Here is a 72,089-nt window from a genome sequence, read left to right as displayed (position 1 = left end):
TGATTCAGAGAGAAATCCCAAATCAGCAAGAGTTGAAAAGTGTACTGCACATTATATAGAATGAAATATCATTCATTGACCAAATTCCCTTGTGGGTGGCAATATAAGGTTACTTAACATTACAGGTAACCGGATTGAAACATAAATGTGAACTGACTTTCCAAGATCAATCAGAGGTCAAGAGTTTAGTTCCATCTCTTAGGCTCCCAAACTTGTTCTTAAGTCACAGGGACAGGTGTTTCTAAATTCTACATTGACTCTTTGATCTGAACCAGGATAAGCTCAGCAGGTCCTTACACCCCCATGGTGAGAAAATGTATCCTTTACTGTGTTTGAATTCAAGGCAGAGTAAAAGTTGAGTGGGGCAAAATGAAAAGATCTTCCAGATTCACAGTGATGTGAAAGACCCATATTCGAGAGAGAGATATACCAAAGCTCAGTCAATAGGCAGCTAGAAACATAGAAAGATAAAGTATCTATCTAAGTTCATGGTCTCCATGTAATCTAAAATCCTCTATTTGGAAGCTATGTTTTGATATGATAAATTTGTTCTCAAACAAAAGAACTACTGTTGTGATTGCCATTTAAACAAATAATATTTATTAAAGTTGCTGCTAAAATCCCCAATTTCTTGACTTCTGGATCACCCTTGGAATAATATTTTAAAAAATATATCCTTGTAGTTTCATTTGTGGTCTAAAAAGTGTTTGACTCACGAAGGTTGAATGTCAGGTAATTTTATTTAATGTTCACGTTTAAAAGAGAAAAGGCGGAGAAAGATTTAGATGAAAAGTAGAGTGTGTGACCTTAGAAATATATTTATAAGGTCTGACTGCAGCAGCCAAAAATAATAACCATTGAACCTAGTGAATAATTTAAGGCCAATGAGCTAACAGTGATCTTTGCAATGGGATATTAATACGTAAATATTTTAGTCAGCTTTTTCACACCCAGCATAAAAATGCCTTGTATTTTATCTACAGTCTCACTCTAGGTAAAATTTCAGAGAGATTCTTGAGTTCTCACTGAAGTCTTTATATACATATTCACACATTATAATTAAATGATTTTACTACCCAAATACATTCAAGAAAAAAAAGAGATTTTATTTTCTAAAATATGCAGTGATGATTCCCAAGGCCATGTATCATTTTACACTTTGGGACAGTGCTATACAAGAATTTGGTTCTTTTATCTGTATATACTTGCTATAATATTGTGATTTATTGAAGATTAGGATCATTTGGTTTTCTAACCAATACTTAACCTTGAAAAATAATGCTAAAACTGATGAAAATAATAAATATTTGTGAGTTTTTCAAAATGCATTTGCTCTTCACATACCTATTGTTGAGTCACTCAGTCGTGTCCAACTCTTTTGCAACCCAATGGTCTGTAGCCTCTCCGGGCTCCTCTGTTCATGGGATGGTCCAGGCAAGACTGCTGGAGTGGGTTGCCATTTTCTTCTCCATCACATACATATAATATATAGATAAATGTTCATATAATTATGTGCTTAGTTGCTAAGGCATGTCTGACTTATTGTGACTCCTTGGACTTTAGCCCACTAGGCTCCCCTGTCCGTGGATTTCTCAGGCAAGAATACTGGAATTGGTTGCCATTTCCTTCTCCATCATATAATTATATCCATATTAAACTAGAATGTGTTGTTAACCTCTTTGTGTTTCTTTGATGTTAGTAAGCTTGGACTGCAAGGAGATCCAACCAGTCCATTCTAAAGGAGATCAGTCCTGGGTGTTCATTGGAAGGACTGATGCTAAAGCTGAAACTCCAATACTTTGGCCACCTCATGAGAAGAGTTGACTCATTGGAAAAGTCTCTGATGCTGGGAGGGGTTGGGGGCAGGAGGAGAAGGGGACGACAGATGGCTGGATGGCATCACCGACTCGATGGACGTGAGTTTGAGTGAACTCCGGGAGTTGGTGATGGACAGGGAGGCCTGGGGTGCTGCAATTCATGGGGTTGCAAAGAGTCAGACACAACTAAGCAACTGAGCTGAACTGAACTGAAGCCAAAGAAATGGCTCTGCTTTTCAGACAAATGATTTATTTTTGCCAATTTTTTAACTCAGTAGTTGTATTAAGGTAGGGCTATTTGCTAGAAACTTAAGATGAATTTTGAACTTAACATGGGAAAGTGAAAGAAAACTAGAAAGAGCATTAGGTCTTAATGTAGAGGCTTAGGTTCTGCTTACCCACAAATTGAGCAAGTCACTTCACCTGCTCAATTCATTTTTCTCACCTTACATGTGAAGATATATTTGGCTAATTGGAACTTGAAAAATAAAATCATGTTTTAATGACTAATAAAAATCAATGTGGTGAATTTGAGTAATACTCTACAGGTCACTCTTCTGCCATGTTTTACATATCCTTTCATAGAGTATGGATTTTCATAGGCCACAAACTTGGATTTTAAACACAACTACTTTCATTTAAATCTATTAGTAAAATTTAAGACTATCTGAAGCCTAAATAGAGGAATTTGTCATAGATTTAGAATTTCACAGTCAAATGAATTTCTCTATACCCATCTAAATTCTTCTTGACAAAAATAGGGTTCAGGCACTAGAGGAGGGAACCATCTGTTGAGTTGTTTTTATACTTGAGCTCTAAACCAACTAGAATTGCTCAAGCTATCTGCATTATCTGTTTGGTGTTTAGTCTTTAAATCCTTAGAGGTTACAATCCCTTTTTCAGTCTTTCACACCTCCTCATTTCCAGCAGCTCTCTCTCTTTCTGTTCCCGTTTGATGCCTCCCTGAGTCTCAGAAAATATTTGGAATACCCTGTAAAAATGTTGGTAGTTTCGGGAAATTAGGGGGTCTATTTCAACCCACTTGTGAAGAGGTGCTTCATCACCATGTCAATCCTATAGCTGCTGTATTGCATCTAGATGTTCTCATAACTCTGCAAGGCTTGTCACACCCCTATGCTTGCTTGGGAAGCCAAGATAGAAGTTTTCATTCTTTTCCAGTTCAGTCACTCGTTGTGTCTGACTCTTTGAGACCCCATGGACTGCAGCATGCCAGGCTCCTTTGTCCATGGGATTTTCCAGGCAAGAATACTGGAGTGGGTTGCGATCTCCTCCTCCAGGGGATCTTCCTGACCCAGGGATCAAACCTGCATCTCCTGTGGCTATTGCAGGCAGATTGTTTACTACTGATCCACCTTGGAAGCCCATCCAATTATCTACATTTGGTCAAAGCAAGGTCAACTTGCTACTGAAATCCAAGCAGTAGCATAATGTGATTTGAAATATGATTAAGAAAAGTAAACCATGTCATACAAAGCAAAAAATAATAATAATAAGGCTGCAGTTCATTTTAATGAATGGTTCCAGAAAGAGGTGAATTGATGTAAATCATACACAGTTGATTGCTTAAATCCATTAACTACATATAGTCAAATTCCAATGGAGAAAAGAAAATTATTTCCCTGTCCTCTTTTGTCCTCTCCCATCATTTAAGAATTCTTCAGGTCTGATTTGGCCGCACTTGCAAAACCCATGCACCAATGGTCATCAGATAAAAAACAAAACAAAACAAGAGAGCAAAAAATGATTTTCATTATTTTTTCATGTATGTGTTGTTAATATCTGGGATATGTGTATCACTAAGAAGGCATCTAATATGATTAAGCAAGGAATTCTGAAGCCAGGCATAAGCCATATTTACAATTCAGTATAAAGTTATGCACCTCATAAATATATCACAAACCCTGTCTTACTTTCCTAATGTACAGTTTTATAAAATGAAACATGGGTTTCAGATACGCTCTTTGAGAGTGTGCTATTAGGACAAATACTTAAACCAATATATAGATCAAAATAATTCATATAGGATTTTCTTTTATTGATTATCAATCCATTTTATTTGAACAGTCCTGACTAAGATCAAAATCACTTTGCAAAAATGCCTGTGAACCTGATAAAGTAGTAACACTAGAGCACGGCCCTACTTTGAAAGTATATTTGAGAAGTGAAAGCAAATCAATTGTAATTATACAAACGAAACTGTTATATTTTCCTATTAATACCATAATTGTGAGAAATATCGTGCAGTTAGGAAGAATTTCTGAAAGGGCACAATAGTCTATTAACTAAATTTGTTTAAGGTATGCTATTCCACTAATTTTCAGAAGCCAACTTCAACCTTTGGTAAGTGAAGGAAGGGTTGTGGAAATAAAGCAGAAGACATAAAAATGAAAAATTTGAAAAATTAGTAACTTTTCTCCTAGCATTTCATTTATTTTTTATTTATTAATTTATTACCAGAGGTAATAAAGTATGTATTTTGAATAGGACATTAATTATAGGATATAAATAAAGGTCCATCTGTAGGTGAATCTATTGAGGACATATCAAACTTCTCCAGAGACTGGATTACTGTCATTTAACTTTCTTGAAAATTTCTAAACCGTCTATTTCTACATCCTTACTAGCATTGATTGCAATCAGTTGAATCAGTAGTTTATGTTTCATTTCCTTTCATTTGCTGTTATTTTACACAGGGGAATATTTGCATTTGTATTGTATTCCTGACATAAGTAAAACCCATTTCAAAATTCATACCTGCTCTAATGTACTAGCAAATTTCAGCCCTTCCTCCAATAAGTCATCCTTTTCATAGGAAAGTTGACTGTAAGAATTTTGCTTTAACAGTAATCCAAGGATAGTTCTTTTAAAAATTAATAGCTAACTAAGGGAATTAAAAATAAAACCTGGCAGTTAAAAGAATTGCATTGTTTCTTACTTAAATATTAATCGGGAGGTGAGAGAAAACAAGAAACAGAGAAACTATGGATTAAGAAGTGCATTTAGGTATTCATTAAAAAGCATTTAGTGAAACAACCAGAATTTCAAACTTGAAACCACTAAATAATTCTAGTCTTACTGCCTGGTCTAATGCAATGCTGTGGACAGGACTGAGGTGATAAAGAGGAAGTGTCTACACCGCATGCTGAGCAAGAGGAAAGCACCCAGCCTTCACTTGCATTCACTTAAGATCTTCCAGAACAAAGTAGATGTTTGTTGATCTAATCAACTGTTTTATTATTTGCTTCTAATTTTTTTTGCTATATTTAATGGAGATATCATTTTCTTATGCATGAAATATGAGAGCAAAATATTTTGTGGCTAATAAAAACATATTTATTGTTCCGGGTTTCTGGAGCCAGGGGCACTTTTCTTTTAATGTCAAGATTCTTATAACAAAGAGATCTAAAAGTTACTATGTTCTATGGAGGGAGAGTTACTTTTCTTTGTGTGCATTTGTTAATGAAAATAAACAAAATTCTTGCCTTTCAATTAACTTATAACATGGCAATGTTCAATTCCTATTTTTGAATTGAACCAGTTTACACAAAAAATTGACTCCAGAATCATTTTCTATCCTCAGTTTGTCTTGTGTCTATACATTAATACACAAAATGAACATTGCAAGTCTTTAGATTTATGTTTCAATAGTTTTGCTTATTTTGAACATGTTTTTCTGTTGCGTGCTACTGAGAAATTACTTATAAGATAAATTGGCAAGTCTGGATTTTCTTAAAGTCCATCTAGGTCAGCCACCTTGCTCAGGTTTTCCTCTCTAGTAAACTTAGCTTTAAAGCCACTTTTCAGCCTCTGCTTGGACATCTTCAGGGAGAAGCAGCTCACCATACTAGGTTCTGAAGCATCAAGTTCCTACTTTGAATATCTGGGATTATGAGTAAATGTGCTGTCATATATTGAACAATAATCTTGACATTTGAAACTTTTAGGCAATGTCTCTTATTCCTTCACTTAGATTCCTAAAGGGCAAGTTTAAGCTCTTTTTCAGATGGTACACTTTTAGGTGTTTAAAAAATTTTGTTTGCGTTCTCTAAATCTTTTCTTGATCTATTTCAATATTCCCTGATCTTTCAAAATTTCTTCATATGACTTTTAAAATTTTTCCTTCATCGTGCACTCCATCTATCACATTGTTCTTCCGTATACTTGCTTTACTTTATTTTAGTTTCTTAATGTGCTGATAAAAATATACACAGGATACTACAGATGAGAATTAGGATATTGACTACAACACCAGCTTCATTTTTCTAGTTACTCCATAATAGTTAATAGCATCATAAAACCATAATATGGTTTTCTGAATTCTTATCATTCAGTTGGATTTCTATGATCTTTCTAAACTACCACCCGGTTTAATGATTGTTAGCACTAAACCACTTTTCCCATATCTTATTTAAAGTATTTTGTACTTAGGAAGCTCATGGTTTTTCTGGGGGCAGTTATTGCTCATTAAGAGAGTTTTTACTTTTTTTATTTTATTTACTTATTTTATTTATTTATTTACTTATTTTATTTTACTTTTTTTTTTTTATTCCTACTAAATAGCATGAAAAGAGGCTCAGGCAGTATGGTGGGTTCGAATGAAGTGATGCCTAGTGACAATGCTACTAAAGAAGTGTTGAGTAGCTAGGAAGCACTTGTTAAATTTTTCTCATTTCTCAAACCCTGTCAATTCAGTTTGAGGAAGTCCACATGGAGGGAAATAATTCTTGCCACACAAAACTAGACCGTTTGTTATCCTGTTTCATTAAAGATAGAAGAATTTTAATTCAGTGTCTTTACAGAAGTACATTTTTACTATGTGAATGTCAATTAGCTTACATCCATTAGAAAGCTAGAGATAACAAGGAATCATCAAATAAATGGGTACAGAACAAAATGAAATGTCCTCTTACTTCCTACTCCTTCTGCCTTAAAGGAACAAAAAGGTTATTCTACTTCTTCAGTGAGGGAGGGAAGTATGTCTGATAAAAGATATAGGATCCTGGGTGAAGCCCTGGGAAGAAAAGGGTGAACAAGCATTTAACCTGGAGAGTTGAAGTATGTTTGCTTAATATGTCTCAGACATTTAGGTAACATAATTTTTATAGCTTTAGTGCTTTCCCAGAAGTTTAAGGTGGGTTGAACAGAGCATGTGGGTGCTCTCACTCTGGGCCAGTAACAAGATATAGGCTAAATTAGCTTCATCTTCCCCAGTAATTAGATCTCATTTTTCAGTTCAGTTCAGTTCAGTAACTCAGTCATGTCCAACTCTTTGTGACCCTATGGACTGCTGCACACCAGGCCTCCCTGTCCATCACCAACTCCTGGAGTTTACATAAACTCATGTCCATTGAGTCAGTGATGCTATCCAACCATCTCATCCTCTGTCATCCCCTTCTCCTCCTGCCCTCAATCTTTCCCAGCATCAGGGTCTTTTCAAATGAGTTAGCTCTTCCCATCACATGGCCAAAGTACTGAAGTTTCAGCTTCAGCATCAGTCCTTCCAATGGACACCCAACACTGATCTCCCTTAGGAGGGACTGGTTGGATTTCCTTGCAGCCCAAGGGACTCTCAAGAGTCTGCTCCAACACCACAGTTCAAAAGCATCAGTTCTTTGGTGCTCAGCTTTCTTTACAGTCCAACTCTCACATCCATACATGACTACTGGAAAACCATAGCCTTGACTAGAGGGACCTTTGTTGGCAAAGTAATGTCTCTGATTTTTAGTATGTTGTCTAGTTTGGTCATAACTTTTCTTCAAAGGAGTAAGCGTCTTTTAATTTCATGGCTGCAGTCACCATCTGCAGTAATCTCATTTTTAGGCTTAATTAAAGCTGTGCCTGTGTATGTATGTTTTAGTGAAGTGAAAGTAAAGTCGCTCAGTTTTGTCCAACTCTTTGCAACCCCATGGACTGTAGCCTACCAAGATCCTCTGTCCATTAGATTTTCTAGGCAAGAATACTGGAGTGGGATGCCATTTCCTTCTCCAGGCGATATTCCCAACCCAGGGATCAAACTTGGGTCTGCCTCATTGTGGGCAGATACTTTATCTTCTGAGCCACCAGGGATGCCCTATGTATGTTTTAAACAGATTAAAATGAAATCTCCATTTAGCTACTTCAGTAATCCAATTACACTTTTACTAAATTCTAGAACTAAACTTTGGGGAGAAAGCTTCCATTTCTTTCCCTTTCTTGGAAAGATTGCGGTCTAGTGAAGTAATTTCTCAAAGATCTTGCTCCTGCTTCAGACAATGTGTAAAGACACGTGTGTGTGTGTGTGTGTGTGTGTGTGTGTGTGTGCATGTGCTAAGTTGCTTCAGTTGTGTCTAACTCTTTGTGATCCCATGGACTGTAGCCTGCCAAGCCCCTCTGTCTATGGAATTGTCTAGGCAAGAATACTGAAACGTGTAGCCATTCCCTTCTTCAAGGGATCTTTTGGACCCAGCATCAAATCTGGGTCTCCTGCATTGTAGGCAGATTCCTTACTGTCTGAGGCATCAAAGAAACCAGGAGGTTTACTACTAGATTTACTCTAAAGAGGATATCAGATGACTGACTCAGGCTTAGAGGCCTGAAGCTGTATTGTGTTCTCTGTGTCTTCAGGAGAAAGCAAGTTATGTAAATTTTTCCTTTAAGAACTAGTTAAAGGAGACTTCCTATAGGTCTGTTTTGAGTAATAGACAGACATGGATGCTTATTACTTCAGTGTGACCTCCATCTAGACAGCGACTCCTCATACCACCTAAGATATGCTTTCTTTGAAGATGTTCAACTTAATTTATTGATGATTTTTAAGACCACCATATTTTTCATAGATGCAAAAATGTGTTTTATACCTCAGTCAGTCAGTTCAGTTCAGTCGCTCAGTCGTGTCCTACTCTTTGCGACCCCATGAATCGCAGCACGCCAGGCCTCCCTGTCCATCACCATCTCCCGGAGTTCACCCAGACTCACGTCCATCGAGTCAGTGATGCCATCCAGCCATCTCATCCTCGGTCGTCCCCTTCTCCTCCTGCCCCCAATCCCTCCCAGCATCAGAGTCTTTTCCAATGAGTCAACTCTTCGCATGAGGTGGCCAAAGTACTGGAGCTTCAGCTTTAGCATCATTCCTTGCAAAGAAATCCCAGGGTTGATCTCCTTCAGAATGGACTGGTTGGTATACCTAGCATTATAGAAGATTAAATATTACAGAAAAGAATGAGATATATATTTATATAAATTGAATAACCTGAAAGAAACCATATATTTCAAAGATTTCCAAATTTATATTCCATTATAATCTTTAGTGTTGAAAGATACTTACAAATTTACTCTTGAGAACTGTGCTGAGCAAGATTCATTATTTTTAACTTTCTTTTTCATATAGTTTCTAACTTGTCTTAAATGGTATATGAATAAATTAGCTATTTGGGAGTGCATAGCTCAGTTAATAAAGAATCTGCCTGCAATGCAGGAGACCTGGCTTCGATCCCTAGGTTGGGAAGATCCCCTGGAGAAGGGAAAGGCTACCCACTTTCAGTATTCTGGCCTGGAGAATTCCATGGACTGTATAGTCCACGGGGTCAAAAAGGGTCAGACACGACTGAGTGACTTTCACTTCTTTCACACAAGGAGAATGCTAACTTTTTGATATTGTGAACATAGTCCTTTAATAATTGAGTCTTATTAGGTTTAAGAAGATAATGCTATTTGCAATATAATAATTAGAAATCAAAGTTGCATTTCAAGCATTAGCAAACATTTTCTGTAAAGAGCCAGAGTGACTATTTGATCTCTGTTGCAACTACTCATTTCTGCCTTTGTTTCTGCTCAAAATCCTTCAGGCTTGGCTTCAACGGGGCTTCCCTGGTAGCTCAGGTGGTAAAGAATCTGCCTGCAGTGTGGGAGACCTGGGTTCAATCCCTGAGTTGGGAAGATCGCCTGGAGGAGGAAATGGCAACCCACTCCAGTATTCTTTCCTGGAGAATCCCAGGGACAGAGGAACCTGGCAGGCAACAGTCCATTGAGTCACAAAGAGTTGGACATGACTGAGTGACTAGGAACAGCACAGCACAGGCTTCACCAGTACATGAACTGACAATTTCCAGATATACAAGCTGGATTTAGAAAAGGCAGAGGAACCAGACATCAAACTGCCAACAACCATTGGAACATAGAAAAAGCAAGAGAATTCAAGAAAAATATATACTTCTGCTTCATTGACTATGCTAAAGTCTTTGACTATGTGGATCACAACAAACTGTGGAAAATTCTTAAAGAGATAGGAATACCAGACCACCTTACCTACCTCCTGAGGAATCTATATCCAGGTCAAGAAGTAACTGTTAGAACCTGACATGGAAAAATGAACTGATTCCAAATTGGGAAAGGGGTATGTCAAGGCTATATATTGTCACCCTGCTTTTTTAACTTGTATGCAGAGTACATCATGCAAAATGCTGTGCTGGATTAATCTCAGATTGGAATCAAGATTACTGGGAGAAATAAGAACAATCTCAGATGTACAGATGATACCACCCTAATGGCAGAAAGCAAAGAGCAACTAAAGAGCCTCTTGAAAGTGAAAGAGGAGAGTAAAAAAGTTGGCTTCGAACTCAAGATTCAAAAAACTAAGAACATGGCATCTGTTCCCATCACTTCATGGCAAATAGGTGGGGAAACAATGGAAACGGTGAGAGACTTTATTTTCTTGGTCTCCAAAGTCACTGTGGATGGTGACTGCCACCATGAAATTAACAGACGCTTGCTCCTTGGAAGAAAAGCCCTGACAAACCTAGACAGCATATTAAAAGGCAGAGATTAATTGGCTGACAAAGGTCTATATATTCAAAGCTACAAGTTTTCCAGTAGTCATTTAGGGATGTGAGAGTTGGACCGTAAAATAGGCTGAGCACTGAAGAATTTATGCTTTCAAACTGTGGTGCTTGAGAAGACTCTCGAGAGTCCCTTGGACAGCAAGGAACTCAAACTAGTCAATCCCAAAGGATATCAGTCCTGAATATTCACTGGAAGGACTAATGCTAAAGCTGAAGTTCCAATATTTTGACAACCTGATACGAAGAGCTGACTCATTAGAAAAGACCCTGAAGCTGGAAAAGATTGAAGGCAGGAGAAGAAGGGGATGACAGAGGATGAGATGGTTGGATGGCATCACTGACTCAAAGGACATGTGTTTGAGCAAACTCCAGGAAATGGTGAAGGACAAGGAAGCTTGGTATGCTGCAGTCCATGGAGTCACTAGGAGTCAGACATGACTTACCAACTGAACAACAACAACTTCAAGAAAGCAGCCATACACAGTACTTAAAGAAATGGGTGCAGCTGTATTTCAATAAAGTTTTATTTACAACAGGCATGAGTTAGATATGGTCTCGGGGTTATAGTTTGTTGATTGATGTAGCTGTTTTTGTTAACAGAAAAAGTTTCAACGCTTTCAAGCATAGCCTCAATGGCATAGAACTTCATTGTATCTGAATATAATTTTAATTCCATAAAAGGCAAGAGAACCTTTGGCTCATCAATGATGCCAGTTGATAAGAGATAGCCATGTGTCTTACATGTGACTTTTGTTCCTCAAATGAAGCTTGAGCTGAATACTCTTTTGAAAAATAGAACTCAGTGTATGCTCTTTTCTTTCCTTAATGAAATCTCTTTCAGTTTCGTTTTTATTACATTTCCTCTTTTCTATTCTCAGTGGAATCATTAATTTTCTTCTTTATAAGAGGACCAGATGAATAATAATCCTTAAATTATTCTTAAACAGGTTTCTTAAAAACAACTGATTAAATTGTTTTATTCTAGGGGAGGCAGGATAGCAGTTGATAGGAATACAGCTGACCCTTGAACAACACAAAGGTTAGGGAGGCTGAAAATCTGTACAGTAGAAAATTTGCATAAAACTTCACAGTCAGCTCTCTGCATTTGCAGTTCTACATCTGCAGATTTAACCAACCTTAGAGACTGGAGTGCTGTAACACATACTTACTGAAAAAAATTTGCCTATAAGTAGAACCATGCAGCTCAAAATACAGCATGTGCTATTGAAGGGTCAAGTGCATTTTAACATCTTTAATAGGAACAGTATTTTTTAGTTTTAATCCCACATTTAGTTTCTAGAAAACATGCATCAAAATATAAAGAATATATTGATCAAACTGATTTTCCTTTTCTATACATAAATAATGTAGTATTTGAATAATTAGAACAATAAATGTCTATAGCATTGCTGCAAATCCCCAGAAAAGGGAACATAGTCCAGGTAACTCTTTCTCCCGACTAGATCATCATCAAATATCCTGAAATGTGACTTTAGTGACAGCACAAACAAAAATCTGAAATGTCTGAAAACAAATGCCTATAGGATATGACTAGTGGTGTAATTAAATTTAATGTGGGCACTTTTCTATAGAAGGGCATTGGAAGCCCTTTTCTGATTGACTTTCCTTACTGACTTAGATTCAAGGAAATTAAATTCTGCTTGTTTTTGAGGATTACATATTTCTAATATTTGGTTAATTACCCATCTTTTGCATTTATGCTTATCTTTTATGCAAACAAGTTTACAAAAACTATTTTTATTTTTTTGGAATTTCTTGAGAAATAATACTCAAAGCTCTGTAGAAAATCTACAATTCCTTAATTGTTAAGAAATTTTACATTAAGAAATTTGTAGAAGAAAATATTTGCAAATCTGATAAAAGGTTAATATCCCATATATCAAAAACTTACACAGTTCAAGAAAAACCAAACAATCCAATTAAAAAGCTGATAATGAATCTAAATTGACATTGTTCCAAAGAATCCATGCAGATAGACAACAGGCACATGGAAAGATATTACAGATCACTAATTATTAGGGCAATGCAAATCAAAAACCACAGTAGATCTCACCCCACACCTGTTAGGAAGGCTACTACTAAATAAAACAACAACAACAACAATAAATAGCAAAAGCTGGAGAGAATGTAGAGAAAAAGGAACCTTCATACACTGTGGGTGGGGCTGGAAACTGGTGTAGCCACTTTGAAAAGTATTATGGAGAGTCTTCAAAAATTTAAGAATAAGACTACCGTATGCCTCACCTATTCCACTTCTAGATATTTATCCAAAGAACACAGAAACACAACCCAAAAGACCCATGCACCCCTGTGTTCACTGCAACATTATTTGTAGCCAAGATAAAGACAGTCAAAGTATTTGTCAGTGGATAAATGGATAAAGAAGATGTGATATATAAAAATGTGCGCGCACACACACACAGAAACACACACATACACGCAGTGAAATGCTACCCATCCATAAAAAAATGAAATCCTGCCATTTGTGATAACATGAATGGAATTTAATAGTATTATGAAAAGAAAAATACCATATTATTTCACTTATATGCAAAGTCTAAAAAAGACTTCAAACAAATGAGCAAACAAAATAATGAAAACAAATTCATAGATCCAGAGAACAGATGAGTGGTTGCCAGAGAGGGAAAGGGGTGGGTTGTGAGCAGAATTTGTGAAGGGATCAGCTATATGGTGATGCATGGTAATGAGACTTGCGGTGGAGATCACTTACTAGTGTATACAGATGTCAAATTAGAACGATGTACATCTAAGCCTTTTATGGGCTTCCCTTTGTGGCTCAGCTGGTAAAGAATCTGCCTGCAACGTGGGAGACCTGGGTTTGATCCCTGCATTGGGAAGATCCCCTGGAGAAGGGAAAGGCTACCCACTCCAGTATTCTGGCCTGGAGAAAGCCTTTTATAATTAAAACAAAAGAACAAATAAAAAAAGAAAGTACCTTTTTTTAAAGTATTTAATCCATATTTCCCCAAGGTACTAACTTACAGTCTTGAGCATAAACACTGAAGAATTGGGACCATTCCCTCAGTAGTATTTTCTTTCATTCTTTGCAGCATCCCAGGGCTGCAATCACAGAGAATTCCTATAAGTCTGTGCTATTTGATTGGCCTGGAGAAGGGCTATTGATTTGGAATCTATTTTTTTTTTCTTTTATTCAAATGAGAACATATGTTCTGACTTTAAATACAAAGGTGGTGATAGACCAAAATGGAATCAGGTGTTATTACAGGGTAACAGATGTGTTTTGACTCCCTTTTATTATGCTTGAAAATATGTCCTTTACACCAAGTGTTAAATCTCATGCATGGGGTAGTTCTTGAAAAGATAGTCTGTATTATAGTATATGGAAATAATCTCACTTTTTGAGAAAGATGAATGACTCAATCAAAAGTTGTAGCTGATCCTTCTTGAAATTTCTGTAGTCATAGTACAGTAATAAGGACCGTTTTTAAACTGGTGTCAGACTCAGATGACATATGATCACTGCCAGCTGCATCAAGAGGTAGTCTGGGTAAAAATAAGTTATTTGACCAGAACAGCAGAACAAAGCTGAAAATCTTCTGACACCTGATCCCTTCAGCAGCTGTGGAAATCTATTGAAAGGGTTCTCCTTCTAATGCATTTGTCAGAATGCTAATTGGAAAAATGACTTCATGTCATGAGTCATACAGTCACCTCTGTGGACCTCATTAGACTTAAATGAGTGCACTCAAGTCCAGCACCATCATTCAGATATAGCCGTATGTTGGTAAAAAAGATAGCTCAGTAACCAGGCTCCTGGCCAATTGTGAACATTGTCAAGTAAAGAAATGGGGTAAAAATCAAATAGAAATGTTTAAGGGCAGATGTAGACATAAGGCATTATAGCTTTCTGAGAAAAAGCTATACAAGCGTGGGACTTTTAAGAAGTTCAACCAAGTTAAGCAAAAAAATGTTTAGCCAAATTTTATCCTTAAATGCACCTTAGAAGTACTCTGGAGCAGGGGGAAATAGAAAGAGAACTAACATAATTCTTAAGAGTCCACAATTTAGAAACACAGGCAGCCATTTGTATAAGTCGGCTTCCCGGTGGCTCAGCAGTAAAGATTGCCTGCAATACAGGAGACATGAGTTTGAGGGAAGATCCCCTGGAGAAGAAGATGGCAACCCCCTCCAGTATTCTTGCTGGGAAAATCCCATGAACAGAGGAGCCTTGTTGATTATGGTCCATAGGGTTGCCAAGAGTCAGATACAGCTTAAGTGACTGAGGACACTTATATATGTAATTTCAGTAAAAGAAAAGCTATGAAAAAAAATTATAAAATACCAGTTAAGTTCCTAGAGGAGAGTATGGAAGGAGTATATCAATTATGATTTATTAAGTAAGGTTGAAGAGAAGATGGAGGAAAGAGAGGGCCTCCCTGGGGCAGGCAGAATTGGACATATGTAGAAACAGGCAGCCAAGAGGGAAGCAAATGGGAAGACCTTTGATGTAGCAGATATGACCTGGGAAACGGAATCCCGGCTAACACAGTATAGACAGAATTTCTCAGGTGTTGCTAGTGATAAAGAACCTGCTTGCCAATGAAGGAGACATAAGAGATGCAGATTCCATCCCTGGGTCAGTAAGATCTCCTGAAGGAGGGCATGGCAACCGATTGCAGTATTCTTGCCTGGAGAATCCCATGGACAGAGGAGTCTGACAGGCTACAGTCCATAACGTTGCAAAGAGCTGGGCATGATTGAAACAACTTAGTAAGCTCACACACATACACACTATAGACAACTTCAACTGCAGGGGGAATCATGGGTTTGAAACTGGGCATTTGGTGCTGGCAGGGCTAGAAATGCAGGATAATCTTTGAATATCAGCCAAGAGATCACTAGGATGAAACTACATAACTTCCAAAGACTTAACACATGATTTTAAATAACAAGTGATTGTCTTTAAGAGTATGGAAATAACATTATTTTTTTAAACAGGTAAAATAATACATATAATGTCTTCAGATGTGTGCACCTTTACAATACAAAAGTACCAAGTCATCCAAACAATTAAATATTTTGTTTTCCACTTAGGAAAAAAAGTATCTCTTCATCTAAACTTTCTATACTTCATCTGGTTGTCTGAAAAGACAACCGTGATCGACCTGAAAATTCTAGAAAGAACTGATATTTCTTTTAAATACAAAACTCAAATGAGCAAATATTTGCTGAAAATCAAGTACAGTCAAGAAACTTAGATGCCATGAAAGTAAAGATGATGTGATGGGGAATCACAGGCTTAACCTAAGGTCTAGTTCAACCTGGTCACCGCTAACAGGACAGATGAGAATTACTGCCAGAATGGAGTTACTGTCTGTTTCTGAAACTTACGGTTCTCATCATTAGCCTCAAAGTCAAGATGCATCAGACTTTATCCCATCTCTGGAATAACCCTGGAATAACCCTGGAATGACCCTGCGGAATAACCCTGACCTCCTGGCTTTTTTGGAACACTGATCATTTAGGCAGTGAAAATACCAATGTTGTTTGGCACCTGTTGATGGCCTATGTACTATAGGTTAAGACTGGATGAAGGAAGATGAATTTCTTACATGATAAATTTGAGAAGCTAATTTTATATCAAGCTATATATATCCATGGTAGGTCTACATATATATACATAGAGAAAGTAAAGTTGGAAAGAAAAGAATGGCATATATATATATATATATATATATATATATATATATACACATAATGTCTTCATATGCCATTCTTTTCTTTCCAACTTTACTTTCTTAAAAAAAATTTAAACAAATATAGGTGTGAAAAAACTATCACATAGATGAAATTTCATGCAGTAAACAAGGTCATGTGTTAATATCTAAATCTGACAATAGAAAATATTCTATACTCTGGAAGTTCTCTCTCCCCTATGCTATTTCCACATCTTTTTTTCTCCCAACAATCTTTGTCTCACACATCATCAACTCAGTGAACATGAATATGAGCAAACTCCAAGAGATAGCAAAGGACAGGGAAGCCTGGTATGCTGCAGTCCATGGGGTTGCAAAGAGTTGAACACAACTTAGTGTCTGAACAACAACAATAACAACAGAATCTCACCTGTATGGTAGTCCTTAGCTTGACTTTTATCACTTCAGTCCAAGTTTTACTATTTTTGAGATTTTCGCAAATGGAATCATATTGTATGTACTCTTTGGTGTCTGTTATATTTTGTTCAGCCTTAAGTTTGTAAGATTCATTTACGCTCTAAGATTCATTTATAGCTGTAGTTTGTTCAGATTTATTGTATATGTATATGATCATACAAATATGTCATCATTTGGGGTTGTTTAAACTTTGTGGCCCTTATGAGCTGTGCTGCAAACGCAGTCTTGTGTGTCTTTTGGTGCATGTATGCAGTCTTATATACACAGGAATTGAATTGTTGGGTGAAAACTAACTAGGTATATAGTTTTCATTAGTGGATGTGTACACTCTTACTCAGTCTTGTCCAACTCTTTGCATTAGTGGATACTGCCAAACAATTGAGGTGTTGATCACAGTTGTACTCATTTACACCCACACCATTCTGCATGATAATTTCACTTGCTGTAAAGCACATTCTCATCAAATATTGTCAGTCTTTAATCTTAGAAGTTTTAATGTGGTCTGGTGGTGTGTCATTGGAAATACAATTTGCGTTTTCTCAATGATAAACAATATTGAGTATTCTTTTAGAATTAAATTACTTAATAGTGTATTATTTAATTGTGATTTTCTAATGCTCTTTTTGTTACTTAGTTCTGGACTAATTTATCTGGGGTCAAAGAGCATATTCTAATACATAAATTACACCATATGAAATGTGTTTCCTTTAATAAACTAGTATAGGATCAATTTTGGTAAATGTTCCATGTCTACTAGGAAAAATATGCTTTCTCTAGATGTTAACTGTAGTTTTCTATGTATCTCCATTTGGTCCAGATTTTCAATGATTCTCAAATTTCTAATTGCCTTTGTGACTTTCTATATACTTAACATTAACTGAGAAAAATGTTGGAAATTACATAAGTGTGATTTAAAGATTTACTTCTTTGATGTCAAGCTTAGCTTTATATATTTTAAGAGTAATTCATTTTATCATCCTGGTTTTATTGAAACCTTTATCATGATGGGACACCTTTTATACATCATGACTATTTAGAAAAGACATCTCTATGGTATTTAAATATTAAAGTATTCTTGATTTCATCTGGGCACTTCAAGTTGCAACACACACACACACACACACACACACGCACACACACATCCTTATGCTGTCTGGTCTCATTTTCATGCATGACAGCAATCTTAAGCTGTCCCAAAATGTCCATAACAATTCTACTATCATTACTTCTCAAATTCTTGAGTTGATTATTTTCTACTTTCTTCCTCTAACCTTCTACACCCATTCTTCCCATTGTCAAGTCACAGCTTCACTCTTCATTCCAAAGATAAATCAGGAACAACCAGAAAAGACATACCTTCTTCTTTCTACCTTCAGGTCAAGTTTCCATTTCTCCTGTTACAATGAATGTATGTGTTCTGCTTCTGTATCTGGCCACTGTGTGTTAAATTTCCTCTTGACTACTTAAACATTTTCTTTGTTTTTTCTTGTCCTACTATGATCATCTCCATCAAAATGTGCTTCAATATATCTTTTTACTAAAACCCAAACAATAACAATAAAAACTTTTCTGAGCCCATATGTTGGAATCCTCTTTAGCTCCCATCTGTTTGTCTACCTCCCTCTATAGCCAAGCTCCTTAGAAGAGTTTCATATACTGCTCTATCCACTTATTTTTTCACTTTCTCTATAGTTCAATTCCAATTAGGTTTCCTTCTCTACAGCTCTAATGAAATTGCTCCAGTCAAATTATAAAGCTCAATCTGTGTTTCTTCCCTTCCACAATTTAACTGATTCAGTTGATTATTCTCTCTTTGAAATGTTTTTTTTATGCTCGTTTTCTAGAGAAATCATGCTCAGTTTTCTCCAGGTTCATTTCCTTCAATTTCTTCATCTCTTGCTAGATCTTCCTAGTAAGTTGGGTCACCAAAGGGTGGAGTGGTCCTTTGCTCAGTTCTTAGGATTATCCCCTTCTCTAGTTACATTCCCCTACTGGTGATCTCATCTAGCTTCAAGGATGCAAATATCATCTATATCTCAGTGAGTCTGTCCAATATATCTTTAGTTCTGAGTTAATCCTTGAGTTTCAGATTCACACAATAAATACCTATGTGACATAACCCGCTCCATCTCTAGTATTCCCAGTTCTGGAAACAGCACTATAATTTTTCGAGTTGTTCGCACTGAACTTAGAACGTTTTCTCCATAATCTTATAATCATCCATTAGTGAGTCCCTGGCAACTCTGCTTTTGAGATTATTTCTGACAACACCTTTATCGTCTCTCATCTGCAAGAGCTTCCTAAGTAATATATCAGGTTTTACATGTTTCCTTACAATCTATTATCTCCATTATAGTCAGAAACATCTTGAAATATTCTAGTTCAGATCTGACCACTTCTCTTTTCATGAATCTCCTATGTTTTCCCAACACAGATATAGTAAGTTAAAGTAAAATTGAAGCTTCTCCACATGGCCCATGGTGGCTTAGATGAAATCACCAGGCCAACTCTTTGGTGTCAGTCCTCATTATCCTTTCCCCTTACATTACTCCAGCAACACTGGGTTTATCCTGCTTCTTGGACAATCCACACTGATAGTTGCAGCTCCACTTGCCTTCTCATTCCTTCATATTCTTGGGTTGTCATCTGGAATATCACTCTTTAGAAAAAAATCCCTGACCATTCAATTAAAATATGGGATTATCGCTATAGTCCATTTACTTTTCTCAGGGCTCATATCACTGTTGTGTTAATTTCTTCTTTACATTCTATAGCATTAAAATATATTTACTCTAAGATTGTTATCCACAACTGGGTATTGTTTTTGCTTTGGCTCCATCACTTCATTCTTTCTGGAGTTATTTCTCCACTGATCTCGAGTAGCATATTGGGCACCTAATGACCTGGGAAGTTCCTCTTTTGATATCCTATCATTTTGCCTTTTCATACTGTTCATGGGGTTCTCAAGGCAAGAATACTGAAGTGGCTTGCCATTCACTTCTCCAGTGGACTGCGCTCAACACTGAAATCAGATTGATTATATTCTATGCAGCCAAAGGTGGAGAAGCTCTATACAGTCAACAAAAACAAGACCAGGAGCTGACTGTGGCTCAGATCATGAACTCCTTATTACCAAATGCAGACTTAAATTGAAGAAAGTAGGGAAAACCGCTTGACCATTCAGGTATGACCTAAATCAGATCTCTTATGATTATACAGTGGAAGTGAGAAATAAGATTTAAGGGCCTAGATCTGATAGATAGAGTGCCTGATGAACTGTGGACTGAGGTTTGTGACATTGTAGAGGAGACAGGGATCAAGACCATCCCCATGGAAAAGAAATGCAAAAAAGCAAAATGGCTGTCTGGGGAGGCCTTACAAATAGCTGTGGAAAGAAGAGAAGTGAAAAGCAAAGGCGAAAAGGAAAGATATAAGCATCTGAATGCAGAGTTCCAAAGAATAGCAAGAAGAGATAAGAAAGCCTTCTTCAGTGATCAATGCAAAGAAATAGAGGAAAACAACAGAATGGGAAAGACTAGAGAGCTCTTCAAGAAAATTAGAGATAAAGGGAACATTTCATGCAAAGATGGGCTCGATAAAGGACAGAAATTGTATGGACCTAACAGAAGTAGAAGATATTAAGAAGAGGTGGCAAGAATCCACGGAAGAACTGTACAAAAAATATCTTCACGACCCAGACAATCATGATGATGTGATCACTAATCTAGAGCCAGACATCTTGAAAAGTGAAGTCAAGTGGGCCTTAGAAAGCATCACTACGAACAAAGCTAGTGGAGGTGCTAGAATTCCAGTGGAGCTGTTTCAAATCCTGAAAGATGATGCTGTGAAAGTGCTGCACTCAATATGCTAGCACATTTGGAAAACTCAGCAGTGACCACAGGACTGGAAAAGGTCAGTTTTCATTCCAATTCTAAAGAAAGGCAATGCCAAAGAATGCTCAAACTATCACACAATTGCACTCATCTCACAGGCTAGTAAAGTAATGCTCAAAATTCTCCAAGCCAGGCTTCAGCAATACATGAACTATGAACTCCCTGATGTTCAAGCTGGTTTTAGAAAAGTCAGAGGAACCAGAGATCAAATTGCCAACATCCACTGGATCATGGAAAAAGCAAGAGAGCTCCAGAAAAACATCTATTTCTGCTTTATTGACTATGCCAAAAGCTTTGACTGTGTGGATCACAAGAAACTGGGGAGAATTCTTCAAGAAATGGGAATACCAGACCACCTAACCTGCCTCTTGAGAAATCTGTATGCAGGTCAGGAAGCAACAGTTAGAACTGGACATGGGACAACAGACTGGTTCCAAATAGGAAAAGGAGTACGTCAAGGCTGTATATTGTCACCCTGCTTATTTAACTTATATGCAGAGAACATCATGAGAAATGCTGGGCTGGAAGAAACACAAGCTGGAATCAAGATTACCGGGAGAAATATCAATAACCTCAGATATGCAGATGACACACCCTTATGGTCAAAAGTGAAGAGGAGCTAAAAAGCCTCTTGATGAAAGTGAAAGAGGAGAGTGAAAATGTTGGCTTAAAGCTCAACATTCAGAAAACGAAGATCATGGCATCTGGTCCCATCACTTCATGGCAAATCGATGGGGAAACAGTGGAAACAGTGTCAGATTTTACTTTTTTGGGCTCCAAAATCACTGCAGATGGTGACTGCAGCCATGATATTAAAAGACACTTACTCCTTGGAAGAAAAGTTATGACCAACCTAGACAGCATATTCAAAAGCAGAGACATTACTTTGCCAACTAAGGTCCATCTAGTCAAGGCTATGGTTTTTCCAGTGGTCATGTATGGATGTGAGAGTTGGACTGGGAAGAAAGCTGAGTGCCGAAGAACTGATGCCTTTGAACTGTGGTGTTGGAGAAGACTCTTGAGAGTCCTTTGGACTGCAACGAGATCCAACCAGTCCATTCTGAAGGAAATCAGCCCTGGGTGTTCTTTGGAAGGAATGATGCTAAAGCTGAAACTCCAGTACTTTGGCCACCTCATGGGAAGAGTTGACTCATTGGAAAAGACTCTGATGCTGGGAGGGATTGGGGGCAGGAGGAGAAGGGGACGACCGAGGATGAGATGGCTGGATGGCATCATGGACTCGATGGACGTGAGTCTGAGTGAACTCTGGGAGATGGTGATGGACAGGGAGGCCTGGCGTGCTGCAATTCATGGTGTCACAAAGAGTCAGACATGACTGAGTGACTGAACCGAACTGAACTGAAGACTGTTATGCTGTATTTTTCACTATGCAACCAACAGATTAAAAAGTTATTAGCACATGTGTATGTGTGTGTTGTCGCTCAGTTGTGTCCAACTCTTTGCGAGCCCATGGACTGTAGTCCACCAGGCTCCTTTGTCCGTGGGATTCTCCAGGCAAGAATACTGGAGTGGGTTGCCATTTCCTTCTCCAAAAAGGCTGATGAAAGTTGTAAAATCAAGATGATAACTGTACTTAGCAGCACACATGGTGAATGCTAAATAAATATTTCAAATGAATTATAAAAAAGGAATAAATAGCTGGTTATCATAATTGAAATGTGAGGTTTAAAAATAAACCCAGTTAATTCTATGTTTAAGTGGCATAAAAACAATTTTCAATCTTTATTTTCCCTTTATATTCCTATGTTTGAAGGTCACATTGTCGAGCTTGATTTCTGCAGGAGTTTAATTATTATTAAAATATAATTTAATAATATGCTTACAAATTGGTATATGTGGCTTATAAAAGAAGATTTTTCTTTTATTCAGTTTAAAACTATTCATTACAAAGGGATATGTACATAAAGAGAGGGAATCAAAAATTAGTAACAATTTATATATCCACCTAGATCTATGTTACCAAGACTTTAAAAATAAAGCAAAATTCCTACTGCCTTGTAAATTGAAAATTAATTTAACTTGGAATGATATATAACATCCTAACTTTAGGAGGTTGACATTTATTTAACAATATTAATATAAGGCCCATTTTGTGCTAGGTATTTTGGCAATTTCTGGGGACAATTATCTAACAATGTTAAAGGTTAAAACTTATTTAACAATGTTAATATAAGGCCCATTTTGTGCTAGGTACTCTTGTAGTCTCTGGGGACACAATTGTCTACCAAACAGATCTGATCCTTAATTTCTTAGAGTTCCTTAGTTTATTGTTCCTGGGAGACCATCATCAATAAGTAAAATAAACTTCAGTTATTAAAAAAAGTGCTATGAAAATAAAAAGGCATGAGGTATCATGACACTTTGATTATAAAATTGGGAAATCTTTAACTTACGGAAATTCTTAGGGTCTTAAGTTCAGTATTTTGTGTGTTGACATTTTCTTAATAGTTAAAGAACAATCATTTAGATCCAGTGATATGCTAGAGACTAGCAAGTACTAGCTCCCAAGGGCAGCCTGTGTACATTTCTTGTCAATTATGCACAATAGTAGCTGTAACTTGAAATTAGCTGCAGTACAAGTATTTATACCACAGAACCTGTAAAAATGCTAAAAAATCTGGACTTCCCTTTCTTACAGAATTGGTTGTTACACACACAGGCACCAAACACCACTGACTATGTCACTCTCCCTACAGAAGAAAGTATATCTACTAACGCTGAAATGCAACAATTTAAAAGAAAGAGAAAGTTATAGGTTTTCACAAAGTAATATCAACCCCAAGAACTTTCCTGATGATGGATATTATGGGAACTAGTAGCTGAGTCAGATCCACAAATGGATTATTTAGGTAATAAAGCCATAGCTCCAAATCTGAGATAGCTAAACACTTTAACTTGACATGATTAAGAATCTCTCGTCATCTGAAAGACAATTTTTCTTTCTACAGTTTATCAGGTACAATTTAATGTTTTTGGCTTGAATTAAAATTAGTATAACATCTGAAGAAATTATACCAGATGGTCAAATAATTCTTTTAAGAACTTATGATTAGATGGCCAAGTAATTCCTTAGAAAACTTTTAATTTTCTTAATCTGTTCTGCTTGGCTCTTATGCAATAGAAGCCATTAGCTTCTACAGATAAAGTCACATTGTAAATCATTATTTGCAGTTAGATTTCTGATTGTTTGCCTTGACTCTTGTTCAGCTTTAAATGTTTTCAAGGAGATTTAAAGTTTTAGAAGCTAGATTGCTATTATCTTATAAAAAACATTGGAATCGTATTCATAGAACATGAACTCTGTTTCTCTGACACACCTTTTCTGATTTTTGAGGAAACCGTAATCATTGTTCAATAAATGGATGCCTAATGTTAATATTCAACTCTTTTTGTTTGTTTTTACGAGTGGGAATTTTCTTTATTCTTTTCTTCAGATTCAAGTTGTACAAAAATCTTGAAAAAAACTGAACTTTCAAAACCTCTGTTAGGACTGTACTTCTAGAAGGCAAAATCTTCAGACTTTCCAAAAATGGTGATATAAAGTACAAATAGTCTGTGAATTAGAGGGGGGATTTTTAAGTTGACTAGTCACAAAAGATGTGATAGCAACCATGGCAAGCAAGAGAAATTCTGCTTTGGAATGGAAAGATTTTGGCAGAGGTGTCAGCCTTACTTAGGAAAATTACTTCAACTCTAACGGTTGTCATCCAACAACCAGCCCACAGATTTCATCCACTTCCTTCTACTAAGAGTAGCAATTGCTGAACATTTCAAGCTCACAAAGAGGTGTAATTCTGAATCACAAAAACTAAAAAAATGTAGTTAAGCCAGTGGCAATATTGAGGGCCGCAAAACAAACACCTGAAGCTGATTAAATTAAGAAGACAACCTTGCTTGAATTTGTGCAGACGCAGACAACCTATGAGTTACCAGATCATTCAAAGATCACAGTAAAAGCGAAAGCCAACAATTTGAGATTTTTCATTAATAAGTCATACTAGGCTAATTTTTCTAGATACAAATGTGTGCAATTAATATGAATCATTATGTTAATTGGTATTTTTTCAAAGAACAAGTGTGCTTAACAGTTTCCATTTCCTGTGCTTTATTTTTGAAACTGTAGACCATAATTCAGAACTCTTACACTAAGCAGTGCTTCTCCGTCCTTCATGTGGCACAAATCTAGAAGAACAAGCAATTGATTCTGGGAGATATAATGCACACACATTCACTAATACCTATAAATACATCTCTCACTCTTCCCATTTGCGTCTAATAGTAGCAGTAGCTAGAAATTATCTGCGGTGCTAATAGTTACAACATGGAAACTGGAAAAATGCTATAAAATGGATCTCCTTTTCATAGTGTTGGTAATCTCACACACATAGACATAGACACACACACATCTACACACCGTTGATTATATTCCTCTTCCTGTAGAAGAAAATATATCTCTCTATATATACATATGTGTGCATGTATTCCCACATGTATATAGATACATACATAAATGCATACACAAGTGTATATGCCTATATTTATGCATAATGTTACTTGTTGACCTGCATACAGATTTCTCAGGAGGCAGGTAAGGTAGTCTGGTATTCCTATCTCTTGTAGAATTTTCCACAGTTCGTTGCAATCCACACTGCCAAAGGCTTTGGCATAGTCCATAGTGGATGTTTTCCTGGAACTCTCGTGCTTTTTCTGTGATCCAACAGATGTTAGCAATTTGGGAAACTGGTTCCAAATTGGTAAAGGAGTACATCAAGACTGTATAGTGTCACCCTGCTTATTTAACTTACATGCAGAGTACATCATGCAAAATGCTGGGCTGGATGAAGCACAAGCTGGAATCAAGATTGCCAGGAGAAATATCAATAATCTCAGCTATGCAGATGACACCACCCTTATGGCAGAAAACAAAGAACTAAGAGCTTTTTGATGAAGTTAATAAAAGTTGGCTTAAAACTCAACATTCAAAAAACTAAGATCATAGCATCTGGTCCCATCACTTCATGGCAAATATTTGGGGAAACAATGGAAACAGTAACAGACTATTTTGGGGGGCTCCAAATTCACTGCAAATGGTGACTGCAGCCATGAAATTAAAAGACACTTGCTCCTTGGAAGAAAAGCTATGACAAACCTAGACGGCATTTTAAAAAGTAGAGACATTACTTTGCTGACAAAGGTCCTTTATAATCAAAGCTACCATTTTTCCAGTAGTCATGTATGGATGTGAGAGCTGGACCATAAAGAAAGCTTGCTGCTGCTGCTGCTGCTGCTGCTGCTGCTGCTGCTGCTGCTAAGTCGCTTCAGTCGTGTCTGACTCTGTGCGACCTCATAGATGGCAGCCCACCAGACTCCCCCATCCCTGGGATTCTCCAGGCAAGAACACTGGAGTGGGTTGCCAAGTCCTTCTCCAATGCATGAAAGTGAAAAGTGAAAGTAAAGTCGCTCAGTAGTGTCCGACTAGTAGCTTAGCCCTGAAGAATTGAAATTTTTGAACTGTGGTGTTGGAGGATCTTCTTGAGAATCCCTTGGGGTGTAAGATCAAACCAATCAATCTAAAAGAAATCAGTCCTGAATATTCATTGGAAGAACTGATGCTGAAGCTGAAACTTCAATGTTTTGGCCACATGATACAAAGAACTGACTCATTGGAAAAGACCCTGATGCTGGGAAAGTTTGAAGGCAGGAGAAGGGGATGACAGAGGATGAGATGGTTGGATGGCATCACCAACTCAATGGACATGAGTCTGAACAAGCTCCAGGAGTTGGTGATGGACAGGGAAGCCTGGCAGGCTGCAGTCCATGGAGTCGCAGTGGCAAAGAGTAGAACACGAGTGAGTGACTGAACTGAACTGAACTGATGCATAATGTATACTTATATCTATAATTTAACATTCCTGAAATCTAGATACATCAATAATATGCTCATTTATTATAATTTTTCCCTAAACAGCTGTTGCTAAATTGTTACATCTCATAATTAATGCTGCTGTAAAAATGAAGGAGATGTGTTAAATTCTCTTATCTGCATCTTAACTTTTCAACTCATGTTTCAGTGACACAAAACCAAAATTAGGAACTGATTCTTTGTATTTGAGTATAATCATATAAAAATCATTTTCAGTTCAGTTCAATTCAGTTCAGTTGCTCACTCACTGCTGAAAAAAATAGTAAAAAACATTTTACATTTTTCCAATATTCCTGGGTATTAAAGAGCATTTTTTTAAGTTATTACCTTTGTTAGACAATTAAAATATATCTGGAAGAATACTTTGATTTTTTTTTTAATTTAAAAACTGTTTACCTTGTGATGAATAAGGTTAAACTTTAAAGAAATTGCCTAAAATTAGAAACACTTATCGAATCATTTTTGTTAGCATTCCTTTTTAAGAAATTATTTCTCTAATTATGATGAAAAGTTAACTAGCTTGATCTTTAACAATCATATGTGACATATTATGAGTAAAGCTTCAAAGCTACATTTTTGTATCTTTACCTATTAAATCACTCAATACACAGATTTCCTTCTGTGACCCTAGTTTTAATAATGAAGAGAACAGCTACCTAACTGACAAGTACAAAAATAGAACCAGGAGATTAAGAAAGCATAAATTTCTGCATTATTACTCTGTTCTTTGAGCCAGCAGAAGAGCTATCATACTATAATATTGTCCCTCCAGAAGTCCCTTAGATCATGAGTTTTCACAGATACAACACGAAAAAAAGAGAATTGGTCTAATTAGAGTATGTTTTAAAATAAGTATATTTAATACACACTCTGAAAAGTTAGCTTTAATAAAACTAAGACACAGGTTTTCTAACCCCTAGTAAAATGGAGGAGAAAAGATGTTCAACTTTTTTAAAAACATGAGTAGTAATGTTCACAGTCCATAATATCAAATCTCAAAACAGAAAAGTCCCATAAAAATATGAAATAGTCGGTAAAGTTTTAATTACCCGGATTGTTTTTATCCAGTATTATGGCCATATGCAGTTCAAGGCAGAGAAGGCAATGGCACCCCACTCCAGTACATCTTGCCTGGAAAATCTCATCGATGGAGGAGCCTGGTAGGCTGCAATCCATGGGGTCTCACAGAGTCGGACATAGTAGCAGCAGCAGTTCAAGGAACAGAGAGATGAAAGGAATTCTCTGTATCTAAAATACTTAGATAAGAAAGTTACAATTTGTCTATGCTCAAATGACTGCTCTTTGTGGCATTTTCTGACAATGAATGGATCTTCCTCACATTATTCTAAAATCAAAAAATTTCTTTACTACCTTAAGAATGAGGTTATTTCTCTTGATTCATTTCTATTTTTATTTCATCTGTAGATATTTACAAAATGTGATAAAGTTGACCTAATATATCATCTTTCATTAATACATTTCCATCAGAAAATGCACACCAGGTAATGACTGCACTTATATTTTATCAATTTTACAAGTTTAGAACTTTAAGAAATTGCCACAGCCCCACATTAATCTAGGAAATCCTCTTGAGTGCACTTAGCTATTAAACCAAAATTTTAGCTGTGTGCATTGAATTAAATGATAAGAATGATAAATCAATTACCACAGAAGAGCTTTTAGTAGATCACATGGTTATGCCACTTGGAATGAGAAGACAAATCACTGACTTTATAAAGCACTAATCAAATCTGAGACAGTTACAGGGGGGAAAAGGTGAGAAGGACAAATGTAGGTAGACATGGTAGGCAAATGTGATCTCCTGGCAGATGAAGATCTCAAAGTATGAGATAAAACACTAAGGTTGGTGATACCTACCAGTTTTACAAATTCAGGTTTCAATGTGATAATTATGTAAACACATCAGGCAGTGCTTGGAATTTAGTAGGCATGACAGTGACTGTGAATGCTTGTGGTTGGAATGAGAGAAAATCGTGTAAAAATCTAATCTGAAGTGATTGGAAAAGTCTAATTTCCCCTCCAATGGGCCCACTTCAACTACTAAAGTCCCAACTGTCTTCAGAGGACAAGAGTCAGAATTTAAATGAATTTAAATGTGCTACTGGGGTTGGGGGTGGGGAGCTACATTCCAAACATTATTCAAGATGGCACCAGTTAGGCCATCTACAGAGCTGAACTTGAGGAAATGATAGAGAGAGGAGCTTATACAGAAATTTTCTGTAAGAAAATCCTAGAGGCATTCTGTAAACATCTTGCCTTAATAACATGCAATAGTCCTAAATGCTGTCACACACAATCTTTTCATTTTGGTATGATGCTTTCCCTCCAACTACATGTCTTCTCCAACCCCAAAGTCCTTCTCAAATGACAGTGGGACTTTAAATTACAAGTGAATTGTGTGAAATGTAAATAGGAGGAAAGGATGAAACCAGAGGAAAGATTAGTAGAGAAAAGACGGAAGGAGAGTGGAAGAGCCTAGAGATTTTGGGTGTGCATGCTCAATCACTCAAGAAGCTCTGACAACAGAATACCTGAGAAAATGTACATATAGGACCATCCTTAGCCCAAAGGAATATGGGAAAACATAACAAAAGGTGAAAGTTAACACAGGTATTTTCAGGAGATTTTTTTTTTTTTTTTTGCTTCTCCCTCCTTTTTGTTTGTTAGTTTTAACAAATTTGCTTTGTGTTACACAAAACAGTTTTCTCACCTCTTGCTCAAGAGACTTTAGTAGGTGCTTATATTTGTGATCAAGGGAATTGGAACTTGACTTGTGATTCTCTTTGAATGTGTGCCTGTAGGAGATGAACCTTGTGGAAATGACAGAGGCAGGAGTTTGATTAAACGTACTTAGGTAACTCCTTGACCAAACTATCACCAGCTATAGAATGGAAGGAAGAAGAGAAAGGAGATAAGAACCTGAATTAAGTGCTGAATTAAAGTGGTTGTTGTTGTTTAGTCACTAAGTTATGTCTGACTCTTGTGACTCCTGGGACTGTAACCCACCAGGCTTCTCTCTCCATGGGATGTCCCAGGCGGAACTTCTGTAGTGGCTTGCCAGTTCCTTCTCCAGAGGGTCTTTCTGATCCAGGGATCGAACCCACATCTCCTGCATTGGCAGGTAGATTCTTTACCGCTGAGCCACCAGGGAAGCCCAGTTTCTTTCTTTGGGCAACTACCTTCAAGAAGGAATAGTAGAGAAAGCAAATAGTATATTCTTTCACAAAATGACTTGAATCTTAGGAAATTAGAAACAGAGTTTTAGGATTAAAATAAATCTCTACAGGTAATAGAGTATGCTAGAAGAGTGATTAAAGTTGCTGTGGCAAATGCTAAACCTCAGTCCTCGAAAGTCTAGATTTGAAGAGTGCCAAGCTCTGCTACTGGTATGAAATCCACGGTGAAATACATTCAGAAACTACTTAAATCCAACCACTTCAAAATTATCTATCCATCAAAACTTATTTGGAGCATCAACATTACTTTTAATTTATTGCCAACAGTACTTATAACTCTTTGTACAGAACATTATAGATGTGATTCTCATAGTGCATCATCTACCGCATGAAACAGATCGATAAAAGTGGTTTCACTGCTTTAAATATCAATAAAAGTTGACTTTGGTTTAGGCATTCTAGAACTGTGAACTTTGATGCAATTTTATTTTTTTGGTTCAATTAAACCATTTGCCTATATTCCCTCATGTGATATTAACTACTGTTATGCATCATTCCAAGTGCATTTTCACATGGCTATCATTCTAGTTAATTTATCTTATCCCCTAGACAAGAATTAAATATTTATCTACTTAATATTTCTGTTAACTTGCATTCTCAGAAAGGATATGTAAGGTTATTACAATGTCTACCTGTTTCTCAGAAATCTCTCATAAACTCTTTCCAGTATTGTACGAGTCATAATAGATAACATGCTCTTTTGGCCATCTAATATTGATAAAATCCTGTCATTTGAACAATTCCTCACAGCATTTCAGAATATGATAATCTATTACACAAATAGTAATATGACATATTAAATTTCATTAATGTTTATATGTTTTCAGTTCAGTTCAGCCACTCAGTCATGTCTGACTCTTTGCAACCCCAGGGACTGCAGCATACCAGGCTTCCCTGTCCATCACCAACTCCTGGAGCATACTCAAACTCATGTCCATCATGTCAGTGATGCCATTCCAACCATTTCATCCTCTGTCATCCCCTTCTCCTCCCGTCTTCAATCTTTCTCAGCATCAGGGTCTTTTCCAATGAGTCAGTTCTTCACATCAGTTGGCCAAAATATTGGAGTTTCAGCTTCAGCATCAGTCCTTCCAATGAACATTCAGGACTGATCTCCTTTAGGATGGACTGGCTGGATCTCCTTGCAGTCCAAGGGACTCTCAAGAGTCTTTTCCAACACCACAGTTCAAAAGCATCAATTCCTCAGCACTCAGCTTTCTATATAGTCCAACTCTCACATCTATGCATGACCACTGGAAAAACCATAGCTTAACTAGATGGACCTTGGTCAGCAAAGCAATGTCTCTGCTTTTTAATATGCTGTCTAGATTGGTCATAGCTTTTCTTCCAAGGAGCAAGCATCTTTTAAATTTCATGGTTGCAGACAACATCTGTGGTGATTTTAGAGCCCAAAACTATAAAGTCTCTCGCTATTTCCACTGTGTCCCCATCTATTTGCCATGAAGTGATGGGACTGGAAGCCATGATCATAGTTTTCTGTATGTTGAGTTTTAAGCAACTTTTTCACTCTCCTCTTTCATTTTCACCAAGAGGCTCTTTAGTTCTTCTTCGCTTTTTACCATGAGGTTGGTGTCATCTGCGTATCCATACATGCTTTATGGTTTATTAAAGTACATTTTTATGATTGCATCTTCACCTTACTCAAGTATGAAAAGATTTTATGCAATCAATGTCAATCTTAAGGACCGGTAACTATTATATGATTTTTTAAAATTATAAGATTAACCAAATAAGAATGTTGTGATGATTATCACTTTGTCATCAGATAACAGACTTAATTCAAGAAGTGTAATAACTAACAAGAGATGGCAATACCAGACCACCTGACCTGCCTCTTGAGAAACCTGTATACAGGTCAGGAAGCAACAGCTAGAACTGGACATGGAACAACAGACTGATTCCAAATAAGAAAAGGAGTACATCAAGGCTGTATATTGTCACCCTGCGGGCTGGGAGAAACACAAGAAGAATCAAGATTGCCTGGAGAAATATCAATAACCTCAGATATGCAGATGACACCACCCTTATGGCAGAAAGTGAAGAGGAACTCAAAAGCCTCTTGATGAAAGTGAAAGAGAAGAGTGAAAAAGTTGGCTTAAAGCTCAACATTCAGAAAATGAAGATCATGGCATCTGGTCCCATCACTTCATGGGAAGTAGATGGGGAAACAGTGGAAACAGTGTCAGATTTTACTTTTTTTGGGCTCCCAAATCACTGCAGATGGTGACTGCAGCCATGAAATTAAAAGACGCTTACTCCTTGGAAGGAAAGTTATGACCAATCTAGACAGCATATTCAAAAGCAGAGACATTACTTTGCCGACTAAGGTCCGTCTAGTCAAGGCTATGGTTTTCCAGTGTTCATGTATGGATGTGAGAGTTGGACTGTGAAGAAAGCTGAGTGCCAAAGAATTGATGCTTTTGAACTGTGGTATTGGAGAAGACTCTTGAGAGTCCCTTGGACTGCAAGGATATCCAACAAGTCCATTCTGAAGGAGATCAGCCCTGGGATTTCTTTGGAAGGAATGATGCTAAAGCTGAAACTCCAGTACTTTGGCCACCTCATGTGAAGAGTTGACTCATTGGAAAAGACTCTGATGCTGGGAGGGATGGGGCAGGAGAAGAAGGGGACGACCGAGGATGAGATGGCTGGATGGCATCACCGACTCGATGGATGTGAGTCTGAGTGAACTCCGAGAGTTGGTGATGGACAGGGAGGCTTGGCATGCTGCAATCCATGGGGTCACAAAGAGTCGGACACGACTGAGCGATTGAACTGAACTGAATGACTAACCAAACTCATGGAGTGCTACACTCAGAATCAAATTCTAGATGCATCTTTGATGGAAACATTGTAGCTTCCAAATGCAGTCTTGGTATTTTAGGAATTCTAGTTCAAGAATCTAATTTAACTTGGAAATTCAAACAAAATCTGAGTATATATTGAGGGTCTGTATTACGCCTGTCTGAAGGTCCCTCCCAAGAGAAGTGATCCCTTAAGGGTGATTTCTATTTCCAAGGATAAACATTCATCATTGGTAGGGAGGAATAATTTTAAATAATATTAATACAAATGTGTTTATTACTCAGATTGTCCCACACTCAAGCTTCCATTGATGTATACCTGTTTTCTAATATAGTAGTTTTCAAAAAAATTACCAAACACTTCCAGTAAAATTCAAATCAGGCTAAATTCCTCAAACTGACCATGAGTACTCATAGGACTATTGAAGTGTGTGCCTGGTGGCATCCTGGAGGAGTAGGTTATGACCACACACAAACAAAACTTAGAAATCAATGGCTGGAAATTGAGGGGTTGGCATTTAGGAGCCAAACAACTCTAATTGTTAAGTTTCAACATGGTCCTGATTTTCTATAAAGCTTATACGGCTCAGAGATACAGTAATTTCACTGATAATTGCAATGAAGTTTTCTGAACTGTGGATGCAGTCAGAAGGATTGAGAAAACTTTGTTGTAAATGAATTGTAACAATAGGTACAGATTATATTTTGTATTTCATTATTATCCCTGAAGTGTTATCTTCTCATTAGAGTTAATGCTGTAAAATTGAACATCTATTATTGAGTTTTCATTCACTTATTTTATTTGACACCAGCATTGGGCTCATATCATGTACCAGGTATGGTGGCAAATTCTCCGAGCAGAAGATACACATCCAAACCCCAAAACAGAACAGAAATGCAAACTCTTGAATTCAGCAAGTTTACAGAAGGGATGTAGACCAGCCATCAGCCAAATTACACCTATGTAGAAGACAATGCTAATTAAAAAAAAAAAAAAAAACCTACAAGTGAATCTAAACTTCACATTCTCCTGGTTGAATTCAGTGACAGAAACATCTCCTTGATAGGCCTCGCTATTTCTTAAGAAGAGCTCATGAACCACACACAAGCAAAAGGAAGATGCATACCTGCTGGTTAAGCATATTTTGTTTCCCACTGTTGGGAAACACTTATGAGGCTGTGCCATCGCAAAAGCTGTTGAGTTGCTCGATTATCTTTCATGACTTATTTGACAACAATCCTATTACTGATACAGGAAATTAGTTGAAAACCATAACCTGGAATTGAATGTGTTGTGCTGTGCTTAGTCACTCAGTCATGTCTCAGGCTCCTCTGTCCATGGGGATTCTCCAGGCAAGAATACTGGAGTGGGTAGCCATTCCCTTCTCCAGGGGGATCTTCCCAACCCAGGGATTGAATCCAGGTCTCCATTGCAGGTAGATCCTTTACCATCTGAGCCACCAGGAAAGCCCACAATTTAATAGGATTTAAAATTAATATAGAAGTTAGAAAATTTGGATTTGACTCCAAGTTCATTGTCAAATCGCCTTTTGATATTCGGTAAACACTTTTAATCTTTTTGGCTCCTAGTTTTCCAATTTTCTGTTTGGAGGAGGTGATGTTTAGGAACTCCTAAGGCTGGAATTTCATAGCTAATTTAAGAAAGTTTCTGTAAAGATTGATTGTGCTGTGCTTAGTCGCTCAGTCATGTCCAACTCTGTGACTCTGTGAACTGTAGCCCACCAGGCTCCTGTGTCCATGGGGATTACATGCTTAAATTTTGCAAAGTTCAGTCAATAACAGTCAACAATCAATCTACCTGATAAAAGCATGTTAAATATGTGTGAGTGTGTGCTAAGTTGCTTTGGTCATGTCTGACTCTTTGTGAACATATGGACTGTTTGGTTCCTCTGTCCACTGGATTCTCCAGGCAAGAATACTGGAGTGAGTTGTCATGCTTCCTCCAGGGGATTTTCCCAACTCAGAAAGCCAACCTGCATTTCTCTTCTCTCCTGCAAAGGTGGGTTCTTTACTACTAGTGCCATCTGGGAAGCCCCCATGTTAACCATACCCAAGCCAAATGTATTTTAGTGCAGAACTTGTTTGAAAACAAATCTAGAGACAGGAGATTTTCTGGGTTTCTTACTGTTCAGTTATAATGATCATGAAAAAAAAAAAAACATATTTACCAAAGGAAGTGGTTCTCAAATTTTAACATGCATCAGAATCACCTAGAACTCTGTTTAAACACAGATCACTGAAGCTCAATCCCAGAATTTGTGTTTCAGGAGGTCTGAGACAAGAGGTCTGGGGCCAGACAGGAAACTAAAAAGTACTTCCTGCTGCTGCTGCTGCTGCTGCTGCTGCTGCTGCTGCTGCTGCTGCTGCTGCTGCTGCTAAGTCACTTCAGTTGTGTCTGACTCTGTGTGACCACATAGATGGCAGCCCACCAGGCTCCCCCGTCCCTGGGATTCTCCAGGCAAGAACACTGGAGTGGGTTGCCATTTCCTTCTCCAATGCATGAAAGTGAAAAGTGAAAGTGAAGTCACCCAGTGGTGTCTGACCCTCAGCGACCCCATGGACTGCAGCTTTCCAGGCTCTTCCATCCATGAGGTTTTCCAGGCAAGAGTACTGGAGTGTGGTGTCATTGCCTTCTCCAAAAAAGTGCTTAGGGGATACTAACTCTCATGGTCTAGGTATTACACTTTGGAAGCTGCCTACTAAGAGTCTTATTTCTAGATATTAAAATTACTCTGCACAATAAAGAACACAAACTTAAATATTATTTCCTCTCTTTCAATGATTCATAAATATACACATGAATATATATCATATATACATATACTATACACACGTATGTATCTCCATATTTCTGTTTTAATAATACAGTTTTTAAAGTTTTAACCACACAAGGTCCTGTTTTGTAAATAATCCATCCTCAGCTAGTGTCTGCTGTTAATTAAAATAATTTCTAAATATAAGATTCATAAGGGATACTCACTTATCAAGCTATCAGGATATGCCACTCTGTGACTCAAGAAAGCACCAATTCTTAATTTTTACACTCACATGGCAGTCTAAAGGTAATGGATCTCCTGAAAAATATTTCATCAAGAGGAGAAAGAGAAAATTCTAATTTTACTTATGTTTCTGACTTTGTAACTTTTATATTTTATAAATCTAATCATCACTATGTCCCCCTAGATGATTTTTAAGATAAAACTGAAATAAGTCATACATCAAAGTGAATTATGGATAATTGTTCTCTTTAATGACCTATTTAGTATCTTTTAAATTTTGTATAGAGAGTGTTTTTAAGAGGCACTCATATATTGGCTTGTTAGCATATCTAGATGTTTAATATACCCTCAAATGTATAGCATCAAATGCCCATTGTTAGTTGTTTCAAAATTTTTCTGGAGCACTGGTTATAAAATTCGTGTAGACCTCAAGATCTGTGTTTGTGTGTATGCATCTCATATTTAGAGTAGATGTATGCATGCATTTACATAATTACACAAATAAAAAAGAAAAATGAAAAAAAAATTGAAATCTTTCCAAGAAGTCTGTTTACACTGTAAAATAAAACAATACATCTGAAGTACCTCCTACCTTTATAATTTTCTTGGATTTGTACGTTTGTCCTGTTTTTCATACCAGCACCTCTGATTTATCCATTTAAAATTTTTGTTATTTCGTTTTTTGTTGCTTGTTTATTATCAGCATGTATTTTTGGAAAATTTTCTTTGGATTTTTTTTAACTGACAAGATTTCATCCTGGTTTGTTAAAGAGAACCAGCTGTTTTCTTGAAAGATAATTTTCTAAAGCTGTGTGTGCCATAATTACACTGCAATTACACAGCAATATCCATAAAAGCAGATGAGGATTCTATGTGTCCTTTTACCTCATTAGAAGTTGCAAAAATGATAGATGCAGTCTATCTTAGTTTGGCTATTGCCCTCTATTGGCAAATTCAAGCTCTGGCATAATCCAAAAGATTGCAATAAAAACAGATAGGTTTTGGTTTTTTTTTTAAACAATAGTAACATCTAGGGTCACAAGGCAAACCCATCAAAAGTTTTAAAAATTCTTTGACAATTAGAATTTAAAACAAATGCCTTCAAAACGTAGTTATTGAGAAAAAAGATCACTGAAGCTAGTGATGTGTGAATTGGGGCTTCTTTCCAGCATCAAATTGCAGTGCATGGGATCTTTTACTCCCTTATCTAAAATCTGCTTGAATCACATCCCTCTTTCAGCACAAAGTCAGTTGGATCTTTTCCTGTTCCCACCATGCATCCTCTTCTTTGAGGCAATCCTCTCTAAGACAATGGAGGTGTTTAAGTTTCTCATCACTTCTGAAATCGCACAACAGAATTAATATCTTTTTAAATCAGAGTGATTTTTAAAAACTTGAATATTTAGCCATGGGCATAAAAAAATCATTTCTAATAAACTGTTGAGGATTTTAATTTTCAATCAATAATATTTTACATATTGTGAGTGAGAAGGAAGATGAGAAAGCCAGCTTTAAAAAACCGCTAAAACTGTCTCTAGCATTGCAACATTTAATCTGAGTTCTGTGGTGGGAAAGGTGTACATGTACAAATAAACACCATCTTTTTATGTACCTTTGGTTCTGACTGGCAGCTGGGGAATATAATATTTTAATAATATTTATTTTGGCAGAAGTGGCAGGAAGTAATCTAGTTTTGTGGCCAGCTAGGCAACCAGAGAAAACAAATCTTCTATGAGTCCTTTTATGACTTTCTAGGAATCAGAACTTTTAACAGACTTGAACATTTTTAAAAGTCAAAATAAAATTTTTTTTTCTCTAAATTTTACTTTTGCTATTTATACCAGGATAGGCTGCTATCTTTTTCTTTAGTATTTTTAATGTAATTGTTGGCTGGGCAGCAAACTTAGATGAGTTTAACTGCAAAGTTTCTGGACTAATGTGAGATTTAGGAGTTGAGAATTAAAATTAGTTCATTTCTTTGCCAACACTAACACAAATCTTGGAGCAAATTTTCTCAGATGCACTAAAATGGTGACAGCTTAGATAAGCACTGGGAAAGTTTTCTGTATGAGAGCTCAGATTCATTTAACAACTTTGGCTTAGCAGGATCCCACCTCTTGTGTCTTCCTTTGTTTAATTAAAGACACTATTGCCTCTTTGAGAAGATTTATCTCACAAAACAAATTTCAGGGAGAACACATAGTTTTACAGAAAAGAAAAAAAAATTATATGCCTGTAATGGCTTGTGCTATTTCTTGTTCAACTTTTTGCCAAATGTCTGTTTGCACGTATAGAACACTCCTAAAGTGAACCAAAACTGCATAATTGACAGACCCTTTTCCTTTCTAGCAATTTTATTTACTGACTATGAACCAGCGTTAATTAATCTTTAGCAGTTGACAAAACTATGTAGGTCACACATTTAGAAAATAGTCTGTCCAGTTGTTATGAGAAGCCCCGGGTAACAGACAGATTTGAACTCTTCACTATTTAACCTGTGAGTAGAGAAAAAATATATAATCTTTCCTTTTTCACTTTTGGATTGGTTTATTTTCATAACGTTAATACTTCTAAAACATATTTCATGAGTTTTACTTATCCCTGAATATTGTTACTTATGACATACTAATACTCTGAATAACCAAAAAAAGGTTCCTTGTAAAATATACAATTATTATTTATCCATTCATTTATTTATTAAATAGGTATGAATTACCACTATGGACCAGGCACAATTATACATGTTATAAATTTTGGCACAAATACAGCAAACTCTCTGCCTGTCCCTGCCCCTATGGGGCTTATCTTCTATTGGATATAGTCAGAAAATAAACCATTAAGCATTTATCATGTCAAGCGGTGCCCACTTTTACAAGAAAAAATAAAGCAGAGTATATTCTTTAGGATTCAAGCAAAGAAGGAAAATTGCTATACAGGATGTACAATCAAGGGGCTTATTATAGGGACTTACTTGAAATTCCTGACCTTACAAAACTGTGATGCTGATAAGGAATCTATTCAAGGACATTGAATTTGTATCTGGTGGTGGGTCTAAAGCCTCCATTGGTCTTCAGTGCTGGCCATCGGGAGGGAAATCTAGATATGAGGCAAAGGGAGCTAGGAAAAAACTGAAATTCCTCAGACACACAGGAACCCATGAGAACATACTGAAACCCGAGTTTGTCTCCCAGTACTTTCATTCTGGGTCACCTGCAAAAAGAGGTGGCATTCTTTCCCAGAGCAGTGCCCAGCTGTCTGAGTCCAGGACATAGAGATTCTAAAGGTGGTGGTGACTGGTGAAGGCGGGGGATCCCTGTAACTCTGGCATCTGCTTCAGGCAAACAAGAAGAACCAGGCTATACACAGCAAGTGCAGCAGGATTAGAAACACACTGATTTTCCATGTGCAAAGGCTACTGACGCAGTTCCAGGTTTTCAATTTCACAGTTTCTCTGGGGGCCAAGCCTAACTCAGAGTCATGCAGGTAAGGGAATTCTGAGAGACATAACGCTAGCTTAGGTAACTGGCACAGCACAAAACTGCATGCAGGAAGTGATTCAAATAAGCACTTTGATTTATGAGTATGGACTTCAGCACAGCTCTCTGGTTAGACATATAAATGTGAAGGTCCTTAGCAGAGACATAGCATGTAAAGTAAAAAATCTGGTTGTGATCACCTAGAGTTGGACTGAGGAAGAAAAATGACAACCTGGGTGATATTCCAATGTTGAGAATCAGGGAGCTGTACGGAATTAGTAAACACTCAAAACGATAACTGAATGGGTTACAGCAGAACCACAGAGTTTTCAGAAAGAAGAATGTGCTTTAAGAAACAAAGAGAAAAAGCACCCTCTCTGCTTCTGATGGGCTGAATCACATGAGGCTGGGACAACAGCATGGCTGGGTGACGTGCAGGTCACCCCACCCTGGCAGGGGCTCCTTCTGCCTAAGCTAAATCTTACTGAATTGGGTTCAAGAGGAAATATAACAGAATCGGGGTGCCTTATCAACTATTTTGAAGAATTTTGCTGTAAAACAGAACAGAGAAATGGAACAGCAGAGAGAGAAAGATGGAACCAGATTTTTGCCTGCATGTCTGTTTTAAGATTGGATAAATTGCATTAGTTGACACCATTATTTATAGGCTGATGAGAATATATCAATAGATAGAAAAACATAGATGAAGTGGCTGAGATCAGGTAGTATTAATGGCCTACTCTAAAGGGATATTTTTCTAGAAAACAACACTTAGATAAAACAAAGTGAATTTAGCCCATGTCAGTTTATTTCCAATTCTGGGCCTACCAGGGAAAGAGTAGAGGAGACAAACAGAGTGCAAGAGAATGCAAAGAAGAGAAACAGAATACAGATACACTGAAAGAGACAGAGAGAAAAAGAGACACAGAGAAACACACACACGCTGGAAAATCTTGTTTCAAAAGGAACGTTTGGAGGAATAAGGCTGTCTTATGGAGGAAGAGCTAACTGAAAAGAAAAGCGTCCCAGAGGTGGTGGCGGGTTAGTCACTAAGTTGTGTCCAATGCTTGTGACCCCATGGACTGTAGCCTGCCATGCTCCTCTGTCCATGGGATTCTCCATTCATCCAGGCAAGAATACTGGAGTGGGTTGCCATTTCCTTCTCCAGATCTGGCTGACCCAGGGACTGAACCTGGATCTCATGCATTGCAGGCAGATACTTTACCGACTGTGCTAGGCCTGAAGTATGGCAAGGAGCATGTGACCACGCATGCCCAGAACAGAAAGCAATCAAGAAAAGGAAGCTGAAAGGTGATGGGGAAGGAACAGCTGGTGATCAGCAAGGCATCTCCTATGAGCACCTCCCCCGAAAAGTGCACTACCACTCAGGAGAAACTACGTCCAGCATCGGACCAGCTGCATCCCGGCCCCGATTCCATCAAGTTGTTTTCCTTTTTATATTTTCTTTTCCATTGCCAAGGTTGGACCTTCCATCACCTTTCCCCTAGACTCTGGCGCTAAATTATTAAATTCTGTTCCCTGTCTCCCTCCACTGCTCTCATGATTCGAAACATAGTTCTTATTTTGCCATCGCTCAGCTAAAATCTTGGCGGAGATCCTTCTTTATCTACAGCAAGGTTGACACATTTTCCTGAAGGGCCAAAGGGTAAATGTCTGAGGCTTGTGAGACACGGGGACTCTGTCACCAGTCTCTGTCACTAGTGTTCAGCTTTCATGCTGTCGCACAACAGCAGTGTAGACAATGCATACATGGATCCGGTCTATTCAATAAAATTCTAATTCCAAAACAGGAGGCCAACTCACAGATGATAGTTTGTAGACCCTACCCTGCAAAAAACATAATTTATGATGACTCTATCATAGGTATATATTCAAGCTCACCATTTTACTCCATAATCAAAGAATTCACAACACTGGTGAAAATGCAATGATGCAATCTATGCCAAACTCCCACCTGGGTCGAAAAACATGTTCCCTGCTACATGAAATACTAAGATCAGCTTTTTTTCCCCACAATCAAAAAAGTACATAGTGATAAAATAATAGCAATAGTCAGCATGAACATTTACAAGCATTCATATATTCTCAGGGTATAATACCCACCAAAGCTGTTTCAATATATAAACATAATATACTTGATGAGAAATAGTGATCCTTGATGCAGAGAATTCATAATCAAGAGCAGTAATTAATTAATTACTTCAGTTGTATATTGAATTGTGTGTGTATTGTGTGTGTATGCATCTTGTGGCTAGAAACAGAATAGTCATTAAGGAAAATGAGGATTTTATAACTATAGAAATTCAAGTTATTATCATAGGTCTGCTGCTGCTGCTGCTAAGTCACTTCAGTCGCATCCAACTCTGTGAGACCCCATAGACGGCAGCCCACGAGGCTCCACCGTCTCTGGGATTGTCCAGGCAAGAACACTGGAGTGGGTTGCCATTTCCTTCTCCAATGAAAGAAAGTAAAAAGTGAAAGTAAAGTTGCTCAGTCGTGTCCAACTCTCAGCGACCCCATGGACTGTAGCCTACCAGGCTCCTCTGTCAATGGGATTTTCCAGGCAAGAGTACTGGAGTGGGGTGCCATCACCTTCTCTGATTATAGGTCTAGCCGTCCAATTATCTGTGATTTTGGCTAAGTTATTAATGATGATTTGATTTTCTATTCTCCATGAACTGCTGTGGTTTTAAATATTATAGGAATTAATTCATATAATTTATTTACATATAATTAATATAATTTACATAGATTTTTGTTAGTAGCCTAATGTAAATTGTATAAAAATGCAAAAATGACAATATAGATATTCTATAGGTATGTATGTAGCCATGCAATAAGTGCTTATTTCATTAATAAAACTGAATTTTAAAACTTCTATCAGTGATTAATAATGCTGCAATCCTTTAAATGAAGATCCAGTGACTAATCTCTTCTCTCTGAAACCTCTAAACCTTCTCTCTGAGCCTGCTATTCCATTCACCAGACAGACACAAGCTGCCAAAACACGCAAGCGCCACAACAGTGACTTTAAACAACCAGTGAGATGCCTGCACAGCCCTCCTCCAATCAGAGTCCAGGAACACAGGGTGCCCCATTTGCAACCCTGTCATCACCAAATCTTTCACTTTCAATCACATGTACAGAAAAGAGTGTGTGGAAGGAGCACACAGCTACTAACTGCATTCAACTGGATGTAACACATCATTTCCCCTTACATACCCCGAACTCAGTTACACACCAACACAATTACTGCTATAGAGAATGGGAAATGAAGTCTTCCTGTGTGCCCAGAAAGAGAGTAAAGAAGGTTTAGAATTTTCTTCCCAATATGACGCTTGAGAATAGAATTTCTAAAAGCAGGAAAAATCCATTACAACTAATAGCTGCAAACACAGTAAAATATGCGAAATTTTGGAAAGTCTTGTAATCCTGAAGATAATTTAATTTCTATGGGCAAAAGTTTTATTATAAATACTTCCTCTAGGGAAAGAAAAAAAAAAAACAAGAAAAAATGGGTAAAAAACTTTTCCTTAAAACTTACAATGTGGAACTAATACAAATTAAAAATGATTCTCCTTTATTAGGTAAATTGGGGTAGATTTCAATGAAAGGTCCAATGAGTCACTTATAGGTCTTTCTGTGTATTCTTTTATTTAAATATGCTTTAATAAGTTCCTCATCTCACAAATCTTTGCTATATTTCTGATAATGATGGACTGCCACTGCCCATTGACCACAGAGTTTGAGTTATTAGCCCTTAGCCAATGAGACAGTACACGTGGGAAGCTGGTTCTGTGGTCTTTCTTGCATCCTGAGAACATGATCTTTGATATAACCTTCCTTGCAACATTAATTCAAGGAATCATTACAAGTATACAGGGTTCAAGTTAAATGCCATATGCATGCGTGTGTGCATGCTATGTCGCTTCGGTCATATCCGATTCTATGCAACCCTATGGACTGTAGCCTGCCATGGCATTCTCCAGGCAAGAATGAAGGAGAGGATTGCCATACCTCCCTCTAGGGGATCTTCCCAACCCAGGGATCAAACCTGTGTTTCTTACATCTCCTGCATTGGCAGGCAGGTTCTTTACCACTAGCACCACTTTGGGAAAGATGTACTGACATCCAATTTGGACCCTACTGTAAAGATTGGGTTTATGTAATCATCTCTAATTAATGCATACAGCTTCCCCAAAGAATGGGAACTAATCTATTCCTGAGAGGACATAGTTAGCAAGGAACAAAAGGGCTTGGAGCCAGTGGCTTCCTGAGCTGAGATTGTTCATACCCATTCAGTATCATCTTTCATGGCCCTTTACATGCTAAGTAGAGAATGACAGTGGGCTTCCCTGGTAACTCAGAAGGTAAAGAGTCTGCCTGCAATGCAGGAAGCTGGGTTTCGATCCCTGGGTCAGGAAGATCCCCTGGAGAAGGGAGTGGCAATCCACTCCAGTATTCTTGCCTGGAGAATTCCAAGGACAGAGGAGCCTAGTGGGGTACAGTCTATGGGGTGGCAAAAAGTTGGACACGACTGAGTGACAAACACACACAGAAAATAAAACGACAGAGCATTTGCAAACAACCTCATAGTCAAAAGGGCTTTTCTATGTTGCTGCTGAACATGGTGATTTGCCTAGCATGTATGTTGGTTTTTTTTTTCCCCCTAAAGTCTAAATAAGCATGGAGCTGGATAAAGTCTGCTGTGTCATGCAACTTTGAATTCCTTATCACTGCCCCTAGTGAGCAGAGCAAATAATGAACATGTTGTGTGAGCATGCAAGACACACACACACACACACACACACACACACACACACACAAAGCAAGAGACAAATAGTATGTTACACAGTGTATGCATGCTCAGTAGCTTCAGTTGTGCCCTACTCTTTGCAGTCCCATGGACTATAGCCCACCAAACTCCTATTTCCATGTGATTCTCCAAGCAAGAACACTGGAGTGGGTTGCCAAACCCTCCTCCAGGGGATCTTCCCATCCCAGGGACTGAACCCCATTCCTCTGCATTGCAGGCGGATTCTTTAACGCTGAGCCAGGTAGGAAGCCCATGTAACATAGTACTAAGTGCTGAAAAGAACAACTAAAGCTGGGAATGGGAATATGGAAACATCAGTGTGCTGAACTTTTAGAGAGGTAAAAAGGAAAAGCCTCACTCCAGAAGAAAGACCTGGAAATAATGGGAGTAAACACCATGGCGGGGTGGGAGTGGGGAGATTTCATTGTGGAAAAAGCAGCTGGAAGTACAAAAGCCTTTGGGAGCCTGCATGTGTCTGCTCTCTTGCTTTTGCTCTCATGCTGGTTTTTCCCCGCCTACCCACCCCGCCACCACCACACCACCCTGCTCCAACTGAGTCAGCAGTTAAGTCCTCAAGCCGTTGAAAGTAAAGAATTTTTTCCTGTTCTTTTTTGCTTTGTTAATTTAAGAAAACTCATGGAGAGTCAGAAATACCCTTCACTTTTTTGAGCTTTCTAATTTCACACTATACATATGTCCTAGTTATTCAGTTCAGAAGATACAATACATGGTCATGCCTAAACAATGAAAGCTTTCATGTTACTTTCAAAGCACTCCTGCAGATAATGTTCACCAATCATCCTTCTCTAAAACAGTTACTTCACTTCAAAAGTAGCATCAAACTCATCCACACAGATCAGTAACATTTTAAGCCTCTTTTAGCCCACCTGTTATCCATCAACAAATAAAATTTAAAATATGCTGGTACATTTGAGGGAAAGTATTGACTCTAGAGACATTGTATCCAAGAGACAAAGGACAATTGAGTTAGAGAGTTAGATTCTTAGTTATTTGTATGATCAAGATATTGGCATCACATAAGCAAATCCTTAGAGCACCTTTTCCCTTGCTCATCACCCTCCTCAGTCATCTATCTAATCAAACCAAAGAAAAAGACAAAGGTGATTCATTGACTAATAGAACACTTCATTAAGGATAATTTAAATTCATTTATCCTTAACTGGCCAACTCTGCATTTGTTCTGATACTTTGCTGTTGGACATTATATCAGCTTCCTACTGCTGCTCTAACAAATCGCCACAAACAGCGTTTTGGAACAACATGAAATTATCATCTTATCATTCTGAAGATCAGAAGTCTAAAGTGAATTTCAGCATGCTTAAATCTACGTGTTCTCAGAGCTGCCTTCCTTTCTGGAGGTTCTCGGGTAGAATCTGTTTTCTTGCTTTTCCCTCTTTGCAGTGGATGCCCGCATTCCCTGGCTCATGACCCCATTTCTCTGTCTTCAAAGCTAACGAGACTTTTAGGATGAGTCTTTTCTGCAGCCGTTTCTGTGGTTCTCTCTCTTCTGCCTTTCTGGTGCCTTTAGACAGACCCGTGATTACAGAGAACCCACCTGAGTAACCCAGCACATGCACTCTCTCAGTTGATTAACAACCTTAATTTCACCTCTAACCTTAATTCCCCTTTGTCCTGTAAGATAGCACAGTCAGGCACAGGTGCTAGAGTTCAGAATGTACATATTTCTTGGGAGTCCCTTCTTCTGTCTACCACTGACACCTTGATTCAAATAGTACTAAAATAAAATAAAAAGCTCATAGGTCTATGCAGTTGCTCTAAAAGGCTAAGGTCTGTCTATTTGCTTACAGATTTCTCATAGTCAACCAACTTAGTGTTATTTATCTAATGTTTTCCACCTTCCTAAGGCAGGGCCTTATGACCCTCACACAGGCATTCCACAAAAGCACATATAATTATATCAGCACACTTTTTTCCTTCAAAGAGACTACTTTTCAGTAGCAGAAAAAGCTGGCGCTAACTAGATTGCTTGACCAAGACACCTAGGTGCTGAGCCCATGGGTTGGCTCCCACTTAATCAACATATCAAATCTTAGCATGCATAATATAGCATGATCACATTAAAACTTATTAAAAAGAAACCCTGGGAATTCATTTCTTTTACTCCTCACAATCTGTATGTTTTTTTCCTGGAATGCTAGGACATAATGACTATTTTTATTGGCCCTCAGTATAGCCCCTTCAATAACGAACAAGCGAAAATTATAGTGGAACTAAAGAAAGCAAAACATATTAAATTATGTAGACTTCCTAGGAATGTAAAAACAAGTAAGCCTTACATGAGTTTGGATTTTGCAGTTTCATTATCTGTACCACAAAAGGTATGTTAAGGAAACTGAGGGTGCTTTGAAGATGCTCTCATTTTGGTTTCTTAAGCACAAGTCATTTTGGTTTATTTGTCTCATCCTTGTGCTGCCCTAATGCCTATGACACTTGACTGAAAATAGAGTAGTCTTTATAGGGTAAAGGCAGAGGATAGAAATCAATATCTGTCTGAAATGTAAATCATCAAAGAGATTCTGTACAAATGATAAGGAAGGAGAAAGTGAAGGACTTAGTTATTTTTAATCATCTGTTTTAAATAAATAGTTATTTGTGTTGCAACTTGAAAACCTGATTTTCAAAATTTCAAGAAGAGATTAGATGACAGCATGACATCTGGGTAAATGCTACTGAGTTTTCAACTACTGAATAACTTTAAATTACTTAAAATCATTTTGCTTAACATAATCATAAAGCATATCTCCAGATTTATTTCAAATTACTCAGCAGATAGTACTCCACAAGAATTTCTCAAAAAATTCCATCAAGTGGTTTTTGTGAGCCAGATAGAACAAAATGTATTATTTTGTAGTGTTCCTCTTTGTCAAAAATAGCATTTATATTAATTACTTTTTTTATGAATTTCAACTCAGAGGCCTCATGAATATAAAGCATAAATACTTTATAGATAAAACTAAAACAACTTAAAAGCACTTAAAGGTACAGAATGGAGTAGGTCAGTTGACATTAGGAACATTTTCTCCAGATTCCTAAATAATATCTAGAACTCTGCCTTTTTTGTTCAATCTTTTTTTAATTTTTTAATATAAATTTATTTATTTTAATTGGAGGCTAATTACAGTATTGTATTGGTTTTGCCATCCTTTAAAGCTATGGTTGCACCTTGAACTGTTGTCAGTGATCCATTCAGCATTCATTTATGCCCTCCCTAAGGAGATACTGAGAAAAATAAGTTTTACTCTCTGGGTCATCCCCGTGCACCAGCCCCAAGCATGCTGTATCCTGCGTCGGACATAGACTGGCGATTCGATTCTTACATGATAGTATACATGTTGCAATGTCATTCTCCCAAATCATCCCACCCTCTCCCTCTCCCTCGGAGTCCAAAAGTCCACTATACACACCTGTGTCTTTTTTGCTGTCTTGCATACAGGGTCATCGTTGCCATCTTTCTAAATTCCATATATATGTGTTAGTATACTGTATTGGTGTTTTTCTTTCTGTCTTACTTCACTCTGTATAATTGGCTCCAGTTTCATTCATCTCATCAGAACTGATTCAAATGTATTCTTTTTAGTGGCTGAGTAATACTCCATTGTATATATGTACCACAGCTTTCTTATCCATTCATCTGCTGATGAACATTTAGGTTGTTTCCATGTCCTGGCTATTATAAACAGTGCTGCGATGAACGTTGGGGTACATGTGTCTCTTTCAATTCTGGTTTCCTCAGTGTGTATGCCCAGCAGTGGGATTGCGATGACCCAGAGAGATGTTATGGGGAGGGAGGTGGGAGGGGGGTTCATGTTTGGGAACGCATGTACACCCGTGGTGGATTCATGTCAATGTATGGCAAAACCAATACAGTATTGTAAAGTAAAATAAAGTAAAAATAAAAATTAAAAAATAAATAAATCCACTGGGGGGGAAAAAAATAAAATGTGTCTCTTGTAAACAGAAAAAAAAAAGGAAAATAAGTTTTAAAAGTTCAGAATTCTGTGAGGAAAGAAATAAATGGAAACAAAACATTAAATAAGAATATTGCATATAGTAGAGTGAAAGTGGACACACAGATATGAGGCAAATCAGAAGAGCAGCAAATGGTAACATTTTAGGTCTACACAACTCAAAACTTACCAAAGTACTATGGGAATTTCTTTTTCCTAGCCCAAGACAATGGCAACCCACTCCAGTACTCTTGCCTGGAAAATTCCATGGAAGGAGCCTGGTAGGTCTCAGTCTGTGGGGTTGCTTAGAGTCGGACATGACTGAGCGGCTTCGCTTTCACTTTTCACTTTCATGCATTGGAGAAGGAAATGGCAACCCACTCCAGTGTTCTTGCCTGGAGAATCCCAGGGATGGGGGAGCCTGGTGGGCTGCCTTCCTTGGGGTCGCACAGAGTTGGACGCGACTGAAGCGACTTAGCAGCAGCAGCAGCCCTCAAAAGTGTTTTTCAAGTGAGGCTAGTGGTAAAAAATCTGCCTGCCAGTGCAGGAGACTTTAGAGACTCAGGTTTGATCCCTGGGTCAGGAAGATCTCCTGGAGGAGGGATGACAGCACACTCCAATATTCTTGCCTGGAGAATCCCATGGACAGAGGAGCCTGGTGGTTACAGTCCATAGGGTTGAAAAGAGTCAGACATGATTGAGCAACTGAGCATGCCTCAACCCCTCAAAAAAAGCCTAAGCAGCACAAGGCCTAAAGGTATTAATAGTGAACATGTCTTTAATTTATGTTAATTGAATTAGACAAACTCCAGCTGATCACACTGAGTGCTGTAATACAAAGTCATTCCAAAATTATTTTTATCACATAATACAATAAAAAATCTTGATAAGCAAACTGAGAACCTTTTGAAAAAACTTTCATAAAGTATAGTTTTGCATAGGTAAATTGACCATGAGAATGTAAATTAGCATGAACCTCAGGTAGAAAATGAAAGCAGATCAACAAGAAATGCAATAAACAACATTTTAGCCTCCTTTTACTTGACTTTACAGAATGGGCATTTGTGAAGAAAATCACAGAGCACCAAATAACAGGCAAAAAAATGTGTGTTTTTAAGGCGACAATAATATCAGGGTCAAAGAAGAAAAAGACTGGCTGTTAACGATAATTATAAAAGTTGAAAATGACAAATTTGAAAAATCAGTAGTTTTTTATTTGAGCCTTAGACTTCTATATCTGAGACTACAGGTTTAAGCATGGTCTCTGGGGGAATATTGTGCACCCTTTCAAATGCTTTTATTTATTTATTTTAATTGGAAGATAATCGCTTTACAATGTTGTGTTAGTTTCTGTCATACAACAAAGTGAATCAGCTTATGTGTGCTCAGTTGCGTCTCACTTTTTGTGACCTCAAGGACTGTAGCCTGCCAGGTTCCTCCCTCAGTGAAATTCTCCAGACAAGAATACTGGAAAGGATAGCCATTCCCTTTGGAGAAGGCGATGGCAACCCACTCCAGGACTCTTGCCTGGAAAATCCCATGGACGGAGAGCCTAGTAGACTGCAGTCCATGGGGTCGCTAAGAGTCGGACACAACTGAGCGACTTCACTTTCACTTTTCACTTTTCTGCATTGGAGAAGGAAATGGCAACCCACTCCAGTGTTCTTGCCTGGAGAATCCCAGGGATGGGGGAGCCTGGTGGGCTGCCGTCTATGGGATCTCACAGAGTTGGACACGACTGAAGCGACTTAGCAGCAGCAGCTATTCCCTTCTCCATGGGATCTTCCTGACCCAGGGATTGAACCTGAGTCTCCTGCATTGTGGCTTCCCTAGTGGCTCAGACGGTAAAGCATCTGCCTGCAATGCGGGAGACCTGGGTTGGATCCCTGGGTCGGGAAGATCCCCTGGAGAAGGAAATGGCAACCCATTCCAGTACTCTTGCCTGAAAAATCCCATGGACAGCAGAGCCTGGTAGGCTACAGTCCATGGGGTCACAAAAAGTCAGACACGACTGAGTGACTTCACTTCAGTCCTGCATTGCAGACACATCCTTTGCCACCTGAGCCACCAGGGAAGCCCAAATCAGCTATACATATATCTCCTCCCACCTGAGCCTCCCTCCCCACTCATCCACATTCCGTCCCTCTAGGGCATCATGGAGCACTGAGTTGAGCTCCCTGTGCTGGACAGCAGCTTCCCACTAGCTATCCGTTTTAGACTCGATAGTGTGTATATGTCAATGGCACTTTCCACATTTTGCTGCAGAGCCATTATGTGCAGATGTGCAGGTTGTGCACCACACAACCCTAGAGGCTTCATTCACACTGTATCATTTACATCATCGAATAGTTTTCTAGAAGACAGCAGTAAAGTTTCATATTCTAACACACCACCATATTTCAACAGATGGAAGTAGTGTCTTGAGAAAGGCTCTTTCTATTTTGTGCATAGGCCCTTGGATTACTCTTCAAAGGAATCTCATAGTATGCAATAAATGCTAGGGGAAATTTTTTCTTTTATTATTTTTGCTTTGATGTCAAAGAGATAAAAATCTGAAAAACAGATTAGAAAACAGTGGACAGTTCAGCCTTGACTAGCACATATATTGGAAAGTGTGCCTTAGCACCAAGGAAAAAGTAGACAGTGAAATTCCTCCAGCTGTTAACGTGGCATTCAAAGAAGAAGAATCAGGGGACTTTTTTTTTTTAAATAAAGGGTTAAAATATACTTATTGGACAAAAATAGAATAATACATGGTTTTAAGTTCCAGAAAATTCTATTGTTGAAAATTCTCAAAAAATATAGAGAGATTGCATTTAAACAAATAACCTATGGTTATATGGATAGATCTCTCTTTCTCTCTCTTTCTATGTATATATATATGTTTACGTTTTATATATATATTATACATATATATATATATGATGTAGTGTATAATATAACCACTTGAATGATTCAAAACTATACAGATTATTTGGTATATTTTACACCTGGTAAAGTTTAATAACAAAGAAATCTTTAATAAACCACTATGGATGATATTATGTTGCCTTACAACTTTTTTTTTCTTCCAAAATTCACCTGTCCACATCCTATGGAAGGGATAATGTGTGGAATTTATTTTGGAAAGCACTGTTTTCTTGATATTCTACACATAAGTAGATTAAGAGGTATCTTAACTCTTTTTCCCCATTATATTGGCCACATTTATATTTTTTAAGAGTTATGACTAAAAATGTAAGGAATATAATTAGTAAAAAGAAATTTGACTGGAGAGTTGGAAAGAAGCCTATGTTTTTAGCGTCTTGGACCCTTAGCCAGGCTTTCCTTTAGATGCTATGTTAAAGAAGTTCCATTTAATTAACTGACATTGCTGACCTGAATTAATGACGAGATCCCCAGCACCTGTCTCCAGCTTTCTCCAGGGAGCCAGTTGAATGGATAAGGCAGATTGAGACAGTCTCACTGGGACAGTTGAATCCAGAAGATAGCATAGAGGCTAATTTCTGCTATAATACCTCATTAGTCATCTGTTGAACATCAGTTACTGAGTTGGGAATATTGCTCTAGTAAGGAGTAAAAATACCCTTCCTTTGAATAAATCTGTTCTAATGTGTATGATTTAAGATTTTCTTTGACAAGAACACAAGATTTCAGATATGTCAGTCATGAAATAATAGCAATGAAATAAAAGTGAAGGTCACAGGACTGTGCTTTCAGACATTGCGCTGTGCAAAAAATTTACTGAAAGAAAATCAGTATCCTTAACTCTTATTTCCAGACTATTAACATGACAAAACCAAGACTCTGACACTGCTTTTCTTTGTATCCTGTAAAATTAATTAATTTTTTGGATAAGTGTGGACATACTTCCTTTCACAGTCACCTAATTTTTACATAGCCCAAAGAACTAATTCTTTACTCTCTTGACAGTACTGAAAATAACCAAATATCCAAACAAAAATACCTTTATTGTACTCTGTAAACAAAATTAACTCTTAACTGCATCTCAAATTTAAGGATGGAACAATGAGAGATACTGATCTTTTATGTTCTTTGGAGCTTCCATAGGAATAGCTCATGGCATGTATTTCCACAATTAGTGGCATTTAATTTTTCTGAAAAGTAGAACTTATGAGCATAGCTTGAGCTGCAAGTGAAAAATAAGTAATTAGGAGTGAAATTTTAAGAGCCTATGTAGATTTCAGTGTTTGAAGATTACTTGCCTTTACTAAGCATGGTTTTTCAAACTTTCACAACTGTTAAACTGTCCAAAAATAACTCTTCCATTTGATAATTCCATAGGAGACAAGAGAGTGTTAAAAAGTTAATAAAATATCAGGGAACAGGTAAACTTTAATAGGGTAATATTTGTTGTTGTCCTTGTTCAGTCAATAAGGCATGTCCTATTCTTTGCCACCCATGGACTGCAGCATGACAGGCTCCCTTGTCCTTCACTATATCCTGGAATTTGTTCAAATTCATGTCCATTGAGTCAATGATATTATTTAACCATCTCATTCTCTGCTGCCCCCTTCTCCTTTTGCCTTCAATCTTTCCCAGCATCAGGGGCTTTTCCTATGAGCTGACTCTTCATATGAGGTGGCCCAAAGTATTGGAGCTTCAGTTTCAGCATCAGTCCTTCCAGTGAATATTCAGAGTTGCTTTCCGTTTGGATTGACTGGTTTGATTTCCTTGTAGTCCAAGGGACTCTCAAGAGTCTTCTCCAGGTTCACAATTTGAAAACATTAATTCTTTGGTGCTTAGCCTTCTTTATGGTCCAACTCGCATATCCGTATATGACTACTAGAGAAACCATAGCTTTGACTATACTTTGCTGGCAAAGTGATAGCTCTGCTTTTTAATATCCTGCTTAGGTTTGTCATAGCTTTTCTTTCAAGAAGCAAGAGTCTTTTATTTTCATGGCTGCAGCTTCCACCCACAGTGATTTTGGATTCCAAGAAAATAAAATCTGTCTTTGTTTCCAACTTTTCCCCTTCTATTATCCATGAAGTGGTGGGACCAGATGCCATGATCTTAGTTTTTTAAATGTTGACTGTCAAGCCAACTTTTCCACTCTCCTCTTTCACCTTCATCAAGAGTCTCTTTACTTCTTCTTCACTTTCTTCTGTTAGAGAGATATCATCTGCATATATGAGATTGTTGATATTTCTCCTGGCAATCTTGATTCTAGCTTGTGATTCATCCAGCCTGGCATTTCACATGATATATTCTGCATAGAAGTTAAATAAGCAAGGTGACAATATACAGCTTTGTCATATTCCTTTCACAATTTTGAACCAGTCAGTTGTTCCATGTCTCGTTCTAACTGTTGCTTCTTGATCCATATACAGATTTCTCAGGAGACAGTTAAGGTGGTCTGGTATTCACATCTATTTAAGAACTTTCCACAGTTTGTTGTTATCCAGATAGTCAAAAACTTCGGCGTAGTAAATGAATCAGAAGTAGATGTGTTTCTGGAATTTTCTTGCTTTCTCTATTGTCCATTAAATTTTGGCAATTTGATCTCTGATTCCTCTGCTTTTTTAAACCAAGCTGATACATTTGGAAATTCTCAGCATACTGCTGAAGGCTAGCTTGAAGGATTTTGAGCATAACATTACTAGCTTATGAAATGAGATCAACTGTATGGTAGTTTGAACATTCTTTGACATTGCCCTTCTTTGGGATTGTAATGAAAACTGACCTTTTGCAGTGTAATTTACAGCATTTTAGAGATTAGGGTAAATAAAGAATGTATAACAAAATTCCTTATTTTGAGATGGCAAGATTCAATTATTTTTTAACCAAAATATTAATTTAGAGGTCTCCCTAGTAGCTCAGTGGATAATGAATCTGCCTATGATGCAAGAAACCCAGGTTTGATTCCTGGGTCTGGAAGATCCCCTGGAGAAGGAAATAGCAACCCATTCCAGTATTCTAGCCTGGATGAATGGAGAACCCCATGGATAGAGAAGCCTGGCAGGCTACAGTCCATGGGATCGCAAGAGTCAGACATGACTTAGCGACTAAACCACCACACCACTACTAGCAATGCGATAGATAGATATTATAGCAAATGGTTCCTTACTAAAATAACTAGGGTCTACATATAATTTAGTTTACATCATGTTGCTGGGTTGCTTACAGATGGAAAAATCATTTTAAGACCCTCTTCTCACTCCTCACATAAAATAAGACACAGAGAAAGTTATGCACTGAAAATAAAGCAATAAGAACAGAAGTTTCTGTCAACGTCAGTTTCTCCTGAAGACCTTCCAGTACCAATCTGTTACCTGATTATTGTAGATGAAATGGATCAAGCCTAAACCTGAAATTTCAAGATTGACTTGAGAACCTGAGAGGGGCCATATACTTTATGGTTCCCTGCAGAAGAAAAGGTAAATACACTCCATGAGAAAGCTTCTCTATGGTGAACATTCAAAACTCCCACTGATGAAAATAATCACCAAACAACCAAGGAAAAATTCAACATTAGTGAGACTAAGCAAAAGCAAACAATAGTAAACCCTTACCCTCATGAATGGAGAAGGAAATGGCAACACACTCCAGTATTCTTGCCTGGAAAATCCCATGGGCAGAGGAGTGTGGCAGGCTTACAGTCCATGGGGTCATGAAGAGTCAGATATGACTGAGCGACTTCACAACCCTTATGAAATGCAGATTTGAAATGTAAGCTATAGAATATAAAACAATTATATATGAAATGCTTAAAGAATTACAAATAGAAGTACATGATATGATTAAGCATATAAGGCAAATTTAAAAAAAAAAATCCGAATGGAAATGGTGAAAATTGAATACTACCTTGAGCAAAGAGGTGTCAGTGAATAAACTGAACAGCAGATTAGACATAGCTCAAGAGAGAATAAATTAATAGGAAGGTAGAGCATAAGTGGACTAGAAAGTAGTACAGAGAAACATGTAGATGGAAAATAGAAGACTTTATAGAGATATGAAATTCTAATGTATTTCAAATCCTGAAAGATGATGCTGTGAAAGTGCTGCACTCAATATGCCAGCAAATTTGGAAAACTCAGCAGTGGCCACGGGACTGGAAAAGGTCAGTTTTCATTCCAATTCTAAAGAAAGGCAATGCAAAAAGAATGCTCAAACTACTGCACAATTGCACTCATCTCACAGGCTAGTAAAGTAATGCTCAAAATTCTCCAAGCCAGGCTTCAGCAATACTTGAACTGTGAACTTCCTGATGTTCAAGCTGGTTTTAGAAAAGGCAGAGGGACCAGAGACCAAATTGCCAACATCCACTGGATCATGGAAAAGCAAGAGAGTTCCAGAAAAACGTCTATTTCTGGTTTATTGACTATGCCAAAGCCTTTGAATGTGTGGATCACAATAAACTGTGGAAAATTCTGAAAGAGAGGGGAATACCAGACCACCTGACCTGCCTCCTGAGAAACCTGTATGCAGGTCAGGAAGCAACAGTTAGAACTGGGCATGGAACAACAGACTGGTTCCAAATAGGAAAAGGAGTACATCAAAGCTGTATATTGTCACCCTGCTTATTTAACTTATATGCAGAGTACATCATGAGAAACGATGGACTGGAAGAAGCACAAGCTGGAATCAAGATTGCTGGGAGAAATATCAATAACCTCAGATATGCAGATGACACCACCCTTATGGCAAACAGTCAAGAAGAACTAAAAAGCGTCTTGATGAAAGTGAAAGAGAAGAGTGAAACAGTTGGCTTAAAGGTCAACGTTCAGAAAACAAAGATCATGGCATCCAGTCCCATCACTTCATGGGAAATAGATGGGAAACAGTGGAAACAGTGTCAGACTTTATTTTGGGAGGCTCCAAAAATCACTGCAGATGGTGATTGCGGCCATGAAACTAAAAGACTCTTACTCCTTGGAAGAAAAGTTATGGCCAACCTAGATAGCATATTCAAAAGCAGAGACATTACTTTGCCAACCAAGGTCCATCTAGTCAAGGCTATGGTCTTTCCAGTGGTCATGTATGGCTGTGAGAGTTGGACTGTGAAGAAAGCTGAGCACTGAAGAATTGATGCTTTTGAAGTGTGGTGTTGGAGAAGACTCTTGAGAGTCCCTTGGACTGCAATGAGATCCAACCAATCCATCCTAAAGGAGTATCAGTCCTGGGTGTTCACTGGAAAGACTGATGCTAAAGCTGAAACTCCAGTACTTTGGCCACCTCATGTGAAGAGTTGACTCATTGGAAAAGACCCTGACGCTGGGAGGGATTGGGGGCAAGAGGAGAAGGGGACGACAGAGGATGAGATGGCTGGATGGCATCACCGACTCGATGGACGGGAGTTTGTGTAAACCCTGAGAGTTGATGATGGACAGGGAGGCCTAGTGTGCTGCAATTCATGGGGTCGCAAAGAGTCAGACACGACTGAGCAAATGAACTGAACTGAACTGAATGTATATCTAATTGGGACACCAAAAGCAGAGAATAGAGAAAATAAAGAAGAGGCAAATTTGAAGAGAAAATAGCAGAAGATTTCATAGAATTTGTGAAAGATAAGAAGCCATAGATATTGGAGACAGGGTAGAACAAACAAATAAAATTCACACTAGACAAAATTTAGTAAAAGTATACAAGGTCAATGTAAAGAGATTTTAGCTAGTTTACAGATAAAAGAAAAGCTTTTATCTATGTTTAAATAAAGAACAGACTTTTTTTTTTTTTTTTTAGTTTTTTATTTTTTAAATTTTAAAATCTTTAATTCTTACATGCATTCCCAAACATGAACCCCCTCCCACCTCCCTCCCCATAACATCTTTCTGGGTCATCCCCATGCACCAGCTCCAAGCATGCTGCATCCTGCGTCAGACATAGACTGGCGATTCAATTCACATGATAGTATACATGTTAGAATGTCATTCTCCCAAATCATCCCACCCTCTCCCGCAAACTAGTACAGCCACTATGGAGAACAGTGTGGAGATTCCTTAAAAAATTGCAAATAGAACTACCTTATGACCCAGCAATCCCACTTCTGGGCATACACACCGAGGAAACCAGAATTGAAAGAACAGACTTTTAAAGAGGAGTAGTAGGGACTTTCTTTCCTGGTGATCCAGTGGTTAAGAATCTGCCTGCCTGAGACGGGTTTGGTCCATGGTTGGAGAAGATCCCACATGCTGTGGAGAAATTTAGCCCATGCACCAAAACTATTAAGCCTGCACTCTAGAGCCTGTGTGTTGCAACTACTGAGCCTGAAAGCTGCAACAACTAAAGCCCACACATTTAGAGGCTATGGCCTGCAACGAGAGAAGCCATTGCAATTAGAAGCATGCGTATCGCAATGAAGAGTATTCCCCTCTTTTCACAACTAGAGAAGCCTGGCATGCAGCAATGAAGACACTGTGCAGCCAAAAATAAATTAATTAGTTTAATTAAATAAAAATAAAGAGTAGTTAGTAGCCAGCAGAATAAAGGGATGAGTATCATTATGAAAAATTCACTGTCAACTTAGAATTTCATGTCTAACAAAACTAATTTCAAAAAAGATAAAATGAATAAATATCCAAATAAACCCAACATTAAGACAACATTACCAACAACAACAGATTTAAGAAATTTCTAAAGGACACTTTTAAATACAAATGAAAGGATTTTAGGAAAAAGATCTGATATTCAAGATGAAATGGTGAGTAAAGGCGTAAATAGGTAATCTGTAAATTAAACATATAATGACTGCCTACTATAATAGTAGTTTCTAATATATTGGTTTACAACAACAGAAGACAGATAAAAATATTGGACAAGATAGCATGTAAATTCAGAGGCAGAATGATGCTATTAAAGTGTTCTATGGCATTAGAATTGTTTGGAATGGGGTTTATAACAGTATCTTTTGACTTTCTTGAGTTAAGTATAGTTGATAAAATCCAAGGTTAGTTAATTATTAAAATAACAGAAATGGGGTATATATTCAAAAGGACTATATGCAAATAGGGCAGTTAAAATGAAAAACAATTAACTTAATAGAGGCAATAAAAGTTGTAGAAATCAGTGAAATAGAAATAAAAATATGACAAAGATGTTTATATATCCCATGAATTATAATTAACATGAGCTAAGCTAAGCTAAGCTAAGTCGCTCAGTCATGTCCGACTCTTTGCGACCCCATGGACTGTAGCCCACCAGACTCCTCCGTCCATGGGATTCTCCAGGCAAGAATACTGGAGTGGGTTGCCATTTCCTTCTCCAGGGGATCTTCCTGACCCAGGGATCGAACCCAGGTCTCCTGTATTAGAGGCAGATGCTTTAACCTCTGAGCCACCAGGGAAGCATAATTAACATATATATGCTAGAATTATATTTCAGGATAATTAAATAACTCTAGCTAGTGAAAAGTTCTAGTATATAGAAGAATATCAAGCTAATTGCTTTGTGTGCTCAGTTGTGTCTGATCTTTGTGACTTCCTGCATTTCCCGCATTGGAAGGCAGATTCTTTACCACTGCACCATCTGGGAAGCCCTTACACTAAAAAGAGAATAGGACATACTTATAATGTCAAATTAACACTATAATACCACATAGATTATTTTTGGATTAAAAGAGGAAAGATGTAACTTCACCTAAAGAGATTAGTCTGTCATTACTCTCACTAGTTAGGCATCTAATGTTGGGACACGCATACTATATGTCTCCTGATGTGATCTAATTCAAAATTTTAACATTATTTATGAAAGAAATGACAAACTACTCCAGTATTCTTGCCTGGAAAATCCCATGGACAGAGGAGCCTGGTGGGCTACAGTCCATGGGGTTGCAAAGAGTTGGACACAGCTGAGCAGCTGAGCATGAATGATAAATTTCTATCAAAACGGACTTAATCTAATCAGGTTTTTTTCTGTAACATCTAGGTCATAGGAAAGATGGCATGCTAGACATTTTGGTAAGAGTTGATATTACAGTTTTGAGTCTGAATTCTGTGAGACAGACTAAAATAATAGGCTGGAAGTCAGGTAAGATTTCCATGTGAAGGTCTCAAGGCAGGATTTCTCATTAATGAAACGTCACTCTTTGCTGTTAAGGCCTTCAACTGATTGGACAAGTTACAGTCACCTTATGGAGGATAGTCAGCTTTACATAAAGTCACATATAAATGTGAGTCAACCTTAAAAAATGCCTTCACCAAGAATATACAATGGAGAAAAGACGATCTGTTTAACAAGTGGTGCTGGGAAAACTGGTCAACCACTTGTAAAAGAATGAAACTAGAACACTTTCTAACACAATACACAAAAATAAACTCAAAATGGATTAAAGATCTAAACGTATGACCATAAACTATAAAACTCTTAGAGGAGAACATAGGCAAAACACTCTCCGACATAAATGACAGCAGGATCCTCTATAACCCACCTCCCAGAATATTGGAAATAAAAGCAAAAATAAACAAATGAGACCTAATTAAAATTAAAAGCTTCTGCACAACAAAAGAAACTATAAGCAAGGTGAAAAGACAGCCTTCAGAATGGGAGAAAATAATAGCCAATGAAACAACTGACAAACAACTAATCTCAAAAATATACAAGCACCTCCTGCAGCTCAAGTCCAGAAAAATAAATGACCCAATCAAAAAATAGGCCAAAGAACTAAATAGACATTTCTCCAAAGAAGACATACAGATGGCTAACAAACACATGAAAAGATGCTCAACATCACTCATTATCAGAGAAATGCAAATCAAAACCACAATGAGGTACCATTTCACGCCAGTCAGAATGGCTGTTATCCAAAAGTCTACAAGCAATAAATGCTGGAGAGGGTGTGGAGAAAAAGGAACCCTCTTACACTGTTGGTGGGAATGCAAACTAGTACAGCCACTATGGAGAACAGTGTGGAGATTCCTTAAAAAATTGGAAATAGAACTGCCATACGTCCCAGTAATCCCACTGCTGGGCATACACACCAAAGGAACAAGAATTGAAAGAGACACATGTACCCCAATGTTCATCGCAGCACTGTTTGTAATAGCCATGACATGGAAGCAACCTAGATGTCCATCAGCAGATGAATGGATAAGAAAGCTGTGGTACATATACACAATGGAGTATTACTCAGCCATTAAAAAGAATACATTTGTCAGTTCTAATGAGGTGGATGAAACTGGAGCCGATTATACAGAGTGAAGTAAGCCAGAAAGAAAAACACCAATACAGTATACTAGCGCATATATATGGAATTTGGAAAGATGGTAATGATAACCCTGTATGCAAGACAGCAAAAGAGACACAGATGTATAGAACAGTCTTTTGGACTCTGTGGGAAAGGAAGAGGGTGGGATGATTTGGGAGAATGGCATTGAAACATGTATAATATCATATAAGAAATGAATCGCCAGTCCAGGTTCGATGCAGGGTGCAGGATGCTTGGGGCTGGTGCACTGGGATGACCCAGAAGGATGGTATGGGGAGGGAGGAGGGAGAGAGGTTCAGGGTGGAGAACATGTGTACACCATGGTGGATTCATATTGATGTATGACAAAACTAATACAATATTGTAAAGTAATTAGCCTCCAATTAAAATAAATAAATTTAAATTTTTAAAAAGTGCCTTCACAACATCTTGATTAGTATTGGCCAAACAACTGGGCACCATAGCCTATCCAAATTTACAAAAAGAAAAAAAAAAAAAACCCCATCACAGATGTGACAATGTTTTTGAATGTGTTAGTTCGCTTCATTTTTGCTGTTGTGGAAGAATTTTTTACTCTTCAGAAATATTAAGTAAGAGTTTAGTGATAATCTATGATGTTGAGAATTTTCTTTGAAACTTCTGAAAAAATGAGTGAAGTTAAGTAGACAGAGTATTCATATTAGATTCACAAAGGTATGAAAAAGGATTGATAAATACATGGATGAGATAAGCAATTATTGGGCTCCAAAATCATTGCAAATGGTGACTGCAGCCATGAAATTAAAAGATACTTGCTCCTTAGAAGAAAAGCTATGATAAACCTAGACAGCATATTTAAAAGCAGAAATATTTCTTCACTGACAAAGATCCATCTAGCCAAAGCCATGATTTTTCCAGTAGCCATGTATGGATATGAGAGCTGGACCACACAGAAAGCTGAGTGCTGTGGAATCGATGCTTCTGAACTGTGGTGTTGGAGAAGACTCTTGAGAGCCCCTTGGATTTCAAGGAGATCCAGCCAGTCAATTTTAAAGGAAATCATCCTTGAATATTCATTGGAAGGACTGATGCTGATGCTGAAGCTCCAATACTTTGCCCACCTGATGTGAAGAGCCAAGTCATTAGAAAAGACCCCAATTCTGGGAAAGATTGAAGCCAGGAGGAGAAGGAGATAACAGAAGAAGAGATGGTTGGATGGCATCACCAACTCAATGGACGTGAGTTTGAGCAAGCTCCGAAAGATAGTGAAGGACAGGGAAGCCTGGTGTGCTGCAGTCCATCAGGTGGCAAAGAGTCGGACATGGTTGAATGACTGAACAACAACAAGTATGCTTGATTTATTAGGCTTTTTATTTTTCTGTTCAATTTAAAGTTTTTGTTAGAAGATGCCTACATTTGATATTTGAGGATAGCTTAGGACATACTACTTTACTTAGATACACTATTATTAGAAATGTAGCTGGGATATATATTTATCTTAGAACAAATAATTATGTCATTTTAACATTGCAATTTCTGGTTATCTCCTAAGAGGTAAACTTCAAAATGAAGCTCAGTATATGAAATAGTCTCATATGCCTTATTAGAACTTTGGAAGAACATTTTTAGACTTAAATTTTTTCTAATGCTACATTTTAAGAACTTTCTATTTTAAAATAGTTTATTTCTTCTCTCTTTTGTGAAAATATATATCAGATTGTTATACTACCTTAAGTGCTCATTTGAACTTTAGTTTGAATCTCCAAATTATATTAAAGTTTATCTGAGGTATAAAATGCCACCTGGAAAGAGTCTTTGCTGAAAATATTTGGGTGTCCAACATCTTTGGGGAAATCAGTAATACTCAAGACTCTACTAATCCTAAGGAAAAGGAAAATTATGACTTATTTGGGGTTTTATATGATTTCTAAGTAAATGGTTGATATTTTATTTTTAATAATATTTAACTCATTCATCTAGAAAGGATCACACTGAGTATTAGAATACTGAGAGTTATTTCTACCTCTTTAAATGAAACAAAACATCCTCGTATACCTGGTGTATTTTTCTACACGATGAACATTACTAGGGACTTCCTTTTTAATCATCCTGATCCTGAGAGTCACTCTACCTTTTAGAACTGCAATGGCCAAGTGAAAGTAGCTCAGTTGTGTCCAACTCTTTGTGAACCCATGGACTGTCCATGAAATTCTCCAGGCCAGAATACTGGAGTGGGTAGCCTTTCCCTTCTCCAAGGGATCTTCCCAACCCAGAGATTGAACCCAGGTCTCCCACATTGCAGGTAGATTCTTTACCAGCTGAGCCACAAGGGAAGCAATGGCCTAAAAACAGAATTAAATCTGAATAAAGAAGTTATGTGTGTTTGTGTTTGTGTGTATGTGAGGATATGTGTATATGTTTGAGTATTTTATCTGTGAAGAAAAGGCCACTTTGGTATGTTTTCTTTAGTTTATTAAAATGTAAATTTCCTACATGATGATATTGGTAAAGGTGTAGTATTCTCTCTATAGTAACTTAGATTCCTGGGAGAGCATATGGATTTTCAAAGCATGTTGATTATTTTCAATGTATTATTTTTGTGAAGAGCTTTATGTTTTCTCTTGTTTTGTAATGTATATATTTCCAAGGAGGTAAAAACCAGATATTATTCACTGATTTTTATTTCAACTCTGGTTATTGCACAAGAACCTAGAAAATGGCTTGATGTGTTTTTGCAGTTCCTCAAAGAATATGAGGTTACATTATGAAACCACATTAAATTGTGTTTTAATTCAATTAAGAGCTTTTACTGAGTTTATACAATTGGAAGATGCTACAAAAGAGGGAAAGGTGAACAAATTATAGTCATTATTGTCAAGGACGTCTAGAGGGGAAGACAGATGTACATAAACCTATAGAGAAAGCAATAACAAAGTAATAAATAAGTTACTCAACGAGTCCTTAAAAAGCAGATGTAATTTGATATAGAGAATCAGAAAATATTATGGAGAATGGGTTTTTTATAAATGCCTTCATTTTTACACATACACTTCTTAAATAGCAAATCAACATTCAGGACTTTTCTAGTGAATAGAACCATAGGTTATTTAAGTTGAATATGTTTATTTCCATTCTTTAAATAGCATCTGGTTTCCCAGGTGGCGTTAGTGTAAAGCACCCACCTGCCAATGCTTTCAGGGGTTTGATTCCTGGGTTGGAAAGATCCCTTGGAGGAGGGCACAGCAACCCACTCCGGTATTCTTTCTTGCCTGGAGAATCCCCATAGAAGAGGAGCCTAGTGGGCTACAGTCCATGAGGTCGCTAGCTCGTAAATTGTTCTAATCAAAGTAAAGGCTTTATGGACTCCAATCTCAAGCAGAGGAGCTGTTTCTTTTACAGACATTCTGCTCTTGCCCTCAGACTCAGTTAATCATAAGATGCTACAACCAAAGCCTTTTCCTAAAATTTGTTAGTACAGTTGTGAATGGTAAGCTTTCAATATTCCACAGTTGCAGAACACATTAGGTTTCAAAACTCTGAAATGGGGCTAAAGGAATTTTCTGTTTCTGAATGAGAGAGCTATAGCCAAGCTTGTTATAGTTCATTTGGTTTTTATATTTTTCAAATCTTGTGGAAATACAATATAATTTTTTTCTATTTGTAATACTTATCTTAAATTTAAAAAAATTGAATCTTAAAAAGAATAAAAGTGAACCCAAATGTGTCATAGAACTCGAAAACATATGTCTGTTTCCCAGATTAAATGGAAGGGAGGTTTGCAGTGATTTTTGATTCAATGTGAGTTACTTAATAATTAACACATAAAAATCAAGTACACAATAAAATGCAGAGTAATAACTCATGTATAAAGTTAGATTTTTTGAAAACTAATTAATAATCCTTAAATTTGTGAGTTTATCTTAAAATAATCCAGGTTTATTATGGCACATTTCTGAGGATAACTGAACGCTCTTTGTAAGAAATATTTGGCAATAAAGAAGACTAGCTAACTCTCATGAATGTCTCTTGAATGCTCCCCTCCATAGGAAAATGATAGAATATATAGTAATTTAGAAATGGCTCTGTGAGTTTACAAAAATAATCAACTTTTATATGAAAGAATTGAGGACAATAATGAAAGCAAAAGTGGCAAGCTTGAACTGATACATTGGAAGCCTCCCCTGAAGGGGAATGTCATGGACGAAAAACCTCCAGGATTGCACTTTCTATGATGCAGATTAGAACTGTTCTCAGTAACCAAGAAAACTGGCATGTGTCTGCCATCCTGCATGAGGAGAAATGTTGTTTTCAAGCTAGACAACTGTGATGCCTGGGTGTGGGGTAAAAATCAACTTTACCAAAAGAAGGAAGGTAGTCCAGGCTAGGATATTAAACAAAACACCAGTTTAAGATTATCAAAGGACTGATGTTTCTTTCAGCACCAAAGCATACTTCCTTCCTACACAGATATTCATAATCTCTACTGAAGATGAGCTTACAACAATAAATTACTGTGTCATAAATTCTATCACCATGAGAAAAATCCTGAAAATCCAACAAAAGTTAGTATATATCCTGGAGAAACAGTGTTGAAAAAGATTATTAATTTTTTTTCCTTAAAAGTCTTAATGGTATGTTAAAGAGAATAAAAATCAAGGTTAAAAACAGCCTGAAAAAAAAAAGAACAGGTGACTTTGAAAAAGAGCAAAACAGAATGTTAGAAATTAGAAGTATGGTCATTGTTATTTTAAAACACTGATTAGATAGACTCCTCTTAGAGTTGAGAAAAAAGCATGTGAACTAGAATAAAAATCTGAGGAAATGCATAAAATACAGAACAGAAATTTGTGACATGAAAACCTGTTTTAGTCATGTTAGAAAATACAATGTTCTGATGCATTGGTTATAGTATCTTTTAATTCTGTTTGTCAATTACAACTCAATAAAGGTTTTAGAGGGGCTCATGAAGTATATGACTACCCAATCAGCTCAGCTCAGTTGCTCAGTCGTGTCTGACTCTTTGCGAGCCCATGAACTGCAGCACCCAGGCCTCCCTGTTCATCACCATCTCCCGGAGTCCACCCAAATCCATGTTCATTGAGTCGGTGATGCCATCCAGCCATCTCATCCTCTGTCGTCCCCTTCTCCTCCTGCCCTCCCCAGCATCAGGATCTTTTCCAGTTAGTCAGCTCTCCGCATCAGGTGGCCAAAGTACTGGAGTTGCAGCTTCAACATCAGTCCCTCCAATGAACACCCAGGACTGATCTCTTTTAGGATGTACTGGTTGGATCTCCTTGCTGTCCAGGGGACTCTCAAGAGTCTTCTCCAACACCACAGTTCAAAAGCATCAATTCTTTGACACTCAGCTTTCTTTATAGTCCAATTCTCACATCCCTACATGACCACTGGAAAAACCATAGCCTTGACTAGACAAACTTTTGTTAGCAAAGTAATGTCTGTGCTTTTTAATATGCTGTCTAGGTTGGTCATAACTTTCCTTCCAAGGAGTAAGAGTCTTTTAGTTTCATGGCTGCAATTACTATCTGCAGTGATTTTGGAGCCCAGATAACTCAACTTAATTAGGGGTCTAGTTCAGAGAAGAGAGAGGTATAAACTGACTCTTTTTTTAACCTGCTGTAATATCTTTTTTTTAAATTTATTTTTAATTGGAGAATAATTGCCTTACAATTTTAATATAACTGTCAGAAGAAAAAAGTAGGCTAAATAAAGATGTAATTTTCAATAGAAAAGTGAGAGAGAATTTTCAAGAATTAAGGAAAGACATGATTATTCTGACTGAAGTATCACATATACTTTTAAAAAGAGTAGCTCTTCAGTTAAACATACTGTAAAAATTGAAGAAAATATTTCATGTGTATTTTATATATTTTGGTAAAAGTAGTTCAATAAGAATATGTAAGGATAGGAATCTTTATGTATCTAAAAACATTTTGAGCTATATGAGTTAAAATCTGATAAAAGTTAATTTTAAAAGACAAAATCTCAATGACATTCTTTTGTCACATTTCTGTCAGCAATGGACAAATTAAAAAGGCCAGATTGGGAGTTTGGGATTGATATGTACACACTGCTATATTTATAACAGATACTCAAAAATGAACTACTGTAAAAAAAAATGCCATTCCCCAGCAAAAAATAAAATAAAGATAAATAAATGAACAAACAATTAAAAGGCTAAAAGAAAAAAAAATACTGATAATTTGGACATCACAATTGATAAACTTGTGATGGTTTATGTCAGGGGCTAGTGTGTATAGGTGTGTATGTTTACCAAGGAAGAGAGGTAGAGTAGGAGAGAGAGAGCAGAGAGAGGAAGAGAGAGAAAGAAAAATGAGAACTTTATGTCTAATATTCTGCAATCAAATATAAATGGAAGAGTCACTAAAGCTGACTGTGCATTATGAAAAAGAATTTCAATAGATTTAAAATTTTGGAAAATAATATATCACATTATTTGATCAGATTCAATTTAAAAATTATTTTTAAGGATTAGAAAGCAAAAGTCTATAACTGTCCACTTGAAAAAATTGAAACACATAAAACTCAGATTTAGTATAATATTAAGATCAAAATCCTAAGTAATATAGAAAAGTATGAGTATGTTATAATTTGAAAATTGTGAGATGCAAACAGATGTGTACTCGGTAAAATTTTTATTCAAAATATAGATTGTACAAGGAATAAGGTACAAAATAAATAAATGAGCATATAATTGATAATAAAAATAATAAAAAAAATTCAGGGAAAGCTAAAATATAAAACATATGTTTTTTTTTAAGCTATCTGGATTTCTTTTTTTCTTTTTTTTACTTTACAATACTGTATTGGTTTTGCCATACATTGACATGAATCCGCCACAGCTGTGCATGAGTTCCCAATCCTGAACCCCCCTCCCACCACCTTCCCCATATCATCTCTCATGTTTTTAAGATGACAAAATTAATGTATTTCTTGCAATTTGAACAAGAGAGCAGAGATAAAAGGTAAGAAGACATAACTATAGAGATGTCTACATTATCAAAATATTCAACAGATAATTTTATGTGCATATATTTAAGTATCTAAGTAATATGGATTATGTTGCAAAATATTATCTAAACTTTTAGAAAAAATATAAATGCTACAATATAATAAATATGTTAATGGTTAGTTGAATAAATTTTAAAAAACCCTAAAGAAAAATTCAATGTTATAGATTCTTCATAGAAATTGTTTATAGAAACATGTCAAGAAATTTAAAATTTCTATGTATAAATATCTAGAACATAGAAAAATAAAACATACTTTCATGTTTATATCCTTAGTAGAACACTCATAAAAACATAAATATACATTAGTTTCTTTCTAATCCTGCATCTAAATATAAAGGCAAAATTCTAAATAAAGTATTACCAAATGAAAACAAGTGATTTACAGCAAAAGTATAGCTTGCATTCTTAGAATAATAATTCTAATTTTCACGAGTGTCATTCATATAATTGAATTATAGTACAAGTAAGGAAACATAAAATAAAATTAAATTAAATGTATTAAATTAAATACATTAAATGAAAATATTTAAGGAAGAAAATTGATACTTTTAATACTTAAAAAATAATTATTAATTCATTAATGAAATGAAATATAAGGCCTTAGGAAGTTAGAAAGTTTTAGAAAATTACTTCCTGAATAAAAATTATCTAGTAGCACATAGATTAGATATCATGCTAAATGATTAAAGTATTAAAATAATTCCTATTAAATATAATATACAATTAAGACTGATGTTACTGTTTTACACCATATAGCAGATGCTTGCCAAAGTTAATAAAACATGAAAAATACTGGAAAGGGCAGCACTGTTATCACTTTGCAGACAATACAATTATCTTCTGGGGCAATCAACTAACTGTAAAAAATTTTCAATATTAAGATAATTCAATAACTTGGTTATATACAACAATTTTCAAACAAATAGCTTTTTAATAATATAACAGTGATAAACAGCGAAAAAATATCATGTAATGAAAACTATAGGGTTCCGGGGCTTCCCAGGTGTCTCAGCGGTAAAGAATTCACCTGCGATTTAGAAGATGGAGGAGATGCCATGGGATTGACCCCTGGGTTGGAAAGATCCCCTGGAAGAGAGCACAGAAACTCACTCCAGTATTCTTGCCTAGAGAATCAGAGAATCCCATGGACAGAGGACACTGGCAGGCTATACAGTCCATAGGTTCACACAGAGTCGGACAGGACAAACACAACCGAAGCTACTGAGCCTGCACGCGTGCATAGGATTCTTAATAAAAACCATGTCTAGAGGTAAATCTGATAAGAAATATACAACATCTGCATTAATACAAGTATGGAGGATTTTATAAGAAATTTAAAAGCTAATTCTAATTTTGATAGAAGGAGGAAGTCCCCAGTAATGTAAAAGTATAGATTTGTAAGAAGCATATATTATCCCACCTGATAGCAAACATGTCAAATACATTTCTCAGAAATAGCAATCAAAATGTGTATTTTAGATATAGCTAAAAATATCAGGTCAAAGATAAATCAAGTGTACAGAAACTCATTTCTATTTGTATAGGGTGAATTTAGTTTTTGATAAATGACTTTATAATTGAGAGTGCTGCTGCTACTGCTGCTTCAGTCACGTCCAACTTTTTGTGACTCCATGATCTGTAGCCCACCAGGCTCCCCTGTCCATGGATTCTCCAGACAAGAATACTGGAGTGGGTTGCCATGTCCTTCTCCAGGGGATCTTACCCACCCAGAGACCAAAACCAGGTCTCCTGCTTTGCAGGCAGATTCTTTACCATCTGAGCCACCAGAGAAGCTGAATGAATGGATTATTCAACAAGTAGCCTAAAGTAATTTGACAGCTATCTGAATAGACAACCTCATGTCATTAACAAAGATTTCCTACACGTTTCTTCAGTTCAGTTCAGTCACTCAGTCGTGTCCAACTCTTTGCAACCCTGTAGACTGCAGCACACCAGGCCTCCCTGTCCATCATCAACTCCCAGAGCTTACTCAAACTATGTCCATTGAGTTGGTGATGGCATCCAACCATCCCATCCTCCGTTGTCCCCTTCTCTTCCCGCCTTCAATCTTTCCCAGCATCAGGGTCTTTCCAAATGAGTCAGTTCTTCACATCAGGTGGCCAAAGTATTGGAATTTCAGCTTCAGTATCAGTCCTTCAAATGAATATTCAGGATTGATTTCTTTTAGGATGGACTGGTTGGATCTCCTTGCAGACACATTTCTTAAATAGTTTTAAATTATTTTAAAATACCTTTGAAAACATTAAAAGAAAATATAATAATTTTCTCTTTCTTTTGCAGTGAGGAAGATATTTTGATTTAGAAGGAAATTGACAAATGTATGCTTATGAGACAAAACAAACAAACCTTCATAAAAACAGAAATGATCAAAAATATTTTAAAAATCCTATCATCAAAATGTAAAAGTTAATGAAATATTGGGGTAAAACAACAAAAAATAAACAAAATACTTAAAGAGCTGTTAAGAGCAATTTTAAAAAAGACAACTACATAGGCAAAAAGGCAAAGGACATAAAAGAAGACAAAGAAAAATTCTGAGAAACATTTAAATTATGCTCAATCTCACTACCAATAAAAGAAATGCAAATTAAAAGCAATTAGTTATTTTTCACATGAGACAAAAGATTAAGAAAATTATACTCTCAGTATTATCAAGAATTCAGGGAAATAAAAATTCTTCATATAGCAGGAAATCAAAAAATGGTGAAATGTTTTTAGAAAAGTTTTTGGTTGAATATTCTAATGTTTAACTTTTAATTACTCTGATCAATTAATTCTACTTTTAAAGATGTCTCTTAAGCTAGCATGCAAAAATAAACCCGAATACTTTGGATGGTTAGTGCTAAATTATTTAATGAAAAAAATGTATCAATTTAAATGACCATATATATGATAGTAGTAAAATTCATTTTTATATGGATTTGTCGTAGAAGTTTATGTATCAGTAAAAAGGATAGAGTGATCTGTATATATGTCATGAATCTTATGCATGTTAAAAGAAAAAAGATCACAAAGTATTCTATTATTGAAAAAATATAGTTTATGAAAGGATGCACTTGAGTATGGTTGCCTCTTGAGTGAGGACAGGAATTTATTCAAAGGAAAAATCATTTTATTTTTAATATATTTTACATTGTTAGGAAAAATAATGGTATTTATGCTATAAAAATGGAGCAACAAAAAAGGTATATAACTTTGACATTCATTTAAATCATTGCTTGTAAAGACAACATGAACTATTCTTATTTTTATTTCCTGTTAGTATACAATCTTGAAAATACCTTTAAAAAGTAGAACAAGATTTTTCATTTTACCAAAGCAATGTAGAAACAAAATTAACAACAGAAAATGAAACAACTTTTGATCAATAAATTCAGTCTCTTTAATGATCTGTGTGGACAAGAAGTAGATACTTTAAGAGATTATGAGAGAGTAGAGGCTCTGAGTCAGAGAAAAAAATACCTGTAAGTAAAATCTTACATAAGAATATCAGTTGTGGTTTTATGTGTTATCTGCTTTGAAGCCGATAATATGTATACGTAGTTAGAAAATATGAATATTAAATTTATAAAGTGTTAATTGTTAACTTTATAAACGAATCTGAATGTATTAATTCAGTAGTATCTTGGGGTCTTGTATTTAAGGAGACTGTTTAGAACTATATTTAAGTAGATTCTTTAGAAATACTGTGTAAACTTTACTCATATGAAAATTCTGCTCTGACGAATCAGTCAAGTGAAATGTCAAACTATCTCTAGATGGTCTTAAGAAATCTAGAAACAAGAAAGTAATATATATATATATATATATATATATATATATATACATATATGTATATATATATATTTATATATACACAGACCAGATTTTAAAGCTAGAGAGACTCAATTGAAAACTCTTGGCCAGTGGTTTCAAACTAGGATTTACAGACCTCTCATGAGGGTCCTTGAACAAAACTGAGCATATTAACCTAAAATTAATGTGCTCAAAATTTCTAGTTGGAAATTTATACAACTAGACCTCTTAAGATATGTGCAGTTGTATATTTCATTTTGCAGGTATTCAGTTTCTAAGATTAGAGAAGGCAATGGGAGCCCACTCCAGTACTCTTGCCTGGAAAATCCCATGGGCAGAGGTGCCTGGTAGGCTGCAGTTCACGGGATTGCTAAGAGTCGGACACGACAGCGACTTCACTTTCACTTTTCACTTTCATGCATTGGAGAAGGAAATGGCAACCCACTCTAGTGTTCTTGCCTGGAGAATCCCAGGGGTGGGGAGCCTGGTGGGCTGCCATCTATGGGGTTGCACAGAGTCGGACACGACTGAAGTGACTTAGCAGCAGCAGCAGCAGTTTCTAAGATACATCAAACTCATCAGGTAATTAAATCATGGAATTTGAACGTTTGAAGATAGTAACAATCAATTGAACATTTACTGTGCCCTTTGAGGGGAGAATAGTACCTTTCTCATTTGTGGTAGATCAAATAATTAGATACGGTAATATATTAAAAACAACAATTCCTTTGCTGAAATATCTTGATTGTTTGAATGATTATCAGTGGTATTTCAATGATCTAATAAGAAAGTGATAGTGAGGGTCATGATTAGAGAATTCCATGAAAAACTAGCTGCCAGCCACCAGTCTAGGTGAAAAGTATGAAACATAATCACACTTATGGGAAAAGAAAAGAGTAAGGCTACTTTTTATACCAAGTTTCTGTTTGAATGAAAGAAACCAAAAACTTAGCATGCTTATACTTGATTAATAATTCATATTTATAAAGTGCTTTCACACACTTA

The sequence above is a fragment of the Ovis aries genome, chromosome 4, assembly GCF_016772045.2.
Source record: "Ovis aries strain OAR_USU_Benz2616 breed Rambouillet chromosome 4, ARS-UI_Ramb_v3.0, whole genome shotgun sequence".
NCBI classification, from domain to species: Eukaryota; Metazoa; Chordata; class Mammalia; order Artiodactyla; family Bovidae; genus Ovis; species Ovis aries.
This window is presented reverse-complemented; position numbering follows the sequence as displayed.